This window comes from Danaus plexippus (genome assembly GCF_018135715.1).
Source record: "Danaus plexippus chromosome 3 unlocalized genomic scaffold, MEX_DaPlex mxdp_25, whole genome shotgun sequence".
NCBI lineage: Eukaryota > Metazoa > Arthropoda > Insecta > Lepidoptera > Nymphalidae > Danaus > Danaus plexippus.
In genome coordinates, this window is record NW_026869844.1 from 3,044,720 (window position 1) to 3,116,808 (window position 72,089).

General features: G+C 30.5%; 3 protein-coding genes across 3 annotated transcripts; 2 read left to right on the plus strand and 1 right to left on the minus strand.

Annotated features, from left to right (window-relative positions):
- The first annotated feature begins 23,217 nt into the window (after positions 1 to 23,217).
- LOC116767503 (U-scoloptoxin(19)-Sm1a-like) lies at positions 23,218 to 27,453 on the plus strand. Its single transcript, XM_032657845.2, has 3 exons — positions 23,218 to 23,377; positions 26,830 to 26,982; positions 27,064 to 27,453. The coding sequence occupies exons 1-3, from the start codon at positions 23,317 to 23,319 to the stop codon at positions 27,198 to 27,200; spliced, it is 351 nt and encodes a 116-aa protein (XP_032513736.1). The 5' UTR covers positions 23,218 to 23,316; the 3' UTR covers positions 27,201 to 27,453.
- Positions 27,454 to 39,155: 11,702 nt separating this feature from the next.
- Positions 39,156 to 53,862, plus strand: LOC116779619 (uncharacterized). The gene is made up of 19 exons (XM_061526641.1): positions 39,156 to 39,324; positions 39,410 to 39,537; positions 39,616 to 39,743; positions 39,994 to 40,006; positions 41,671 to 41,800; positions 41,990 to 42,112; positions 42,207 to 42,287; positions 42,881 to 43,016; positions 43,106 to 43,218; positions 46,513 to 46,667; positions 47,848 to 48,010; positions 48,096 to 48,176; positions 50,890 to 50,970; positions 51,561 to 51,665; positions 51,984 to 52,103; positions 52,422 to 52,595; positions 52,765 to 52,917; positions 52,997 to 53,086; positions 53,697 to 53,862. Exons 1-19 carry the CDS (start codon positions 39,196 to 39,198, stop codon positions 53,823 to 53,825), a joined length of 2,232 nt encoding a protein of 743 aa, XP_061382625.1. The 5' UTR covers positions 39,156 to 39,195; the 3' UTR covers positions 53,826 to 53,862.
- Positions 53,863 to 70,843: 16,981 nt separating this feature from the next.
- LOC116779641 (uncharacterized) lies at positions 70,844 to 72,084 on the minus strand. Its single transcript, XM_032674032.2, has 3 exons — positions 71,970 to 72,084; positions 71,665 to 71,802; positions 70,844 to 70,991 (listed from the first exon to the last, which is right to left on the minus strand). Exons 1-3 carry the CDS (start codon positions 72,034 to 72,036, stop codon positions 70,861 to 70,863), a joined length of 336 nt encoding a protein of 111 aa, XP_032529923.2. The 5' UTR covers positions 72,037 to 72,084; the 3' UTR covers positions 70,844 to 70,860.
- Between the last annotated feature and the right edge of the window lie 5 nt (positions 72,085 to 72,089).

The window sequence follows — 72,089 nt, forward strand, 5'->3', positions numbered from 1 at the left end:
AAATTAATGAATTGATGACTATCAAAAACTAACAATGACTACCTACCGTGTGCAAAAAAGAAGCTGTTTATCTTAAGACTTTATATGGACCTAAGTACTCGTGTATGTATGCACTTGAGATAAACGTAGCTAACATATAAAATCTAAATAAATATTCGTTAAAAAGTAATGATGAAACGTTTTAATTTTCATTCAGAGCGAGCGATGCACTTCATTAAATATCTTGTGGCTTTTCATTGTTTACACACACTTGGCTATTGTCACTACCTTTGTAGATCATACCTAATTATAACATTATTTACTTGTTTAATATCATAATAGTTTTAATACTATTATTAAAGGTATTTCACTATATTGGTATGTGAGGTAAGTCATTAGTAACGTAGCAGATTATTATTGGTCATAATATCATTAATTAATGAACGATTTAGATGGCTCTAACAGGATGATAAAAATGGTGTATTTTTATGTACTCCCAACCAAATTAATATAAATTTTCATAATAAATTGTCTCTGTGTTAATGTTCAAAGGATTACGTCGTAAAGTTTGGATAGACACAGAACCTACTTCTCATTAAATCCCAATGCCTTTAGAAAATTACTACGAGTATTTTAACTTCATAACAAATACAAAAAATATCAAATCACTCGATCACATTTATGTTCAGCGACGTTCGAAATGTGACAGCACTATTTTTACACAACTAAACCTTTGTTTTGTATAGACAAATTAAGGTTCAATACATAATAAGTGAAAGGATTTGCAGTACTCCAAAGATATATTCTGAAAAGTTAGAGTCAAGTTGAACGGACTCCTCCTAGCAGTGAAAGATGCACTTTTACTATGAAAACGTTACATTTCTCAAGATAGCTGAATCCCCATTCAGGGTCACGAAAGCAAGTTTGTGGGTGATTACTGTTGTTGTCCTGATGTATATTTTGTGTAAAACAGCGGTTTTCTTTTCTTAATTGCGATATGAGCTGACGTCTTTGTGAAATTTTTCTCCAGGGCATTAGCTGGAAACGTCAAAGATCTATTGATAGAAAGTTAGCAAAAAGTTTCGTGCTATAACGATAAATACGAAGCATCTTAAACGATATGCGGCGAGTAGTCCTATATTTCCAATTTAAAACAGAAGTTTCAGAAGGTTTGAATATTTTTAATGACCTCGATATCATTATATATGTCAGTCGGAAAATGTTAATTATTAATACATATTTTATGTTTATAAAGTGTTTGTCATTAGTAATGTTATGTGAAGTATCTTCGTGACATTTTATTGTTTCCTGATAATACTCTGTTGATATTAATTCGTTGGCTATAAACAATGCTTAAGCTCTGTGACAATAATTTATTGGTTAAAAAATGATAATTTTTGTATTTATTGCATGGGAAGCTAAATGTAGTAATGTAGTCCACGTAGTATTGATTTATATATTTTTAATAATTATGAATCTTCAATTGTAATTCTGATAATAGAACAGATTGATTTAACGATATTCCAAAGTTTCATTTAAATTTAAATTTTTAAATTTAAACTTTAATTTAAAGAAGAGAAAAGAAAATTAACATAAAAAGAAATATTAAAAGACTTAAAATGTGGAGTCTCCTTTGACTTCAGACAATCTCCGACAGAATCAATTGTGCTACGGTTAGTATAAGTTATTAAAAGGGTTGAAATCTTTTTATCGATATTAAAATTATAGTTAAATGTGTGCAACTAAAAAAAATTAATCATAATAAGTAGGTCTGTGTTGTCCATCCTAATCAGGCATTATTACACCAACTTTCATTTATTCTTGAGTCTATTTAGGGTTGTTAATATTTATACAATATATAAAATGTACGTAAGTTGTATATTTTAGAATTTACTCAAATTTGAAGTCGAAGTTTTATGACACTTCTCGTTTTTATTTTAAAAATTAACCATTAATTTGCTTCTTTTTTTTTTGACAGTCATATTTAAATTCGAAAAAACCTTTTTTTACCCTCAAGTTGTTCTTAGGTAAAACTAATTTTAAATATCATAAATTAAAATCGTATATTCGGGTAATATACCTTAGTTAAATCTGTAAAAGCAGCGTATTAAAGTATTACACAACCTGTTAAGTTGCATCTTAGAATTACGGAAGTAATTATTTTTCAATATTTTTCTCTCATATCTCTAAACAAAATCTCCATAGCTTCTATTTGGGTGGTGAGTTAAAAAATAATATCAATAATCAATATAATTATTATGATATTTGAACATTTAATGATCCAATTGAAGAGCAGCTATAAACTGAGTTGGGGCCATTGTGTATTGCAAAATTAAATATATATTTTTATGCAAGAGTTTGCATTATGTAACTTTTAAATTATAATACAAAACAAACTGGGTCATTTAGTTAACAGTACAATAGGACACTAAGCTATGTCCGCAGGAGCTGTCTTCACTAATTTATTAGAAAACTTTCTTTGTGCCTTTCATGGCCTTATTGTGGACAACTGCTTATGATGTAGGTTATGTTATTTAGCTTGAATATGTTAGCTTTAATCTGCTTTGCCATACACGTGAGAACTTATGAAGTTATATAAGTACATATTTAAGACTTGATTTCCTTATAAACACTTCTTTTAAACGTCTGTTTTATGTCATTTCCTGATAATAATAATCGTTACTTTTACTTTATGAAAGGGACATTATATACTCATTTAATAGCTAGTATGATATAGCCTTCAAAAATTTGTCCGATAAATAATGTAAACTTATATATTAAGAAGCCAATATGTAAAATATTATAAGCAAAAAGACAAGACAACTTCATTTATCTAATCCGCTGAATTTAAAATTCAAAATCCTCCATAGTACATGAACAACAGCACAAGTGTAATAGACAATAACAAATGTAATTAATAATAGAATTCACGAATATTTCGTTTATGTTATATTATCTATAATTTTTCATAGCTTGTGAATGCTTTTTATGTACAAATTACTTTTTATTTAATAACGTCAGATCGAGACATCTCGAGCGGACTGATGAATTCCAAAATGTATTAGGGAATATTTTCCTCGCTGGAGCAATAATTCACAAAAATGGATCAATCGAATCCACATTTTCCTTTGTATACGACTACATACTCGTAGATAAAGAGACGTTTGGTATATGTTGGAAAGATAATTACTTTACGACTTAGTTCAGCAGGAATATTCAATATATAAAACATTTTTATACCTATTCATATTATTATTTAAATTTATTATTTTAAATGATTTTTTTGTAAAATATAAATTATATGTTTTTTAATACATTTAAACCCAACATACGAACAGAATTCATGAAGAATAAATTTATAATCTCCTTATAATATCGATATTAGGTTTCTTGATTATTTAGTAATGAATTAAATATAAAAAATAAGACATTTTTTTGCAAATCCTATACAAGATAAGTAATGAATAAAAACGATATATTGTTCTGAGTAAATAAAAATCTACATACCCACATATTTTTCACTGATCTAACACTAAATTTGATAGCCAATAGGATAAATTGAAATGGAATATCCAAAAAGATGCAATGAATATATTGAACAAATAACGTCACACATTAAAATTTTAAGAATTCATACATTACCGGCTATTTACTGTTCACGAATTTCAAACGGCAGCCATATTGATCGGCGCTAAATTACCGCTCATTGCTTTTCGTATTCGCCTGTTTGGGCGTAATTATGATCCCAAATTAATGTGACATATACAAGCGGGACTTTGTGTTATATTTGTTTGTGTCATTTAGAATTTGTTATAAAGTTCTCCTTTTAACGTAATAGTATAGACTATAGACATAATAATTTCTGAATTAAGAGTTTGTCAGTTAGTTTCGAATACTCGCATCGTTTTATTGATTATACTTAGTTGCTATTTACCTAAGACTTCTTCTGATAAACGATTATTTTACCTTCTAGAGGTTACATTATTGAAATTCCGTGTAGGTAAATTTTAAAACGCTTAAAATCATATTGGGTAAAAGATGTCTTTTAATTGATTAACTTAAGAATACTTATAGATGTAATCTTACTTTGTTAAAACGTTTTCTTACCTTTAGTTTATTTAACTGAACCTTAAGTTTAATTCAAGTAAACAATTACGTAAACTCAATCAACTTTATATTTCATGGAAATATGAAGAGAATTGTGTCCAAGTCGTATTTAAATCCAATAAGGTATCAAGGAATAATAAACTTTATAGACATGGCTGTAAGAGTCCAGTCTCCTATATAAACTTCTTCTGGAGACAGTGTCAAAACAATAAACTCCTAAATTGCTTTTCGAAAGCATAGTAATTAATGCACCAAGTTTATTTTCATATTAATGAGACATTCCGATACAAAACAACTGTGTATTTGTTATTAAGTTATTTCTATTACAAATTTTATTATATTTTATGATTCTCCCTCATTGTGAAATTAAACTAAATTATTTTTTAGTATACTTTCTCTTTCATCGTTGTTTACGCAATATATGTAAAGCTGTAGGTTTTTTGCTAACTTATAATTTTGTTTTTAGTTATTATTTTTTTATTTAACAGATTTTTATTTGAATTTATACGACCTTACACATGATAAACTGTTACACTTTAAATGTATGAACTAATTACTCTCGTCACGATATAGACCCTAATTATCTTAAATTTAACATGAGAAATACAATGAAAAAGTGTAGAAATAGATTTTTAAAAAACACTCTCATATAAGCTTAATATAAAATATGGGCACTTAAAACTTTACCTACTATCTAGTCACAACATGAACATTACATTTGATAGCATAACAATGAAATACTAATGACTATCTCATATGTACATGATATCGAACCTTATGCTATAATTTTGTATATTGGCAATGTCCTTTAGATCTGGGGAAAGGTCATATCCAACAGTAGTACTGATAACGTTATGATGAAACAATTTTTGTTTATTTCATTGACAATTTAGGTACATAAAAATAAATTAAAATAAAAGAAAAATGTTCTGCTTCATAAAATATGATAGAATGTATGATTTCGAAACATACAAATATTAAAAAGTATTTTTATTATCCACATATAATTTTAAACTGTAGATAAACCGGACCGTGAAAAATATTATATACCACAGACTACAATGTATTTATTTTGGAATTCTTGGGAGATAATAATTTTTTTTTCCAAAATCGGATTATCGTTTATTGATTTGTAAATTTCTGAATAAATGATTGAAAGAATTTTTTAAAAAGGTAAACCGACCAACTTTAGTATGTTGAATATCAGAGCGTAGGTGATTGATTGAATCCCTTCCAACAAACTCATTGTTCAATATACTATATAAAGATGATGTTTCAACGCTGTCTTTTGTGTATAACCCTTTGTATGAACTCGAATTGTTCTTGAATTTGTGATATTTCTGGTCTATTTTTTAACTATTAGTAGAAATACATATTACGCGTATTGTTTGCTCAAGATTTATTTGGATCTGAATTGAAAACCGATGAAACAATTGATTTGGTCAGTTTTTTATCTTCCAATATAACGGATCAAAACGCTGAGTGGAGAACACTGGCCAATTTATTCTGTGAAGTAATTGTTTCGTGAGTTGGCATCCAAACTTTGTTAATTAACAATGTTATAATTGTGATTGATGTTCACGCATTGTTTTTTTCTGTAACTTTTTACAAAGCATTCAGAAAATTTATCACTAATAATAAAACTATCAAATATGGTAATCAAAAATATTATACATTTTATATGAATATAGATTATATTATAGAATCTGAAAATTATATTTTTTTGTAGTGACTGTACTGCTACGGTTAAAAGAAACATCATTTTCTGATATAAGATCGGTTTAAATATGAGACACCGGTCCTATATAACCAGAAGACGTGTAAATCTGCGCGGCACAGTTGGCTCAAGGCATCTGAGAATTGGCTTTCGTCCAAATTCAATAATGGTTGAGGCTTATGACACCGGATTATAACCTATGACTTTCGAATTATTTTTTTTGCATTTTTATTTGGATACCTTTCCTTACTTGTTCTAAAAGGTATTGGTATTAATTTCTCAAACATAATGAATTTCCTACTAATTGCATATTATGAAACTAGTGTGTAAAGATTGGATAATGCAGAAAGTTGTATAAAAATAGTAAGGACTTAATAGCTGATTATATAATTTTTTAAATTTATAGAATTTTTTATTTAATTAATTTAAAAACTAAGGCACGAGCTTGCTATTTTATAAGAGTATATGAAATACATAAATTATAAAATTGTTGTATAAAAATACTTTTGAAACTAAGAATTCTCCAGATTATTTTCTTATTAGTTTATATAATATAGCTAAGGGATAATTTGTTCCATAAGATAACAAATAATATGTAATTCATTAAATTCAATATTTGAAGAATTCTGGTTATATAGTATAATTTATATTATGAGTTCTTATAATTTTTAGCCTTATAAATTGGGACGAGTAAATCTTCGATTCTGATTTTTTCGTTGCTTTCTCCCATTTTCATTTATATTTTATCGCATAAACAGGATTAATTCTGAATGATAACTTTGACAAATTCATTGTCATGATACACTCGTATACCTGACAATTTTTTTAGTTTTACATTTGTTTTTGGAATGGACAATGGTATTGCGATATTTTAACAATTTAAGATAAAAATATTTGAAAGGATGGTTTAATCAACACTTGTCCCGATTCCGAAATTTCTTATATCAATAATAAGAACCCAACATTTAAAAGACTTTGCTCTTATTTTGTCTAATAGTTACCATATATTTTTTATGCTAATATCAACGAATCGCTCAATTGAATCAAAATAGTTTCACCCAACTATGGTTATAGAAACGTCTCCTATTTCCTTACATTAATATAATGTGTGTAATAACTTTAATTATACGTTACATTTTCAGTTCAGCAAAAAATTCATATTATTCCAAATTCTTTAACTCAACTAAGTCTAGCTTTTTAAATAATGACTGTATAGAGCATCACTATCATACCACCGGTTTATTTTTCTCCTCATATATTAGTACATATGAAAATAGTCATAAAATTTGAGTTTGCGACGGCATTATAAGATTTAGTAACGAATAGATAAAATGATTTATAAATTTCACAACAATTATTGTCAGTATATAGTGAAACAAAATCCTCCATTAGCGTGAACGAAACCTGAATATTAGTTCAAACACAAAGTCTATTGCTGTCATGTAACCACCGACCATACCGCTAATTCAGAACGAATATTATCGGATACTGGCGGATATTGTTCTCAATATTCAAAAGAGATTATTGATAGAAGCTTATTTGACATTTACCGCTCTTTGAATAGCCTATTTAGTCGTTACTGATAAACATTTGTTTTTGATGATGAACACCGCCATGTAAATACAAATGTTTAACATTTCATCATAATAATATTATAATGGCAATTTACGTATTAAAGTTTTTATAATCAATTTACTCAGACGACAAGAAGTAGGTACGAGTATATATGTTACGTATGTGACACAGTTGGGATAAAAAAAAATCATTAGGCATATTGTGGTATAAAGCTTTCACATTATTGTTCCATGTTGACATCCAGAATCCATCTTGAGTTAAGCACCTGTCTTTTTAGCCTTTTAGTTCAGTTTTCACTCCCTTCCGGTGCAAGTGCTGCCCTCTAATGTGAATTTGGCGCGAGGGAACTTGCACATTTTATCAAATAGATAATTCTTATTTCATTATAGCATCATCTTTCAAAGCGAGCAGTAGTCCAGTTTTAAGAATACGCATTAGTAGTGATCATTATTACAGTGTTTTTGAGTTTGCAGATCGGAAAGTGTTAATATTTATATATCTGTCTCCCTTCCAACGTCATGGACTGTGAAAAAAAAAGTACGAGTGACAATGAATGTTCGTCACGAGATTCCAGTCTGGGCAGGTATGGACAGGTACAGTGTACCAAAACGATTTCGAAAAGCTGTAAGCAGCTCACAACTTCAATATCTGTCTCGACCAGTGACTTCTTTTTTTGACTACCCTCATTACGCAAAAAAAAAGTATAATAACATTTTAAATACCATTAATTCCCGTTAAAATACTAAAGAACATGATTTAACAAGTGAGTTAACCCTGCGCTCTCCTTTGGAAATATAAAGTAACGAAATTCAAATACCGCTGTTGACCATATCTGAATTAACCACAAATATTCAGAAACCAACTTTCACTAAACCAACGCATTTTCATTGAATTTAGCCCTTAATATCCCGTGCCGATGGCTGGAGGCCGCCCAACTGAGACCTGCTGTCTTTGGGCACCGTCTCGCTGGCGGCGACTCTGCCACGACACCAGGGCTGCAAACGCCCGCCCCAACAACCCGCTTGCATTCACAAATGGAATCGCAGCCAGCTCACGGGTCCTACGCCCTGAAGAGTTAACCTCGACCCCTCCTACGGGGGCCCGAAATGGCCTCGTTATTGTAGCAATCCTGTTTTTTTTTTATCGTCAGGGCGTAGATTCCACAATCTCACTTTATTGACAATTGAAGAATAAAAATGTATTGACCAGGGTAACGCCATTATATTTTGGCCAAGATCCGAATCTAAGACTGATAGAATCAATTACAGGAGGTCTAGGTGGAAAATTTCACAAACCCATTTCAAACCCTTGATTATATCTACTGGGTTTGTCGATTGGTTAAACTATCCAAAAGCCGCGACAGTGGGTCAATTAATTTAAATGAATTATCTTTGACCGCTAGAGGGAGTGTGAATTTGGATTAAGTCTCTACTCAAAGAAGCTTGTATTGAAGTTTCTCGCAGATCTGTAAAATCTTCAGAAGCTTCCTTTAACTGAATGGAATGCTTCTCAAACGATAGAATTTAGAAACTGGAAAATGAACGCAAGATCCTTTAGAAGATACTTTAAAAGAGTTGTATTAAATCAGTCACAACAAAATACAAAAGCTTAGCTATCAAGCTATTTTGATTGTATTCCATAAATCAAATTGTTATTAAAATAAATTATTTTATTCCAATACTCCAATTTTTATTGGACACATTATAGCAACGTCATAATATTTATGACCAGGTGATAACAAACACGTCACTCAAGATGGATTCCGGATGTCAAAATGGAACAGTAATAAAGAGTTTTAACTAACAATAAAACTTACCTATTATTTTTCCTTACGACATCCGGAATCCAGGTAATTTCTAAGTGATTCATCTCGAGTATGTATAATGAAATAAGAATTATCTATTTGATAAAATGTGCAAGTTCCCTCCCGCCAAATTCACATTAGAGGGCAGCGCTTGCACCGGAAGGGAGTGAAAACTGAACTAAAAGGCTAAAAAGACAGGTGCTTGACTCAAGATGGATTCCGGATGTCTTAAGGAAAAATAATAGGTAAGTTTTATTGTTAGTAAAAACTCTCTACTAACACTTCCTTAAAATTTACTAATATCTATCTCTTACAACGAATAGAAATTCTTAACGCCACATCATAAAGGTCAAAAGATTAGAGAATATAACTTATTCCATACCACAACGTCAGTTTTTTATTCATATAATAAGAATGTGAAGGAGCGCTGTCTATACACAAAAAATATATGACAAAGAAAAGCTAAACCAATGAGTTTTAATTTAATGAATCAATTCTTACATTTGATTAATTTATTATTTAACTAACATACTACTTTTTTCTGTTCAGTAGCAGTGGTTAAACTTCACCGCTTTATAAATATTTATAATGAGAAAATAGAAGTCAAAAATAATAAATTACAGAAAATTTTAACAATCAATTTAAGTTGCACTAAAATACATATATCCAATCATATAGGTATCTAATAGGCCTGCTATATAGATTTCAACTACTCGCATATTATCTGTATTTAGTATATGTAAATTTCATAACAAATTGGGTTCACACGTCTTATTAGTGCATCTATAGATACAAATGTAACAGATAACTTTGGTCCATGGAAGCTATATGAGAAAAATATGTAGCTCTATGTGACTCTGTCCCCTGTTAGCAAGCCTAGCAGTCTGAATATTTTATTTCCAATGTCCAAACATCTAACATCGTGTATAGAGAAGCAATATTGGAAGCACTATTTTGATTTATAAAGTAACGAAGGTGATTATAATGCAAACTGAACCAGAAGATATAGCAAACATGCTGCCTGAAGACTCTATTCCCTTCGGACGAAATCGCGGTCTCAGATATTTAATTATAAATTTGTTTTAGTTATTTAAATGAAAAAGTTAATTTGGAAACACAAGTCAAAAAGACGAAATACTTCGAAATGTCATAAAGATATACAATTTACTAAAACAGTTTTCTTAGTATAACTTGTTATAAAGAAATAATTAATTAACTTGGAAAGAAAAATATAAAAAGAGCAAAACCTATTTTAATATTAGACTTATCAAATATCACTTAACCAATTATGAACAGTTTTCAATACATAAAGAGAACATAAATGTTTCAATCGAGAACAAACATGAAACCCAATTATTTGCTCCATTACAATTCATTTATAAAAATCTGAGCGCTTTCAAAAAATATTAATTGATCAGTCGATAGCACAAAGCTAAGGTGAACATCAATACTCGTAATTTGATATGATATTCGGTACAGCGGATTTTTATTTCGTAAACATCTGCTCTATATATCGCTGCCGTTACGGAGAATATATATAACTATCATAGGAGGAATAACAGAATTTTATTAAAGAAATACTTCGTGAAATGGGATGAAATATAATCTAGTTAGCGTATTTATGTCCAATCCGTGAGATTTAATAATATCGTTTTGTGCTGCAAAATTTGTAACCTTAATGTTACTGAGACATAATTATGAAGTTTTATCCCTCCAACTTGCCCACCAGATAATTTGTTTCTTATTCGCACGGATGGTACCGTTAACTTTTTTTTTTTTTTTTCGAGTTGACAGTAGCTGTTAGCCCTATTGGCTTTTAGAGCGTCACCGGGAGGGGTGGGCGGCCCGATGGGACCTACCCGTTTAATTCGGACCCAAAGGGCCCGACATAGGGATACGCCCGTCCCAAGGGTGCCTCTAAGAGGCCGGACCTCGGCTTAGGACGTCGTTGTAGTGGAGGATGATTTGGATATTGGAATACATGACGTCCCCCGACGGCAGAACGCCGGAGCGACGTGTTAGAAACGGGACCTCGTCTTCGCCGGCGAAGGCGGTGTGTTTGTGTCTTGTTGTCTTGTGTGTCTTGAGGACTTTTTATGTCTGTACTGTCGGTCATATGTTTACTGTCAGGGTCTAGGAGGGGTGTCTGGGACGCCTAATCGTAAGTACTAATTGCCATTGGCTTTGAACGCTCCCACGGCACTCAACATGCCCGCGTGCTGGCACATTGCCAGCATGCGGGCCTGAGGATTGCCATCGGAGGCCCTCAGCTTGGCAGCGAACGTCTGCACCTCCGCGGGGTCTATAAGACTCGCGAAGTCACAGACTAACTGCAAGTCAGCTGCGAGGCCGGTTGCCGGTATGTGCGCGGGTGCCTGAGGGGCCTGTGTTGCCTTAGGGGCCTGGGTTGCCTGAGGGGCCATGGGTGCCTTAGGGGCCTGGGTTGCTGTCGGTTCGTTAATAACGCTAGGCCTATGCCAGGCGTTTTTTGCAGGAGGAGCAGCAGGAATGGGAGCCGGCTCCTGGGCTTTGTTGGGTTTCCGCCCAGCTTTTGCGCAGTGCGGCGCTTTGGGACATCCGCGAAAGTTCGCGGGATGACCCTGCTGGCCGCACAAGACGCAGCTAGGCGGCTCCTCCGTAGGCCCGACCCTGCTGCAGTCGGATGTGCCATGGTCGCCTAGGCACTTTACGCAGCGCGGGCGTGCGTAGCAGAACCTCTGCGAATGGCCATATAGTTGGCATCGTTAACATTGCCCCGGGGCGCCGCGGTTTCTCGGGGGCTCGATTTCCAAGCCCGACAATCGACAAACTGAAGATATATTATATATTCTCTTACCTTCCGGGGTAAGAGATAAGTGGACTAAAACCATATCGAATGGTTTTTTGTTGGGCCTGTGCATTCGATGCACTCCCAACACCGGCAGATTTTGGGACTGAAGGTCCTCTTTTATGACGTTTACAGGTATCTCCGCGGGGAGACCCTTGATGACCACGGTAAGCCTACGCTCCTCTGGGAGGGCATAGGTGTGGTACTCTATATTTTTCTTCCGTAACATCGCAGTCAATGCACGGTGGTCGGTTGGAGTGGCTGCAGAGACCTTGATCCCTACTGCCGTGTTCCGGGCTGACGTAAAATTAATATTCTTGTCGTTAAGTAAGCTGGAAATATCGTTCCAGCTTTTGTTGGTTCTAATGTAGAGCGGCGGAGGCAACATCGATTTGTCTTTTTTCCACGCGGTGGTCGGTGGTGTTGTACCCGCAGCTGCGCGAACAGGTGCGGGCGCAGGTGCGGACACAGATGTGCCCACAGGTGCAGACACAGGTGAGCCCGCAGGTGCGCGCGCAGCTGCGCCAGCAGCTGCGGGTGACGTCACTGTTTTCTTAACTGGCGTCGGAGCCTTCAGCGACTTCGCCGCCTTCCTCTTCCCCGATTTAGATACAACGGGCCTGAACCCGTCGTTGTCCTCCTCGGTGTCAGAAGTCAGCGAAGAAGAAGACTCCCACTCGTTTTCGGAGCATTCCATGTCGGATGGAATGCGGCGTTGTGGGCAGCCTGGTGAAGCCGGGCTATCCGTGTCGAAAGAGGCCATCCTCGGTGGCTTGCAAGGGTCGGTGTATTGTTGGTAAATATTGGGAAATTTATTTTCGAGGAACTGTAGTAGTCCCTCGAATCGGACTTTATAGTTGTCGCCCATGATGGACGACGGAACGGGGAGTGTCCTCCCTGCCTTGACAGGGAGGTGTATAAATGTAAGAAAGTACGAATACTAGTCCCTGCTTTTAGGTAACAGGGGTGTACCTACTTCCCTATCGACTGTGATACCTGGCGGCAGAACAACGGCGACTAAGCGACGGTGACTGCTACCCTCTTCGGAGTCTGCTTGATCAACGCCGGACACGTTGATCTTCTAACCTCTTCTATCACTTTGTCACTTTCACACTAACAATCAGCATCGGAACACTTTGCCGCACGTCTGCACCGTGCGGAGGTCGGACTCGCTCTCTGGTACCGTTAACGTTTCTAAACTTGTTTTACATTTTCACAATAAAACCTTTTATATCACCTAGGTTTGAAAAGACACAAATATTTTGGAAAGACGATATGAAAGGCAACCAGGCAACTTTCATTGGCTTAAATAAGGATAGTAACTCGCTCAAAATTAAGAGTTGTATTTAGGTTTCGAACTTTTTTGTCCCTTAGACTATACACTATACAGTAGAAACCAACTGGGTTTTATGACGTCATCACACTAAGTTTGGTTTTCATACAAATCCTAATAAATCACCTATTATGACCCTTTTTTATTAAATTATGTCCGGTTTTAATGATAGACAGACTCCTTGCAACTTTGGTAATGTTCGTTGATTCCTAACTTGTTATGGTAATTTATTTCTTTGGTCCCACCTTTTAACGTTTTAGTCTCAGTGGAAACCTACACGAGTCGCTGATATTATAATTTATTTATTTTTCATGTTGTTACCAAGAAATCATGACCTCCGTAATCAGCATATTGTTTACTGTATGATTCTTGTTCTGAATAATCATTTCATAATAAAAATTTATCCAGGAAAATTACAAATCTCTCAGCAATTATTCCTTTGCCTCTAATTCTTTTATTCACTAATTCCTCAGATCACCTAGTAGAGTAACGTAAGTGTTAAAATATATATGTATTTTTTAAATTGACCAGCATATCTTATTCATCCTTTTACGTATTGACGTACTTTGTACTAAATTAATTTTATTAAATTGATTCAAATAATAGTTGTGATGATGGTAGGTAAATAAAAATGTACTGCTAATATTTAAACCACTGGTTAATACAACATTACATTATTGACATTTACTTCAAAAATGTAGAAAATTTTATTCAAATTTATTTAAAGTTTTATTGCATGTTTTTTATGTTTCTCATAGCTTTTAACTACACTTTTCAAAATTGTTCAAATGCAGATAGACAACGCTTACTAAGGTTATGAAATACTCGCTTGCTTCCTAAGTATGATTCCTATAGTCTTTACCATAAGGAGGAATAGATAAATAATAACATATTGTTAATCACTTCGATTGCTCCGTAATAATTTTTTTTTTAAATAAAAAACAGTATACTTTTAAAGGTTAAGTGATTTACGGAGATTCATTTACTATGATAATGTTTGAAACAAAGCACATTATATATGACTATGGGTCATCGTTGTCTCTTTACGTAGGCAACTTATAGCAAGTGGCAAAGTGTATACAAAGCTGTAGAGAAAAGCAAAATTAATTGAAAATGCCGATCAAAATGCCGAAGAACGGTGTCATGATTTTGTATTTAGAATAAAAGCAGACACTTTAACGTGAGACGATGATTGATTTCGTTATTTCAATACGTTGAGGTAATTTTTCAACCGCAACCGTGAGTGAAAACACCGGATAAAATACCTAAGTCATCCCGTCGACATTTAGATTATTTTAAACGACATCATTTGCTGTTTACGATTTCTATTTTTAAACAATTTTTTTTTTTATTATATTTTGAATTTTGTCTTTGGCCACAATTTATTTTGGTTTTAATTTTTTTTTTATAAAGTTATAACTTGACAACTTCATAACCTTATTTCTTAAACTTTAATGAACTTCGATAAAATATAACCCAAAGACGCGTAAATCTGTATGGCACACTTGGCTTCAGAGCTGGAACTTGGAATTGTTCCAAGTTCTATAAAGTATGAAAGGTTCAGGACCAAGGTTTATAACTAAAGACATCAAAAACATGACAATGTTATCATTATTTTTGTAACTCTATGGACCAATAAAAGTAAAAATTATAATCAAAATGATAAAAACGAATGACGTAAGATATGAAAAAGTTGTAGGAATCATTATTTATATAGGAAAGTAAGGTTTTACTTATTTATATGTTACAAACAAATTTCTTAATCATTTATGCATTCTAGTATAACGATAGGTACTACAAATCAAAATTCAACAAATTTATAGTCACCCATATTTATCTCAATGAGAACGATTATTCAAGTGATTCAACACAACTTTGAACAGATCATTGTCTACTTAAAAATAATAGACAAGTTTGACCAAAGATGATAACCTTTTTGCAAACTTTACACTATGTCATACGATCAAAATTAATTACGTAGCATGAAACGTGAAACAACCTTAAACAAACTTCCGAAGGTTATATAATATGGAATACCTTTAAGCTCCTGAAAATTACGTATATGTATATAAAATTAATTTTAATTCGTTTGTTTGTATTTATTGATATTTCCTGAAACAATATCGGTCCTTGTTAGTTATATTAGCGTCATTAAGTTGTTCCTGTATAATCAACAATAAGAACTAATGTAATTTCAGAAATCAGTTTAATTAAAAGTGTGAGATCATAATAGCAGAGTAGTTATGTAGTATAAAACATACAACATGCAACGTAGTATACAACATACAACCCGCAACCAACTCTCTATCTGTTTTATATTGCGCCTGAAAATAGGTACTGTTTAACAACTTCTACTTTACTAGAAAAGGTAAACATTACAAGAATAACAGTTCAGTATTTTATACAAGCAGCACTTTTAAATCCAAGTATGAAAGTTTTAAAAATTAATTCGTTAATTTTAAATATTCTATATGTATATTCTAATCTGAAGATAAAAAAATTAAGATACAACTATGGCGCCTAAAGAAAAGCAAAAAGAGGTTTTTCAGTAAGAAGAAATGTTACACTAACATATGTACAAAATAAAATGAGGCTGCGAAAATTGAGAAACAAGAGAGATTTATAGTACGTTGTCATTATTGTTCATTATTGTAATTGGCAATTTTCTATCGTACAGAACTGGATATTAAAGATATATTACATAGAAAGCACCTTGCCGTGTTAAGTGACACTCGATTTTGTAGAGATTTTGTTTCTTCTACTTTCTCGATTACTCAAATTATTAACCAAATTTAAATGCAATGTGATAAAGAATAATTTAAGTTATGCTTACAAAATGCAGTATTTTCTGGTGTTAAGAAAGTTATAAAAAAATGCCATTAGGTAAAATTATAGTCACGGCTTAAAATATATGTAAAAATAATAAGAAAATAATAAAAAGGAAAGAATAAGAAGCTTGTCGAAAATCCAAACCTATCAAAAGGGCATATAAATGAATATTTGATTTGTTAGATACGAATTTTCTAGTTACAGAAAACACAACGAGCATTTAATATACGTATCGCGTTGCTATATACTCTTGTCGATTTATGTTTTCATTTCATATATATATATTTAATATTCGCTTTACAGTGATCGTCTAAACTAAGAACAAAACTGAGAGCATCTTACGCATATTTTTTATGTATAATCCTATGGTGAAGTATATCAATTAAAGGAAACAAATAGTATCTGCAATTAATATTGATTTTTTTTAAATATTCGCATAAATTATTTAAAGTATCCAAACACTCAAAAAATATATAGGTATATATTAAATTTGGAAGGAAAATTCCCATAAAAATCTAATGTTGAAATATCATAACTTATCACATAGAACAAAATATTTTTTAATTTAACCTTCATTTAATGATCTTTATTATGTTTTTCCTATGCCCATGATTACTCATAAAAAACAAATTTTATAAAATTATAATCATACACAAAAACAACCGAATATGATTATTATGTAAGCATTTTTATATAAAATATAAAACGGAAAACTCAAATGAAAAATAATAATTTTTCATCTATTACTACAAATCGCAGGCAAAAGTATTATAGGTTTGCTGATGGATCTTTGATTTGTAGAATATTATCTTTTTGAATGATTTAATGTAACAAAAATATGAGTGTTGTCATTATCACGTGTACGTGGTACGAAATAACTAATTATTTAGTGGGGATAAGAAAAAGTATATTGTTATGAGATCTAAGATTTTCGCGAGTTTCATTCATTTAAACGAAACTAGTTTTTTTCGGATAAACTACGCGGATTTTTATTATTTAAAAAACTACATAATCCCGACGTTTCGGTTACTTTCAGCAACCGTGATCACGGGCAGACGAGATGTTATATTGTTATACTACAAAATTAAAGCAGGTAAATCAATTAGGGTATGAAATGGTACACTAGATCGAGATTGATTACTCCACGAGCAAGCCGAGTAGAAAAATATATTTTCAAAATCGGACTACCGTCATCCAGATGTATAAATCAAACTGACGCTTTCGTGGTTGATATATTACCCGTTTCCAGTGAAGTGTCAAAAATGTGTAATTTCTGAGAGTTTTTAATTTAATTTATTTTAATACTTGCAAAATTGCAAAAGACTCCAAATTTAAATATTTTGAAAATCGGTGTTCTAGTCGTAAAACAAGAATATAATTTTGTATAATTACTTAAATGTTTTTGATATTTTAAGTAGTGAAATCATGACATGACTATAACCATTTATTGCAAGACTACCATATTTTGATCCTTTGCTACCTTATTGTCACATTAAATGAAACAAAGGATTTCTTTCAAGTTATAAATAAACTTCTGCCGTCCTCTTAGAAATCTTATTTCAGAGTCATTGGCCCTAGAAGTAGGAAAACCGACAAAATGAGTTAAATATAAAGTAAAATGTAGTTTGGCTCAGTGCCGTTTTTGTGTTGAATGTTTTTTTTTTGATTTTGGATTTTCTTGTCGTGGTTTCCTTTTTACGCAGTTGTTACGTTAATTTGTGTTGCAACCGAATTTACATTTTTGATTTATAAAAGTATAATACAAAGAGTATGAAAAGTAAATTATATTTATGTTGAATGCATTTTGCATACTTATATGTATGCTGACGTTATTATAGTTTTTTGAATTGTGAAATTATGTATCGGATTCCAAATTTAAAAAAAAAACTTGTAATATATAAAATATTCCGATTCTTCATCTTTTATCGCAGTGAGAGTTAAAAACACACCAAATCATAAAACTAAATCGAGTCAAAATATTTTATTAATTTAGAAATTCATTTGATTCTGCAGTAAGAGGAAACTAACACCGGCTTGGAATGTACTTCTATTGGGAAGTGATTCGTCCTACATTTGTACTTAGTGCAATGCCACAATATTATATACCTATGTCCATATGAGTCAATCACAAAAGCTACAATTATATTACACAACCACTATTTATCATACCTATTAAACTTATAAAGTATACATTATATGTTTCACAGGTTATTATTGAAAAAAGTCTATTGCTAGATCTAATACTAAACATTTATTAGCCTTTATATCCCTTTGGGTAACTGACTGGAAATCTTGTGTATAATGTTTGTAAAAATAAGAGATATATATTTTTTGTTAAACTACACATTTAGACAACGACAGACGTTCGTTTATAGCAAAATTATTTTTTATCAATATTTAAGGAATTTATTTTACTTAGAACCCTTCATTTATAGGATAAAATGTGATCCTTATTAAACAGCTGTATGAAATTTCTATAGTTCAACAAGAACACTAACCATTGTAAAAAAATAAGCAAGAGAAAAATAACACGAGATAAAAATTAAATATTAGGCTTTTTTAGTATAAAAATGTACCGTATTATTATCATGAAAATAAAGAAAGAAAAAGTTTATTTCAAAAAGTAGACGGATATTTAATTATGAAGGTATATACTTAGACTGATATAAAAAATGTTCTATGAAAAAAAAAAACTAAAAATATGCTTATTTTTATCATTTTGTAAGATAGTCCAATTAAAATATTTAATTATTTTAGGTTTTATACATTGATGTGTAAGAATAACGCGTTGGAAAGTTATTAATTAAAATATTATATTCAAAATTCTGTCTCCAAAGTCTCAGAAACAATGTAACTTTAATTAACTAGTAACTTGTCAAACGAGTTTCTTTGTATATTTAATTTAAGTAAATTTTAGTTTTACAAGAATTTATATCAATTTACCTAACAATATACATATATATTGATAAATAACTGAGGTATAAGTGTTTCAAGTTTTTTTAAGTTTGCTCACTCTTATGTTTGTTAATTATATAGATATATGTTTCATTTATTTAGTTAAATGTAAATTTCCACAGCTTAAATATCTTATAGTTCAAATTTCGAAGGTCTTACATTTAATTATACGTCTCACAATAGTTGTGTTAAATTTATAGCGCAATTTGTCAAATTCATTAACTATGAAATAGACCATCACAAGTAAACTAGTATAGTATGACCCAAATAGTTTTTTACTTCTGATTATTATTATATATATATATTGGATTGGATTTATATATGTACATAGTTGACGATGAGTTGCTTGTCAACACTCTCATTTTGTATGTTATATTTTGTTGGTTAACCGCTACTTACTCCAAAGACATGACGAGAAAGAAGAGTACTATATATATCCCTCACAACATCTTGTATTATTTTTATAAAAGCATTATTTAGAAAAAATATCTGTTTACGATACGAGAGTCTATAAGAACCATTATAATTACATATCTTTTTCATCGCTATTATTTGATTTATAATAAATTTAGGATCCGTTGAAAAGCACGATAAGGAATTCATAAGCTATAGAATTTTCAAGCAATTTTATTTCTTTTTTGAAATGCAATATACCAAACAAACGTTCTAAACCTGACCTAATCAAACCCATTTAAGGATTGGAACAGCTCCAAAGTGCAATCTTTCACGTATACTTCCTAAGCAAATAAAGACTGATAATAAAATATGCAAATTATCAAATATGAAATTCTTTCTCAGTAAATAAAGTCTCAGTAAATAATAATATGCAAATTATCAATTTTGAAAAGTCACATTCGTTCTGGATCCGAGAACATTTACAATTTAGAATTAATTAAACTATTCATTTTTTATGTTTATAGTATTACTTTTTAAGTTTCACATCACTGCACGTATTGACAAAATGATTGACTTATAACAAAAGTTCAGTTATAAACTCATTATACTAGGAAATATGCTCGAAACAAGATAAAACTTTATAAAAACCATGTCACGAATATCTAAGATCTTGCAAGCGGGATCTCGGGATTTGATGATGATAAACGACCCGGCAAATCTATGGCTAATGCTCGCGTAAACCAGACAAATTAGGTTTAAACGTCGTATAGATATCACGAATTTGAATAAACATTCTTTGATAAAGAGAATTGTATATAATCTAAGTTAATATAAAGTTTGAATATTGAGTTATTAGGCCATAAAATATTTTCATAAAATTATAAAAACATACTCAAAAGGGAATAATGATTTTTTATTTGGTTCGAATTAATTGTTGAAGAACATTCTAATTGTATGTGATATATGTATAAAATAGATGTAGGTTTATTTGAACTAGTCGCTTTCAATCCCGTCAAAGAAACTTTTCAGCGAACAAAGAGATAAAAAGCCATGATACGAAAGGCTTTGGAAGTCTTAGTATGTTTATGAGTGATATATTTAAATAGGATTTTTTTTATAATTCTCTTTCGTCTTTTAGAATTGCTTTCGATTATATGCTGATATGTTTTTTTTGTCTGTTTTTGTTTTATTGATCCTTAAAATGAAACAATATTAAAGAGAATCTACAATAGAAATGTCATACATTAGTCAAATGACAAAATATAGTATAAAAATACAATCATGTATTTTTTGTCTCTCTTGACGTTTTAGTCAGATTGCTCTGGCCATGATCTTACGATTATACTAGTTCTGACTCGGGATAAGCTGTCAAGTTACACCCAGTGTTTTAATATTTTATTAGTAATTTTACTTTACTTTATACATATATTGTAATATTACTGCTATTTATTGACGATTAGAAAATAGTCCTATATGATTAACATTAAATTACACAATTATAAGTATAAAAATTTGTATAAAATTTTTAGTTTTATCACAACATTTTTTGCTTGTATTTTAAAGTGTCCTTTATTTAAGCTCGGTTCAACGTAATTATTTTGCTCCGATGTATTGCTGACGTTATAAATAGCTTTAAAGCTTCTGTAAACATCCATTCTCGACTCAATGACTATTAAGTTGCGCGCATTATTACCTACTATTGATGTTAATGTATTATTTAATTTATTAAGCCTATACAAGGTTTCGGTGAATACTTTAAAATTTGATAGGTTATATACATGCACTTTATGTACTAATTAGTAACTAATCTGGACTAATACTGGACTAGTTATTTATATTATGAGATCTAAGACTTTCGCGATTATTCATTAAAATAAAACTAATATTTTTCAGCTCCGTGAGTGATCACGGTTGCTGAAAAGTAACCAAAACGGGATTATGTAGTTTTTAAAATAATAAAATTCGCGTAATAAATCCGAAAAATATTAGTTTTATTTTAGTTATTTATATTCTTTAACTCCTGATATTTTGTCTGAGATATAGAATATACATAACATATTATATTCAATTCTAAAAGGTCATGCAGAAACAAGACCGAAGAAAATTGATATTACTATTATGGTGCTGGCGTCCTGGATAGTTAGGTAATAGCTATGGTGGGCCTTCTACATGTTTTACCTTTTATTTGAATACGAAAGTTAATCATAATTTTCTTTAATTGATTTAGCCATTGCTTTTTTGTATGGATTACAGACATATTTGATGGAATTTTATGATCAACATATTAGTGTAAGTGATGATCTGTTTTTTGTCTGTGATCACAATCTACTGAAAACATACTGTATGTCTAAAACTTAACATGAACACAACTTTACTAGTATTATAATATGTATATTGCAGAATATATCGCATGACATAAAGCTATAGTCTTACTTTATTTCATTCATATTAATTATTTTTTTATTAAATTTAACATATTAAATATATCGGTCATAATATATGAAAATCTGGATGAATTAAATGAATAAATGATATTTATGAAGTGAGTAATCTGTTGATTTTATAAAACTCATCATTAGAACAAAACTCCTCATAATGATCTAAACGCTTTTTCTCGATGCGAAATAGTCCGAAAAAATTGTAAGATTCAGTAGTAAGACTACTAAGTCTTACCATTTTTTTGGCCCTAGTTTGAAGTACGGTAGTCTAAACTTTTGTCGTGAGTCCAGTGTATTCCGAAATGACTATTACGAATATAAATTTCATAAGTTATTTATAAACCCATGTGTTTTGTTTTCTTACCACAATCAATTATCAAGGTGATCAATTAGAAATATATATTTTACAATAAATATTACAATATTGCATTAAATAATATAATATAACAAAATAATGACGGCATGGAAACCGTCTACGAAAAAAATAAATGAACATTTTTCTGCCGAAGATCTAAAGACCGTTAACCCCTTTTTTGTTATATCAAAAAAGACAATTGAAGTTAGAGTAATCCATCAATGTTATTTTGGAGCCATTCAATTAAATGCTTCTCTGGTTTCTTAAAATGAAAATATAATATTTTTGTGTACCTACGGGCATTTCTTTGATTTATTACAAAGTTTTCTTTACTTGTGTCGAAATTAAAATCTACAGAGAAATTATGTATACGCATGTTTAAATGATTATTAAAATACTAGCCATCTCATTTCAACATCGCTCTTTGTCATACAACAAACAAAACCAGTCATTAATCATGATGTTCAGGTGATACTAGAGACAAGATCCTTCACAAACAATAAAGGATTAAGATGAGAAGTGTATTATTTACTTAGAAAATGAACCGTATCACTTTGATTTAAGATCGAAAATTACAATTGGAATCGTGGTCATTCTTCAATTATTTATTGGAGTCACTGATGTAATCAATCTTCGTCTTCTTGGTCTCCTATTCTTTTAGCTTATTGGTGTATTCTTGTATATTAGTACAAATAAGTAAAGTAGAGTGAATGTGTTGGTAAATAAAAAAAATATTTATTTACCAATCGTGCCTCTAAATTCAATCACCAATGTATAGATTTTACTTACCAAACTTTTTTTGGTAAATGTATATTTTACTGAACCGCATTTTAATGATACATTAAAATAATTTTATTTAAATATCTAATATAAACGAGCTTTGGGTCACAGTGTTGAATCATTAGCAATAATTATATCATAATTTTATCAATGATTTCTCCCTCTGTGTCACTTTGTAAGCATCAGTTTGTGTTGTGATCGGCGCAATCGCAGACGTTACTATGAAGATTACCTTGTTGGTTTTATTCCTTGTCGCTGTTGTGAGCGGTAATGAAGAAGACTGTAAGTATATCGTCTTATAAATAAATACTCTTAACTTATATTCAATTTTACCAATATTCATTTGCTATATTGTGCTAAACTACATATATAATATTTTAATTTTAAGAAGCAACTACAAATGTGAGTAATATTTTTTTGTATTTGTTGTAGATTTTTTTAATTCCACTTAATCGTATATTAATTGAAATCTATGTATATTGCCGATTGCTTAAAAAGAAAGGATGTCAAAGAAAATTTGAATTAAAATATCTCATTAACAAAATTGCTATTTAATGTTATGTGGATACGTAATTATCAGCAAATTAATCAAACCGCAGTGTTTTCAAAATATTTTAATGAAATTTTCGTTCATATGAATTTCTAGTTAAATTAATCACATAAAGAGACATATTTCCCACGTTTCGTTACTATTGGTTTTATCTCTGCATACCGTCAATTGCGATCATCTGTTGTATGTTAATATCACGCTTGATTTATTATACTTGACCATCATTCCACAATAATATTAATGAGTTCCGTTTCGTTTGAACATACCCTTATATAAAAACACGAAATTGATTAAAAAAAATTTTTTTTTCGTACATAATTGAAGGTTTTGATGTCATTTGTTACAAATCGTAATAAAAACCACTGAACTATTTCTCTATTAACTTCAAACCAATATGAATGCAAATACTTACTCTTTTATGTATATCTTACAATCATTTCTTCAAACAGCTCGAAGAAAAGTACATGTATCTACATAGGTACCTAAACGATAGGCATATCCAATAAATAGTGTTACGCGTAGCTTTATTTTATTATATATTAACATCTGTTAAACGAATATTGTACTTACATAGTAAGACTATATGATACCAATTCACTGAAATACATTTTATTATTTTTGTATAATTCTATACATATGTGAAAGACCATTCAATAAAACAATTGAATGCACTGAACTATTAACAAGGATAACAATCATTATTCAATCGTCTTTGTCTTCCAATTGTGTCATTGTTCTATAATCAACAAAACCAATTTCACTTTTAAATACAGCGCAAAGGATTTTCGACTTTATATCTTTGGCGATTGATTGAATATTGGATAGTTTTAGCAGCTTCTTGTACAAGTGATACAATTCATGTGAACATAGAACAATATTATATAATATTGGCAAGCTTTAAATGTTTAATGATATCAATGTATCGTAGTTTAAAACGGTATATACATATGTGTCTTTGATGATAGTATAAGAGAAACTAGTTTATATTTCATGGAATACAACAAGATTGCAATAATTATTTAAATAAGTATAATTATTTAGGTTGTGTGTATAATGTATAAACTCAATTATATAATTAGATCTAAGATTTTCGCGAGTATTCATTACAATGAAACTAGTATTATTCGGATTTACTACGCGGATTTTATTATTTAAAAACTACATAATCCCGACGTTTCGGTTACTTTGCAGCAACCGTGATCACGGGCAGACGAGGTGAATCCGAATAATACTAGTTTTATTTCAATTATATAATTGTCTTTTTGAAGTATTTAGCACAATATTTTGCATGTAAAAATTAATGTTGGAATAATTCATAGGCTTTTTATTTTAAGAATTTTTCATATTTGATTTTTCAATGGTTTCATAAATTGCGAAAAATATATTACTTTAGAAATGCATTCAGTAACGCATTCACAGACCGTACATGCACAGTTTCCAAAAATACGTAAAGTGTTATATCCTTTAGGAAATCAGTTTTTCATATTTTTCATGGAAGCATGATAATTAGTAAAAATAACACCAGCCATTATGACTTTTTAAAATATGTGTGTTATTTCAGATTGTGGGGGCCGTTTGTTTGAATTTGAAATTAAACTCATAATTAATAAGTAATTCAATAATTTGAGCCAATCCCGACCGTAATGATTATTTTTCAAACATCTGAAATTCTAATTGAAAATTGGGAATAGATTATTGATCCATTAATTATTTAGTATTGAATTTTCTAGACATCTGTTACATTTATGGCGTTATCTTAATAATACACAATTGTTATTATATAATATATGTAAATAATAAGTGGTATCTATTGTACTTTATTATAATTATGACTTAATTGGACCTTAACTGCTTTTGCGCTTTGCGAGAAAGATGTTTTTTATATCTACAGGGTACATCGTTCATGCATTTCTAATTGTTAACACTATAATGAAAATCAAAACAAAACAAAAGATTGTTGTCTTTTTTAATCATTTTTTCTATCATAGTATTTCAAGACATTTTTAAATATTTTTTATGTTAAACAGATATTAATATTAGTTATGAAATAAAGATGTATGTAAGGAGTACAAAGTTTTTAAATTGGTTTTGTAAGAAAAAGTAAAGAAACGTGTTTCTTTATATTGAATCTAGTAATGAAATGTATGGAGATCAGGTCCCAATCTATTTACTATTTGGTAAAAGTTTTTGTTGTGATTGTATTTATAAATATTAAAATATATCAGTTTTCACGAACTGGGAGGATGATTTTACGTTTCTCTTATATGTATAAAATATAGCGAGAAGACCAAAAACGTTGAATTTAATTAGACCATCCAAGCATCTAAAAACAGTGACGTCATATTGATTGCTTAAAATCTCTTAATAAATATAATGAAGCTTTTTAATATTTATATATTTGTTATTTTTTCTCGTTACTCGTGTTAATCTTTTATTGGTGACATTTAAATGAAACTAATATTTTTCGGATTACTACGCGTATTTTATTATTTTTAAAAACTACATACTCCCGACGTTTTGGTTACTTTGGAGGAACTGTGATCACGGGCAGACGAGATGTGAATGTCTATCAGTTGGTCTTTTTATTTAAAATATATATATTTTTTTTAATTTTTTAAAAATAACTAGATATAATAGTTCGTTCACCACCTACGACTTCATTTCCACCTTCCAATGTGGCATGATAGTCGAGCATTATCCAATCGTAAATTTAAAAAAAATTAGAAATTTCTTTCAAATATATGGAAGTCTGTATGGAGTAAACTCCATCTTTGTCAATATTATTTTTACTGCAAACAATGTCATAAAATATGCAATTTTTTAGATTATATGCGTTGCCCATATATACTACTATTTTAAAAATATTATTTGGTGAAAGATGACTACTCAATCTGAATAATATAGAGATATTCTTAGTTTATTTTACTAGAGCAAATACATTTCCAAGAAATACCATAGCTGATATATATAGACTTCTGGCTTCCATTTTATATATACTTTATTTGTATGTCCACTGAATTTTGATTAATTAGTTGTTAAGTGAAACATTATTTAAAAAAAATATATATTCTTTCTAATAAACTTCCATGTTAATAGTAAATACAATAGTATTATACACACATTGTAAAACAAGATTAAACATTTATCCCGTAATGTATAGCTTTAATGCGAACTCTTGTTCCAGTTAGAATAATTGACTCAATAATACAAGAGCAATCTTGTATTGCGGTAGGCGGTATTTGTACAGTAGCTGCAGACTGTCCTAAGGGACATCTAGCTGAGAGACAAGGACTTTGTCCGACGCAACGCAAACAAGGCATCGACTGTTGCCATGGAGGTAACTTTATTCCATTATGTATTTTTTAATGATTATGTAGTTAAAAACTATTTATTCTAACAAATATTTCTTTTATTACAGTTTCAATGAAGGAAACTCGTTGTCTTAAACATGGAGGAGTATGCACGAAGCCAGAAGAATATTGCAATCCCAGTCTTGTATTTGATGGAGCTACTGACTGCGAAGGGAACTTGAAATGCTGTATAATGACTATTTAGATTTTTAAATAAAATTATTTTTTATTAACAAAATGCAATGAGTCATCGCCTGATATAATTGATATTACTTTAATCTAACAAATTATTACCCCTCGATATTATTCATCCTTATTGTTAAAGAAAGTATATTTTTCTGTAAAAAGGTTAATCCAAAAAGATGATGTATTTCATACATTTGATTCAACAAAATTGTAACCAAAATTATATCAATTCAAGTTCTGATATAATAAAGGCTCCATAAGAAACTTAATAATAGTCTTAATAGAACGTGAACGTAATAAACTGTCTGTCATATAAGCAGGATTTTGTTGGATTAATATTCAGCTTATTTTGCCAATATTTATCCTTTCTTAAGCGATCAATTGTATGGATATATATAATTCAGTAAATTATTATTATTATACCATCCAATGAGCAGCCTGTCAGCTTGTGTATTTCATGCAAATGAGAATCGTAGAAATTTTACTGAAACAAAAAGTATCAGAATGCTGAATAATGGCGTAACAAACAATACTACTGTAGACAAGAAATGTATTAATGGGTCAGGTCATCTGAATTCTGAAAATCGCAGATTCCCAATTAATAAATTCTAAATATTGTGCAGAAAACATAAAAAACAGGTGTACAGAAAAAATAAGAAGTGTGCTTATTTATTTTTATTTACTTCAAAAGGTCTTGAATGACCAAAAGCAAACCCAAGTACATACATACCAAAGTGGTACTGTAATTGCTTTGTTGCTCGCCACTTTCCAAATTTTATTTTCAACATTGAGATGATAATCTATACAGTTAAGACCGGATTACGACGACTGCGAATCTAAACTGCCCATTTAGCCTTTTTTTGTCATTAAATGGGACAACTTAATGGTTTCCATAATAAACAGCTCTTTAAGGTGAACTTTAGTACTTATTTAGCTTGCTTAATTATCTTTTATTCCTGGAATTTAAACGTCTGCATCTAAAAATAAAAAGAGAAAGAAACGAAAAGATACACACAATGGCATCGTAAATAATTATATAATAAAACATTTATAGCTGACTGAATATCTGGATTGGGTTGAATATGAATTACGCTTGTTGTATTCAAGAATGACAGAAAAAGAACGCTGAAAATATATATTCTGACAAAACTAAACTAATTTAAGCTTTTTGTCTCATTTAGTATGATAAGAAGCCTTAACTTAACCTTGAACTTGAAAAATACTGTATATTGACCAAAACAATTCCTTATCGGACGATTCAGCATAGTTTATTAATACTTTCATATATTTATCATTTATTACCCATAATTATATTTAAATCTTAGCAAAACTAAAAATGTCTTTACGAAACACTTTTGAAATAAAAATAATTGTCTTGCTTTGAGAAAAATCTACCACTGTTTTTTGATATTTATGCTTGGCAGAAATAGTCATGTTCTTATTAACTACGTGCCACATTTTCCGCTTCCGTTTTAAGTATAGATAGTTAAGTTAAAACTTTATCGTAAATTCGAAGTTAATAATTTATTTTGTTATTAGTCACTGCGTTTTAGTGTCACCAAGTCCACTTCAATACATTTTTGCGTAATTTAAAAATGTGCAATGAAATTTCTCGAAATATATTGAAGATTAAATTAAAAATATATTTTCATAAAACTAAAGTTTATTTATTAAAAATTCACTAAACTTGCTTCGTTGACTTTAAAATATGTTACAAATGAAAGAGGGGGTATCGTGGGTTTGTATTAAAATAAAAATTGCATAAAATTACATACTATAAATAATATTTTTAATTGTTAAAACAAAATTAACATACTTTTTAAAATTGATTGTCATCGAGATAATATTTGTATAAGAAATAATTATTTCAATATTTCCAGAAACGATTAAATTCATACATATTTAAATACAAACGTGAAATTTATTATATACGAAGAAATTTTTAGTAGTCCTTTAGACAAGATAAAATATTTCATTTACGTAATAATGTGGTGTACAATATTTTTAAGGCTATCTTTTGTTAGGAAATAAAAGGAGTTTATAATTTTGGCATTGTTCCTAAGCCACTACAATGTTCACAAATTGTATGAACATAACGTTCCAACTATTAAAAACTTCTCATATCTCTGTTGCCAACGAATTTCCATATCCGGCTTATTACCCCATAATATCTAAAAGTTTCACTGTCGCCGCTAATTTTACGACTGGGCTATTGCTTGAGGTAAAAAATAAATACAATTGCTACTTGTGGAAGATATTATTTTTCAAGTTTTTTTATATCAAAATATAAAACCAATATAAAATTAATATAAAGTTAAGATACCTATATAATATATATGCTTGTAAATATTAGATTAAAGAGTGATTAAGTGTTTATTAATATTTTTTTAATTAATATGAGTTTTAGCACTTACCGCGTGAGTGGAAATAGTACGTTGATCACTATAAAATACTGTTCTTAACGTTGTTGGGTTGAATTCATTGAGACTTTTAATATAATTTGAAGTTCATATACATATACATGTAACACCCACCTCCTCTTACGGTCCATAAAGAACTAAATATTTATCGTCTATTTGGTAAATAAATATTCTCTTCGCATAGTGTCAATAAATGTCATCTGCTAATTGTGAAACCAAAAGTTGTAACACTGAATTTTGGTCGTGTTTAAATATATTGCTATTCCAAAAACTAAAAGTTAAATTAATTTTACTGTGTGCATCATTTTGATAGCATTGAATTTTTGAGGATATAGTTATTTGTAGTATAAGAGTTAGCAAAAAAAAAATACACAGTGAAAACAAAACGAAAGTAAATCCGTACTTACTTGCCATGGAAAGCGGAAATATATGTTGGGCTGACCTGTCGATGGGGCTTATTTATCCACTAAACTCTAAAGCATGCCTCCAAAGTTTGAAATGGTCCAAACAATTACCTAAGACCGTTTTTCGGTTGAAAGGTGGCATCGAAATTCACATCGCGTAAAAAGAGAAAAATTTCGCGTCCCTTCCAAGGACATCTCAACATCCACACCACGACGTTTTGTCTAGCTCATTCTCTGGCATCTCGAGCGTGTCTGACTAAAATCCCAGATTTAACGATAAAAGGGTAATTTGAGGACTGTCCCGTACCCCAGGGGAAGAAGTTGAAAAATTAGTTTTCCTGGAAGTCCTGGTCAAAAGTCTACAAAAATTTAAGAACCCAGTATCCACGTTTCATCATTGCCATCATCATCATCATCCTCAGCCTATCGGAGCTCACTGCTGAGCAAAGGCCTATTCTCGCATGGAGAAGGTTAGAGCATTAATCATCACGCTTGCTCAAGACGGGTTGGCGATTTCAATTTTATAATTTGAAATTATAAGACCAGGTTTCCTCACCGTCACATGTTCATGTTTTCCTTCACCGTCTGTCATTGGTGTCTAAATACTCTTGAGAGTACATATGACTCGGAAAAGATTACATTGGTATTTGCCAGGTTTCGAACCCACGCCCTCACGTAAGAGGATGGACCTTTAACCTCCAGGCCACCGCGCTTACCCAGTACCATATGGTTTAGACGCCTCCCCAGATTTCTATCCAGTTTCTCTCAAGGCCGAGTCCTGGCGAAAGATTGCAATGAGAAAATTCACGGCAACTTGATTCTCCTGACGAGCCCTATCTTTTTTAAGGCTTTGGCCTCAGCTTCTTTTACAGGTTCCAATACCTGGGTACAATATGCACCAGTAAAACAAACTACTTTGGGCCGGTTGAACCAAGCCATTCACGGTCTAAATCGGGCGTGGTAATTTTTTCTCCCGAGTCCAAAACTTCCTCATCAAATCAATTCATATTTCTGATAGATAACTTTTTATTAATATGGAAGAAATATCGTGGATGAAAACTCATTCTTATAGGACCAAAGCCTACACTGAATTGGGATCATATATGGGCTGGTCGACATCGGCCTTAACGATTTTGGCTATGCAATAACTATTAACGCAATTATATTATTTCAAATGAAAGATGTGATAGTTTAGCTATCAATTAAATCGAAAAAATTATTAAGTTACAAAAATAGCAATAGTTAAAAATATTTATCTACTGCCTGGAAATGCACTCTGTGCTAGATATATAACACATATTATGTAAATTTATAAAAAAATGTTTTAATTTTTGAAATTTCAATGTTTATTATTCACTATTTTATAATTAGCATATAATTAAATTATTCACTAATAAGCAAAGTTTATGATATATATTTTTTATTAATCTCTTTGTTAAAGAGATTTATAAAAGTTGGTTAAGCACTAATTTTGTTTAAAAAAAAACAAATCCTCATCCAGTTAAGTCAACTTTGCTGTACCTTATACAAAAAAAAAATTGACAAACTAGGTTTAGTTCCTAACAATTTCACTTACCTCCAATGAAGAAGGGGCACTGTTTTTCAAACACTCGCTGTCACAGTTCGTCTAACTTAATACAGTACGACAGCGGCTTTTGTTTTAAAATAAAAACCAAAACAGTTTCTACTAATAAATAAATAAAAGTTGTAATAAATAAACTGGCTAAATTACCATTATTATGTTAAAGTAAACTGTTTTAAAACGGATTTACTCGATAAAAGTGAAAATTTTATGCCCACTTTATTTTTCTTTCATGTTAGTGAAGACACAACAAGAAAAAAAATCTTTCCTAAAATGTGTCGCATTCAAGTCTCGAGTCACATAAAAACATTCTTATTTCGTCCCTTATCAAGCTTGGTTTTGATCCAAATTATAAACATCTAGCGTCACACAATTGTTAATAGATAAAGTGATTTGGACATGCATACTTCGTTTCAAGAAAATTATTTTTCACGTTCTGTATATTTTATATTTCATTTAGTTGCGATCATCTCATTTTTTTTACAGTGTAAGACACACTTTTATAAATATGTGTATCGCTCATCTCCAGTCACTTACAGACCTTAGTAAATCGTAATCAAGGGGCGCGATAAATCCCGCCTTATGTGATAGTGCTACGGATACTCAGAGGCGCTAAAATTCTTATTTATGTGTGCGACAACAAAAGCTTTTGAGTTATACCCTTGTATATAAATAGATATATATAAGGTGTCAAAAAAGAATAACATTTATGTAAAGTTTGGATTTATTGTAATAAAAAGGAAACAATGTTTTATTTGAAAAAAATATAAAGTATTGTTTGGAATTAACAGGTATTAATTCAGTTATTTTAATGTCGTTATAAATATTATATTTATATGAATATTGCGTGAAGAAAACCGTCAATAATAAAAATACTCCTTTCACATTTAAGTTAATTTATTCATAGATTTAAAAAGTCCAAACCTGTAAATAAATTTTTAATTAAAATTAATATTATAATTGAAGCTTCTTGGTTTAAATCACTCGCAACTTGAGTGCACTTAATGAACTTTTTATTTTCATGTCATGTGTCATACACTTGACGTATTTTAATCTGCATAAACAATATCTTAAGTATAAATATTACAAATTTTATTGCTTTTATTCGATGGAAGATACTTTGGGTTTACAAAAGGCTGAAGACAAACTTGGTTGATGATGGTGATCTATCAAGAACTGATGTTTCACGCGGATTGAATTGGAGTCATCTGCAAGTGATAACGAAGGTGAAAGTATTACATTTTTGTATCAAAAGATAATTATTCTTACAGTGGTTAATATCTTTGACATGAATATTATTTTATTTATTAACATGAAATACCTTCCGATCGACCTGCTATTCCAGCTACATTTATGGAAAAATTATCGTTTTTTCGGGCTTATGCCTCTTCAGTGAGTAAATTAGAATTACTGTGTGAGCAACAAAACAGTGTTCAAAGGTATATATTATAAACACGTAAAATGTATAAACACTTAATCTTTTGTTTTAAGCCAATTTAAACATAATTTTTTTTTTTTGCAGATTTCTTTGGTTTTATGTCTTCAACGTTCTCTGTAAGAGTCTACCGAAGACTTATATCTATTTATTCCTAAGCACCTACTCACCGGATCATCATTTATTTTTATCTAAATTGATGCCACTTTTATATGTTATAAAATTTTATATATTATTTGAAAAATATAATTTAAAATAAAAGAAAAACTATATGTATGTATATACTATTTTCAGAATATAATTTTATTTTCTTGATAACTAGCTTTTTTGGTTTGGTATTAATGCTACAAGGTGTTTCAATTTATATTGCATATTTTGTGTTCGGAATAATTGACAAAATACCTTGGAACAAGTGACTTAATGTTTGTCCAAAGCTTCTTTCTCTTTTTAGTAATTTGTTTTATTTTTTATGAAGATGATAAAAACTGATTACAAATTAAATTAACGAAATTCTAAATGTGATAGAACGCGAATTTGCAGTTTTTTTGATTACTTAAGCAAAAAAAGGCATACAATTTTCTTTATCTTTAATATAATAACGCGTTCCTGCGCTGTCACGATACGCTGTGCTGTCTAACACTGTCTTGGTTTCGTAACAGATCCGAGATGTTTTGCGAAAGTTCATCCCTGCTTTAACGCTATGATTCGCAAGAATTATTTGCGAGCTAGCTAGGTGTACACAGTGAAGACAGCTCGAATTCCATTTTGAACTTGACGACCTCTATAACTGAACCAACATTCGACACTGATGTAACAAACACATTCCTTTACCACAACATGTTAGAGTACTTTAACAACTAATGTTCTAACTTGACTTTTATTATTGCTTGAATTATATTTTACTGTAGTTATTATAATGAGATATAACTATGAGCTATAGGTATTATAATACCTCCAAACAAATCTTTATCTTATTCGTATTCATTTGTACGTATTCATTTTACAGCCTTTTTCTTCATACATATGAAAATCGATTGGGTTTGAATAACAGATAATTTTTTTAGTTAGTATATTATTTTTGTGGTTGTTAACTGCGTGCCTACGAAACCATATGTCAAAACGATGCACTTGGAAGGTATAAAAACAAATAGCAGCGATATTTTTTTAACCATGTGTTTCTTTAAATTAACTGTATACTGTAATAATGTAACCAAAAGAAGTAGTAGTAGACCAAAAATCATGATGAAACTAGTGTTATTCGGATTTACTACGCGGATTTTATTATTTAAATATTAATCCAGAGCGGTACGCCAGAAAATTAAGAAATCGATGGCGGTAGATGATAAATAACAAGGACCAACTGACAGACATTCACACCTCGTCTGCCCGTGATCACGGTTGCTGCAAAGTAACCGAAACGTCGGGATTATGTAGTTTTTAAATAATAAAATCCGCGTAGTAAATCCGAATAACACTAGTTTCATTTAAATGAATGCTCGCGAAAATCTTAGATCTCATTATACAAAAATCATGATGTCATTAAAGAAATATTCAACGATAATACAGATTTTACACTGAGCACAACTAGCACTCTGTGTTATATATGCATTATCATTTATACATTTAATAATTACTTACACCGACGGACCTATAAACTATATAGAACATTATTAAAACAATATTTTAATGGTAAGCACTGATAAAAAAATATATATTTTTATTTTTTGCTAAAATACCATATAATTAACAATGCAAAAATCTATTTCATATATAAAGAAGCTCGCTGATTTTGATTTGCTTACTGAATTAATGACTGCTCCTCCAGTGGCTCATATAATATTTTCAAGGAGTGGCGATAAGGTAAAATTAAATTATCATGAAAAAATAAGCACAATAATAGATAATTTGTGTAGAGAAAGCGAATTTTAAAATTAAATAGGATTATTTTTTTATTTATAAATAATGGCCCTAATAAAAATCGGATACTTTCATTCGCTTAAGTTTTATTTAAATTGATTGGTTTTTGTTATAATTTATTTATGGTACTAATGTTACTTTTAGGTCGATCCAAGCTTTGATAGTGCCTTGATTAATTTATCAAATTCAGTCTTCTACATATCTAGAGCAGTGACGAGTTATTTATGTAAAAAATACGGAGAAAATTGGGTAAACGCTTCAATAATATATTTTTCTTATGGTGGGTACTTAATGACATGTGCTAGTTTTAGTTTCAATTGCCTATAATATCCTTATATTTTATATCTATATTATAATTTATTACGATAGGCAGTAAAGGAAAAGGAAATAATTTCTCTACAAAATAATGTTGTTACAAGCAACAACAAGGATTTGCATATGATTAAAGTTTTTTGTGTATTTCGTCATTATCATTGTATTTAATGATATTCTCTCACAAACCTTAATCATTATGCCAATAATCTAAATAAAAGTTTCATCACCCAAGAAATTCCTTTAGCCATCTATATATACACAATCCTTTATGGGAAAACACTTTATTTCCTAATCTTATTCTGATTAATATACTAAGAAACAAGTGTCTATAATCTAGATATTCATAAAATTAAAGATTCGAACACTTCAATAATTATATCACACGTTTAAGGATATGCTTTTACAATAAAACAACATTTATTTATTTACATAATAACTTTATACATAGCTTTCAAAATTCTTCTAGCTGTGATATGAACTAATGTATTGTCAGTACCGTCACCGCGCTGTATCCATGATTAACCGTGCCTTCTCTCCATCGGACCTGCAAAATATAAAAAAGTTCAAAATGAAGAAACTAAATATACTTATAATGCAAAAATGTAACTTGTATGTATTTTATTTTGTTGTGTAGATTGGAGATTAAATGAGTTATTTGTATTACTTGACGTTTAGACTTTTAAAGTGCCCTTTTTTTACTTTCAATCGCCTATTATAAGTACATTTTCTAACAATCATATTTTATTTATACAGTTGACTCCATAAACATATTAAAACTCGCGTAAATCCATTAAACTTTCAAATAAGTAATGAACCAGATATCCAAATATGTGTTTTAATTTCAACTGTATGACGTTAATTAATTCTATCATTCTTATAATGGACGCATTATAAATTGAGCGCACATATTTATTGCATGAAGGAGCCACATTATACAAAAGTTTAAATGCATTTAATTCCGTTGACTTTGACATCTTATAGTAATTCTCTCCTCCTTTTTGATATCTCCAACTGCTATAAAACGGTTTAAATCATACCTCGTTGGTAGTCTGCAGATTAAAAATCCGATGAGAACTTCTCTCTTTAGATGGACTCACCTGCCAGGTACCACAAAGCGGGTTTCTATCAACATTACTATTTTTTTTTCATTGATAATATCTCCAAATATATTTCTTCTCGTTGTCATCTCTATGCAGAAAATATGCAGCTCCAAAGGCATGCCCCTCTACTTAAAGATAACGTAGCATCGAAGCTAAATTCTATACATAAGTAGGCAAAAGATAAAAGTCTGCCAGTTAGCCCAAAGAGATTTCAAGTTATAATAATTCGATGTAGGCAAAAATATAATTAAATTTATTTTGTCATTCAGCCCACTATAGTTTACATCAGGGTTACAATTCCATTTCTAGCTAGGGTTAAAATCTTAGGTTTACTGATGGACTATCTTATGTCTTGGACACCTTATGCGTATGAAGTAAATAGATCCATTCATATTACCCTACATTATCTTAAACGTCTGTAAAATTTTCTTTCCACAAAACCAAAATTATTTTTCTGCAATTTTTTCTTTCTTTATCTATCTAAGGTGATGATTGCTATTTATATACGACTTATGAGCTGCTTGATAAATTAGATAAACTCATGAATTTATGCGTCCATTTTACCTTTAGAGAAGTACAACCGCATTTCTGAATTCCATTGTGAGTTAAAGTAAGTATTTATCCCCTTCCGCCAGAATATGCATTTTCTAACGCTAATGTTCAATATATTAATATATTCTTCTCTCCCTACCTACTTGAGCGTTTTAAATTTTCCTTTTCCTAGAAAGGTTCTTAAACGCTCTTGTGTTGCATAAAATCCTCTGGGTATCCCCTCGTTTAATTTTTTTTTTTTCGAAAATCCTTCCTTTTTTAGGTACGCAACTTTGGAAGTCACTTCCATTTTCTATTTACAAGTGCCAAGTGAATTTTCCTTGAAATCTCAACGAAAGAAACATCTCTAATTATTATCTTCTGTTTGTATTTTTCTTTAAACTATTTTGCATAAAATTGATATGCATGTATTTATGTATGTATAAATGTCCAAAAATTTTGAATTTTGAAATATTTATTGTATGTTTATTTTATTGTATGATTATATGTATATTTCTTATTTTCTTTCTTCTTACATTTATTTTTTCCTTTTTCCTTTATCCTTACCTACTCTACGATTTTACCTACATCAAAAGGATTTCTGGCAAGCTATTGAGAGATAAATTATCCTTTGTGTACAATTTTTCATTTAAAAATATTGTTATTTCATTTAATTTATTATTGAGAAAAATGTAATCATAGAAATATAACAACAATAATACTGCCAATCCATTGTACAAATGCTACATACACGTATACTGTATATTGTACACGTATACTGGATACAACCTGCATCTGTATGGATGCAACCTGCATCTGTATGGATGCAACCTGCATCCGTACAGATGCAGGTTGTATGCAGGTATGGATGCAGGTTGCATGTATGTCGGATCAGTATGTCCAGTATGTTTTCCAAAACTCTGATGTCCTTCTCTGAAACTATAATGTTGCTAATAAAGCAAACAGTAAACTGCGATTAATCAAGGCGCACGGGAAGAAGGTCCTGCGGCAGGGCATATCAGCCCGGCAGGCGCATATGATACGGGGCTACTTCGCGGATATGTGCGAGATCCAATGCATCGGTGCGGCGGAACATGGCGCCGGAACACTGAGACGAATTATGAAATCGTCGGGGCTCTCCATGCGTAGGTTACTAACGATGGTAGCGCTAGCGAATGCTGGACTCGCAGGCACCCTGTTTCCTTGACCAAGGCTTACCAGGCGGGAGCGGCTTAAGTTAGGCGCGAGATGATGTAGGTCTTGTAGACGGCTAGCTTGGCTTGGAGAGAGAACTCTTCGGAGAACGGGTCGCAGGACAGCACGCGTGGCTCGCCTTTTGTCAACGACTTCCTTCACGTGGGACTTCATAGCCATAGGCGGCGGTCGATGGTCACGTCAAGGTACTCGACCGACCGCGCCCAAGTAACGAGCAATCTAATCTTGGTAAGGGGCTCCTGTAGGTGTTTCAACCCCATGAATATTGCCTGAGTCTTCGTGACGTTCACCGTGAGTCGCCACTTATCCAGCATTGGGGAGCTGGTCCTGCTGACGCTGCATTTTCATCGTCGCGTAGGCGGAAGTTAGGAATGTAGTGATGTAGACAGCGTTGTTGGCATAGACCGGTAAAGTCTCGCTATCCACCACTGGGACGTCGTCCATGTGTTTGACGAAGCATATTGGAGACAGGCAACTCCCCTGCGGCACACCGGCTCTGATAAGGCGCCCAGAAAATAAGGTGCCTTCCATCGACATCTGGAAGCGCTTCTCTTGCAGGAAGATGGCCACGATCCTGACTATTCAGCTAGGAGAAGTGGATGTGGCCAGCTTGTGCAATAGACCGAGGTGCCAGATGCGATCAAACGCTTTCTCCATGTCGAGCATCACTGCGACGGCTGACTCATTCTTGTTAAGAGCCATCGAGAGAACATGCAGGACCCTTTCGAGCTGGAGCGTAATGATCCTTTCACTTCAGTGTTCATCATTTTTTTAGTTGAAGGACTGGGGTGGTTCTTGTGAGTCATTTGATCACCAAGTTCAGAGCAATTTGTTTCGCGCCGATACATATATATATATATATATATATTCCTGTCATATTTCAGAAAGGATAGATCCATTGATCTAAAAATAACAAATCTATAAATAAATTTTTATTAAAAAATAGTTTAAGCTTCTTGGTTTAAATCACTCGCAACTTGAGTGCACTAAATGAACTTTTTATTTTCATGTCATGTGTCATACACTTGACGTATTTTAAACTGAATAAACAATATCTTAAGAATAACTGATACAAGTTTTACTGCATTCTTATCGATGGAAGATACATTGGGTTTAGAAGACAAACAGTCGACACAAAGTTGGCAATTGGTTGATGATGGTGATCTATCAAGAACTGACGTTTCACGCGGATTGAATTGGAGTCATTTGCAAGTGATACCGAAGGTTAAAATATTACATTTCTGTACTAAAAAATAATAATTCGTACAGTGGTTAATATCTTTGACATGAATTTTTGTTTATTTATTAGCATGAAATACCTTCCGATCGACCTGCTATTCCAGCTACATTTATGGAAAAATTATCGTTTTTTCGGGCTTATGCCTCTTCAGTGAGTAAATTAGAATTACTGTGTGAGCAACAAAACAGTGTTCAAAGGTATATATTATAAACACGTAAAATGTATAAACACATACCGTTTTGTTTTAAGCCATGTTATCTTAATTTTTTTTGCAGATTTCTTTGGTTTTATGTCTTCAACGTTCTCTGTAAGAGTCTACCGATGACTTATATCTATTTATTCCTAAGCACCTACTCACCTGATCATCATTTATTTTTACCGAAAATGATGCCACTCTTATATGGTATAAATTTTTATATAATATTTTAAAAATAGATTTTAAAATAAAAGAAAAAACTATATGTTTAAACTATTTTCAGGATATAATATTATATTATTGATAACTAGCTTTTTTGGTTTAGCGTTAATGCTACAAAATGTTTCATATTCTGTTGTATATTTTGTGTTTGGAATTATTGACAAAATACCTTGGAACAGGTGACTTAATGTTTATTCATAACTTCGTGTTTTTTTTAATAGTTCTATTATTTAAGATAAAGATGAAAAGTGATTTCAAATTAATTTGACTTAATTCTAGATGTGATATTAAACAACTTGTTTACAAGGGTAACAATTATTCCTGTCTTGATTTATTGCAATTCACACAAAAAATTTCTTCTAACGCTAATGTGACTTATGATGATGAGCTAGAATTGTATTCCATAGAAAGAAGGGAATATTTTACCTTAGCTCAAATTTCATATTTTGAGTAAGTTCTTGTGGTCGCATAAAATAAAATAGTTTTAAATTTTTTAATTTTTATTTTTTTTACGATCCAAATATATTTTATGATTGATTTTAGATGATTATGATAGAGATTATAACTGTAGTTGAATCGTTGTATCTTGTTATTGTGAGACGGTAGCAATAATTAAAATGAAAGTAGAATTTCGCAAATTATCTTAATGTTTTGTTTCATCATAATGATAGTTCAGTCATTTAATTATAAGTGTATCAAAAAAAAAATAGAATAGAAAACAGTAGAATCCACTTATTATGACTTCGCTTACAGTGCTTACATGTCGCTTATTATGACCCACTTTTAATAAATTATATCCGGTTACAATGACTAACACGATTCCTTTAAACCTTCTATAATGTTAGTTGATTCCGGAGTCGCTCGTGTATTTTGAATCTCAGTGGGGTAATCACTTGATTTTGGACACATCGTTTGTAGTGATATCCTTTAAGCAAAAGTCTGATATATGATACGTATAAGAAAAAGGAGAATCAAACTCATCTCTTGCAAAGAAATTCGTAGTCGGTCATTCGAAAAATTCAATTATTTTCAAAAACCAAAATTACTTATTTGTAACATAAAAAAATAAGGTTTTTTGGGAGAAGGCACTAGGACTAAAAAATCAAACGTCAAGCCTTACTTTATGCTTAAAGTGGCTCCAAATTGTATTATAACGAGAGCTCCCTAAAGACATCCCCAAAGAGCATGCCATCAAGGTCAACAAGTATTACAAGCTCACTAACGAACTCACGACGAATATGTTTGTCGTAAATTTATACGCGCTAAAAATGCGAGCAGGAGGTATAACAGCTAAATCTTTCTACTGAAAGACTCCCTAACTTAAATCAATGCATTCCTGAAACGTACTTCGAAAGCAGCCCTAGTAGGTTCGTTTCAAATTTTAGTTCCGGCATCTGCAAGGTGAATCCATGAATTACTGAGAAGTTTTCGTCTCGTCATCATCCACACATTTATCGTATATACTAATTAAACGCAACTGTATTTTGTTAAAGTCCACTTTGTCTTTCTTATAAAGTAGGTACATATATAAAAAAGTTTTTTTTTTTCAAAAAATACTTTATACGACTTCCGCTTATTATGAAGTATTCATCTGTTCCCTTCGATGTCATTATAAACTGTTTACTATACTATATTAATCAGTATCTATATTCGACACTGCCGTGAAACAAACACATTCCTATACTAAGGCATGTTATAGTATTTTAATAAGTGGTAATAGTAATCAATTTATAAGTTTAATAATTACCATTTCCTTATTACATAATATGTATTAATTATATATTTTTATTGTATGTTGGGTCTTTATCATACTATTTTAACTTCACCTTCATTATCCCTCGAATACCATTTTTATTGTTATTGTTATAATACCTCAAAAAAAATCTTTATTTTACATGTTTTCATTTTCCAGCCAGTTTATAAATTCATATGAAGAGCGATTGATTTGGAAGGAGAGACAAATTTTGTTAGTTATTATATTTTCCTTGTGGATATCAGCTGCGTGCTTACGAAACCATATATCAAAACACTACACTTGGAAGGTACAAAAGTAAATAGCGGCGTTATATTTTTAATCACATCTTTTCTTTAATTAACTGATTACTCGAATAAAGTTACCTATACATATACCAATATATAAACATTTATCGTATGACTTTTTATCGATATCATGCTTTTTGCTCTATGGCATACAGATGTCGAAAGGAAAAAAATGTCCAACGATGTTACAGATTTTACACCGGGCACAACTAGCACTCTGTGTTATATATGGATTATCATTTATACATTTAATAATTACTTACACCGATCGACCTATCAACTATATAGAACATGATTTAAACAATATGTTAATGGTAAGCACCCACAATTTTTTTTTGGTAAATACCATATAACTAATAATATATAAATTACATTTATTATACATTTTGTTTATATTTTATACAAAAGCTCGCTGATTTTGATTTGCTTGCTGAATCAATGACTGCTCCTCCAGTGGCTCATATAATATTTTCAAGAAGCGGTGATAAGGTAAAAAGAAATTATCATGTAAAATAAACACAATAATAGATAATTTGTATAGAGAAAGCGTTTTTTAATATTAACAAGAATTAATTTGTTATTTAAAAATAAAGACCCCGATATACATGAAATGTACGTGTGATATGTTTGGCCACATTATTAATTGTTTTCAATTGGTTAGTAATAACAGATTTAAAATAAAAAATCGGATATTTTCAAAGTATGTATACAGATTTGTAAAGAGTTTTAACTTTATATATTCGAGATAAAACATGAACCAACTCTTTGAAAATCACCAGTTTAAAATTAGTCTCTGTTTGTGTCTACTTGCAACCTTTTAAGTACAAATTTGATTAAGGTTGCAAGTATTAATACCGAGCATTTAATTTGAGCATATTTCAGCTTCAGTCGTATTCTCTGTAATTCAATTTTTTTTTGAAAAGGGGATTTATTTCTACAGCGTTTGAAGTTTTTTCATCATAAAATTCATCATATCTGACGGCATATTAAACAACTTGTAACTATATTTAATTCCACTTAAATTGTGTTTAAATAGGATTTTTTTTGTTATAATTTATTTATGGTACCAATATTATTTTTAGGTCGATCCAAGCCTTGATAGTGCCTTGATTAATTTATCGAATTCAGTCTTCTACATATCTAGAGCAGTGACGAGTTATTTATGTAAAAAATACGGAGAAAATTGGGTAAACGCTTCAATAATATATTTTTCTTATGGTGGGTACTTAATGACATGTGCTAGTTTTAGTTTCAATTGCCTATAATATCCTTATATTTTATATCTATATTATATTTTATTACGATAGGCAGTACATCGGTGATTTTTACTTGGCCGATATATTTTTCTACATTATACGGAGGAGAACTATTTGTCCTCTTATTCTTGGCTTTAAACGCCATTGTGGACTACTTTACCTGTGTACGTAATTTTTATTTTTATGTCATGTTATTAAATCACTTGTTATTTAAAATTTTATCTTTTATTTGCTTTATGTTAAAGTTGATCACATTTCAATGTATTGTACAAATTTTCGTAACTGAGTGGGAGCAAATGAAACCCTGGTGTGCTGCTTGTATTATTTTGGCGGCAGGAGTGGCAGCATATTTTACAAGTACATTGGTATATTAACGTGGTCCTGTTATAATTATGCATTTTTAATATTATAGAAATTTACTACGATCCATGTCTAAAGAAATAATATTTAATATAATAAAAACGAGATTCAAAGACATGCATATAATTTGTTAACAAAATATATTTTTCTCATACGTTTTTTTACTGTGATAAGACAACCTTTACCCAAATTATCAGTGGCCAGTATCTATCACATATGCATTTATTTGATCAGTTAGATTAAGGTTATTCCCTTTTGTACCCTAATATTAATAGAAATGTAATTTTTATAACATTCACTAATTAAATTTATGATATTTTTTTAACAGTTCATCGAATTTGGATTTATATTTTGGAAGTGCTTGTCAACACTCTCGGAAACGATAATTATATTTTGGTTATATCCTATGGGTAGATTGGTCGATGACATAACATTCCATTTTGGACTTCCACCAACTAAACCAAAATTTATTCCTTATTTTTACACAAAATTTTTATTAAAGTATATCAAGTTCAGCAACACGGTAGGCGCAAGCTGTATGGAAAGAGGTTTTGTGAAATTTACTTACAACCGAAATAATTTCTCTACAAAATAATGTTGTTACAAGCAACAACAAGGATTTGCATATGATTAAAGTTTTTTGTGTATTTCGTCATTATCATTGTATTTAATGATATTCTCTCACAAACCTTAATCATTATGCCAATAATCTAAATAAAAGTTTTGTCACCCAAGAAATTCCTTTAGCCATCTATATATACACAATCCTTTATGGGAAAACACTTTATTTCCTAATCTTATTCTGATTAATATACTAAGAAACAAGTGTCTATAATCTAGATATTCATAAAATTAAAGATTCGAACACTTCAATAATTATATCACACGTTTAAGGATATGCTTTTACAATAAAACAACATTTATTTGTTTACATAATAACTTTATACATAGCTTTGAAAATTCTTCTAGCTGTGATATGAACTAATGTATTGTCAGTACCGTCACCGCGCTGTATCGATGATTAACCGTGCCTTCTCTCCATCGGACCTGCAAAATATAAAAAAGTTCAAAATGAAGAAACTAAATATATATAATGCATTTCGGATGAGAATAAAAATGTAACTTGTATGTATTTTATTTTGTTGTGTAGATTAGAGATTAAATGAGTTATTTGTATTACTTGACGTTTAGACTTTTAAAGTGCCCTTTTTTTGTACTTTCAATCGCCTATTATAAGTACATTTTCTAACAATCATATTTTATTTATACAGTTGACTCCATAAACATATTAAGACTCGCGTTAATCTATTAAACTTTCAAATAAGAAATGAACCAGATATCAAAATATGTGTTTTAATTTCAACTGTATGACGTTAATTAATTCTATCATTCTTATAATGGACGCATTATAAATTGAGCGCACATATTTATTGCATGAAGGAGCCAGATTATACAAAAGTTTAAATGCATTTAATTCCGTTGACTTTGACATTTTATAGTAATTATCTCCTCCTTTTTGATATCTCCAACTGCTATAAAATGGTTTAAATCATACCTCGTTGGTAGTCTGCAGATTAAAAATCCGATGAGAACTTCTCTCTTTAGATGGACTCACCTGCCAGGTACCACAAAGCGGGTTTCTATCTACATTACTATTTTTTTTTTCATTGATAATATCTCCAAATATATTTCTTCTCGTTGTCATCTCTATGCAGAAAATATGCAGCTCCAAAGGCATGCCCCTCTACTTAAAGATAACGTAGCATCGAAGTTAAATTCTATACATAAGTAGGCAAAAGATAAAAGTCTGCCAGTTAGCCCAAAGAGATTTCAAGTTATAATAATTCGATGTAGGCAAATATATAATTAAATTTATTTTGTCATTCAGCCCACTATAGTTTACATCAGGGTTACAATTCCATTTCTAGCTAGGGTTAAAACCTTAGGTTTACTGATGGACTATCTTATGTCTTGGACACCTTATGCGTATGAAGTAAATAGACCCATTCATATTACCCTACATTATCTTAAACGTCTGTAAAATTTTCTTTCCTCAAAACCAAAATTATTTTTCTGCAATTTTTTCTTTCTTTATCTAACTAAGGTGATGATTGCTATTTATATACGACTTATGAGCTGCTTGATAAATTAGATAAACTCTTGAATTTATGCGTCCATTTTACCTTTAGAGAAGTACAACCGCATTTCTGAATTCCATTGTGAGTTAAAGTAAGTATTCATCCCCTTCCGCCAGAATATGCATTTTCTAACGCTAATGTTCAATATATTAATATATTCTTCTCTCCCTACCTACTTGAGCGTTTTAGATTTTCCTTTTCCTAGAAAGGTTCTTAAACGCTCTTGTGTTGCATAAAATCCTCGTTTAATTTTTTTTTTTCGAAAATCCTTCCTTTTTTAGGTACGCAACTTTGGAAGTCACTTCCATTTTCTATTTACAAGTGCCAAGTGAATTTTCCTTGAAATCTCAACGAAAGAAACATCTCTAATTATTATCTTCTGTTTGTATTTTTTTTAAACTATTTTGCATAAAATTGATATGCATGTATTTATGTATGTATAAATGTCCAAAAATTTTGAATTTTGAAATATTTATTGTATGTTTATTTTATTGTATGATTATATGTATATTTCTTATTTTCTTTCTTCTTACATTTATTTTTTCCTTTTTCCTTTATCCTTACCTACTCTACGATTTTACCTACATCAAAAGGATTTCTGGCAAGCTATTGAGAGATAAATTATCCTTTGTGTACAATTTTTCATTTAAAAATATTGTTATTTCATTTAATTTATTATTGAGAAAAATTTAAGCATAGAAAAATAAATACAATAATCCTGCCAATCCATTGTACAAATGCTACATACACGTATACTGTATATTGTATATTGTACACGTATACTGGATACAACCTGCATCTGTATGGATGCAACCTACACATGCAGGTTGCATGCAGGTATGGATGCAGGTTGCCTGTGTGACGGATCAGTATGTCCAGTATGTTTTCCAAAACTCTGATGTCTTTCTCTGAAACTATAATGTTGCTAATAAGCCAAACAGTAAACTGCGATTAATCAAGGCGCACGGGAAGAAGGTCCTGCGGCAGGGCATATCTGCCCGGCAGGCGCATATGATACGGGGCTACTTCGCGGATATGTGCGAGATCCAATGCATCGGTGCGCCGGAACATGGCCCGACTGAGACGAATTATGAAATCGTAGAGGCTCTCCATGCGTAGGTTTCTAGCGATGGTCGCACTAGCGAATGCTGGACTCGCAGGCACCCGGTTTCCTTGAACAATGCTTACCAGGCGGGAGCGGCATAAGTTAGGCGCGAGATGATGTAAGTCTTAAAGACGGCTAGCTTGGCTTGGAGAGGGATCTGATCGGAGAACGGGTCACAGGACAGCACGCGTGGCTCGCGTTTTGTCGACGACTTCCTTCACGTGGGGCTTCATAGCAATAGGCGGGGGTCGATGGTCACGTCAAGGTACTTGACCGACCGCACCCAAGTAACGACCAATCTAATCTTGGTAAGGGGCTCCAGTAGGTGTGTCAACCCCATGAATATTGCCTGAGTCTTCGTGACGTTCACGGTGAGTCGCCACTTATCCAGCATTGGGGAGCTGGTCCTGCTGACGCTGCATTTTCAACGTCGCGTAGGCGGAAGTTAGGGATGTAGTGATGAAGACAGCGTTGTTGGCATAGACCGGTAAAGTCTCGCTATCCACCACTGGGACGACGTCCGTGTATTTGGCGAAGCATATTGGAGACAGGCAACTCCCCTGCGGCACACCGGCTCTGATGAGGCGCCGAGAAAATAATGTGCCTTCCATCGACACCTGGAAGCGCTTCTCTTGCAGGAAGATGGCCACGATCCTGATTACTCGGCTAGGAGAAGTGGATGTGGCGAGCTTGTGCACACTAGACCGTGGTGCCAGATGCGATCAAACGCTTTCTCCATGTCGAGCATCACTGCCACGGCTGACTCATTCTTGTTAAGAGCCACCAAGAGAACATGCAGGACCCTTTCGAGCTGGAGCGTAATGATCCTTTCACTTCAGTGTTCCTCATTTTTTTAGTTGAAGGACTGGGGTGGTGCTTGTGCGTCATTTGATCACCAAGTTCAGAGCACCTACATGATGACTCATCCGGATTCATTGGTTGAACAATTTGTTTCGCGCCGATACATATGTATATATATATATAAATATTCCTGTCATATTTCAGAAAGGATAGATCCATTGATCTAAAAATAACAAATTTATAAATAAATTTTTATTAAAAATTAATATTATAATTGAAGCTTCTTGGTTTAAATCACTCGCAACTTGAGTGCACTTAATGAACTTTTTATTTTCATGTCATGTGTCATACACTTGACGTATTTTAAACTGAATAAACAATATCTTAAGAATAACTGATACAAGTTTTACTGCATTCTTATCGATGGAAGATACATTGGGTTTAGAAGACAAACAGTCGACACAAAGTTGGCAATTGGTTGATGAAGGTGATCTATCAAGAACTGACGTTTCACGCGGATTGAATTGGAGTCATTTGCAAGTGATACCGAAGGTGAAAATATTACATTTCTGTACTAAAAAATAATAATTCTTACAGTGGTTAATATCTTTGACATGAATTATTGTTTAATTATTAGCATGAAATACCTTCCGATCGACCTGCTATTCCAGCTACATTTATGGAAAAATTATCGTTTTTTCGGGCTTATGCCTCTTCAGTGAGTAAATTAGAATTACTGTGTGAGCAACAAAACAGTGTTCAAAGGTATATATTATAAACACGTAAAATGTATAAACACATAAATTTTTGTTTTAAGCCATGTTATCTTAATTTTTTTTGCAGATTTCTTTGGTTTTATGTGTTCAACGTTCTATGTAAGAGTCTACCGATGACTTATATCTATTTATTCCTAAGCACCTACTCACCGGATCATCATTTATTTTTACCGAAAATGATGCCACTCTTATATGGTATAAAATTTTATATATTATTTTAAAAATAGATTTTAAAATAAAAGAAAAAACTATATGTTTAAACTATTTTCAGGATATAATATTATATTATTGATAACTAGCTTTTTTGGTTTAGCATTAATGCTACAAAATGTTTCATATTCTGTTGTATATTTTGTGTTTGGAATTATTGACAAAATACCTTGGAACAGGTGACTTAATGTTTATTCATAACTTCGTGTTTTTTTTTAATAGTTCTATTATTTAAGATAAAGATGAAAAGTGATTTCAAATTAATTTGACTTAATTCTAGATGTGATATTAAACAACATGTTTACAAGGGTAACAATTATTCCTGTCTTGATTTATTGCAATTCACACAAAAAATTTCTTCTAACACTAATGTGACTTATGATGATGAGCTAGAATTGTATTCCATAGAAAAAAGGGAATATTTTACCTTAGCTCAAATTTCATATTTTGAGTAAGTTCTTGTGGTCGCATAAAATAAAATAGTTTAAAATTTTTTAATTTTTAATTTTTTTACGATCCAAATATATTTTATGATTGATTTTAGATGATTATGATAGAGATTATAACTGTAGTTGAATCGTTGTATCTTGTTATTGTGAGACGGTAGCAATAATTAAAATGAAAGTAGAATTTCGCAAATTATCTTAATGTTTTGTTTCATCATAATGATAGTTCAGTCATTTAATTATAAGTGTATCAAAAAAAAAAATTGAATAGAAAAAAGTAGAATCCACTTATTATGACTTCGCTTACAGTGCTTACATGTCGCTTATTATGACCCACTTTTAATAAATTATATCCGGTTACAATGACTGACACGATTCCTTTAAAGCTTCTATAGTGTTAGTTGATTCCGGAGTCGCTCGTTTTTATTTTGAATCTCATTGGGGTAATGTCACTTGATTTTGGACACATCGTTTGTAGTGATATCCTTTAAGCAAAAGTCTGATATATGATATGTATAAGAAAAAGGAGAATCAAACTCATCCCTTGCAAAGAAATTCGTAGTCGGTCATTCGAAAAATTCAATTATTTTCAAAAACCAAAATTACTGATTTGTAACATAAAAAAAAGGTTTTTTGGGAGAAGGCACTAGGACTATAAAATCAAACGTCAAGCCTTACTTTATGCTTAAAGTGGCTCCAAATTGTATTATAACGAGAGCTCCCTAAAGACATCCCCAAAGAGCATGCCATCAAGGTCAACAAGTATTACAAGCTCACTAACGAACTCACGACGAATATGTTTGTCGTAAATTTATACGCGCTAAAAATGCGAGCAGGAGGTATAACAGCTAAATCTTTCTACTGAAAGACTCCCTAACTTAAATCAATGCATTCCTGAAACGTACTTCGAAAGCAGCCCTAGTAGGTTAATTTCAAATTTTAGTTCCGGCATCTGCAAGGTGAATCCATGAATTACTGAGAAGTTTTCGTCTCGTCATCATCCACACATTTGTCGTATATACTAATTAAACGCAACTGTATTTTGTTAAAGTCCACTTTGTCTTTCTTATAAAGTGGGTACATATATAAAAAAGTTTTTTTTTTTCAAAAAATACTTTATACGACTTCCGCTTATTATGAAGTATTCATCTGTTCCCTTCGATGTCTTTATAAACTGTTTACTATACTATATTTATCAGTATCTATATTCGACACTGCCGTGAAACAAACACATTCCTATACTAAGGCATGTTATAGTATTTTAATAAGTGGTAATAGTAATCAATTTATAAGTTTAATAATTACCATTTCCTTATTACATAATATGTATTAATTATATATTTTTATTGTATGTTGGGTCTTTATCATACTATTTTAACTTCACCTTCATTATCCCTCGAATACCATTTTTATTGTTATTGTTATAATACCTCAAAAAAAATGTATTTTACATGTTTTCATTTTCCAGCCAGTTTATAAATTCATATGAAGAGCGATTGATTTGGAAGGAGAGACAAATTTTGTTAGTTATTATATTTTCCTTGTGGATATCAGCTGCGTGCTTACGAAACCATATATCAAAACACTACACTTGGAAGGTACAAAAATAAATAGCGGCGTTATATTTTTAATCACATCTTTAATTAACTGATTACTCGAATAAAGTTACCTATACATATACCAATATATAAACATTTATCGTATGACTTTTTATCGATATCATGCTTTTTGCTCTATGGCATACAGATGTCGAAAGGAAAAAAATGTCCAACGATGTTACAGATTTTACACCGGGCACAACTAGCACTCTGTGTTATATATGGATTATCATTTATACATTTAATAATTACTTACACCGATCGACCTATCAATTATATAGAACATGATTTAAACAATATGTTAATGGTAAGCACTCACAATTTTTTTTTGGTAAATACCATATAACTAATAATATATAAATTACATTTATTATACATTTTGTTTATATTTTATACAAAAGCTCGCTGATTTTGATTTGCTTGCTGAATCAATGACTGCTCCTCCAGTGGCTCATATAATATTTTCAAGAAGCGGTGATAAGGTAAAATAAATTATCATGTAAAATAAACAATAATAGATAATTTGTATAGAGAAAGCGTTTTTTAATATTAACAAGAATTAATTTGTTATTTAAAAATAAAGACCCCGATATACATGAAATGTACGTGTGATATGTTTGGCCACATTATTAATTGTTTTCAATTGGTTAGTAATAACAGATTTAAAATAAAAAATCGGATATTTTCAAAGTATGTATACAGATTTGTAAAGAGTTTTAACTTTATATATTCGAGATAAAACATGAACCAACTCTTTGAAAATCACCAGTTTAAAATTAGTCTCTGTTTGTGTCTACTTGCAACCTTTTAAGTACAAATTTGATTAAGGTTGCAAGTATTAATACCGAGCATTTAATTTGAGCATATTTCAGCTTCAGTCGTATTCTCAGTAATTCAATTTTTTTTTGAAAAGGGGATTTATTTCTACAGCGTTTGAAGTTTTTTCATCATAAAATTCATCATATCTGACGGCATATTAAACAACTTGTAACTATATTTCATTCCACTTAAATTGTGTTTAAATAGGATTTTTTTTGTTATAATTTATTTATGGTACTAATATTATTTTTAGGTCGATCCAAGCCTTGATAGTGCCTTGATTAATTTATCGAATTCAGTCTTCTACATATCTAGAGCAGTGACGAGTTACTTATGTAAAAAATACGGAGAAAATTGGGTAAACGCTTCAATAATATATTTTTCTTATGGTGGGTACTTAATGGCATGTGCTAGTTTTAGTTTCAATTGTATAATTGTAATATCCTTATATTTTATATCTATATTATATTTTATTACGATAGGCAGTACATCGGTGATTTTTACTTGGCCGATATATTTTTCTACGTTATACGGAGGAGAACTTTTTGTCCTCTTATTCTTGGCTTTAAACGCCGTTGTGGACTACTTTACCTGTGTACGTAATTTTTATTTTTATGTCATGTTACTAAATCACTTGTTATTTAAAATTTTATCTTTTATTTGCTTTATGTTACAGTTGATCACATTTCAATGTATTGTACAAATTTTCGTAACTGAGTGGGAGCAAATGAAACCCTGGTGTGCTGCTTGTATTATTTTGGCGGCAGGAGTGGCAGCATATTTTACAAGTACATTGGTATATTAACGTGGTCCTGTTTTAATAATGTATTTTTAATATTTTAGAAATTTACTACGATCCATGTCTAACGAAATAATATTTAATATAATAAAAACGAGATTCAAAGACATGCATAAAGTTTTGTTGATAAAATTTCTTTTGCTCATACGCTACTTTAACTGTGATAAAACAACCTTTGCCCAAATTATCAGTGCACAGTGACTACACTTTATTTGATCAGATATATTAAGGATACTGCCTTTTGTACCCTGATATCAATAGAAATATACGTTTTATAACATTCACTAATTAAATTTATGATATTTTTTTTAACAGTTCATCGAATTTGGATTTATATTTTGGACGTGCTTGTCAACACTCTCGGAAACAATAATTATATTTTGGTTATATCCTATGGGTAGATTGGTCGATGACATAACATTCCATTTTGGAGTTCCACCAACTAGACTGAGAATATGGAGTTTATTTGTTCTCCCAATCTTTTATTCCGTGAGTATGGAAATAGCTATTAAATTTTAAACTTCACCTCATTGGTCAGAAGGATTATTTTTTTCAATATAATGTTGTGAGTCGACTTTGGATCGATTTAATCTAAATTTACCTTATTATTAAACTCAAGAGTAAAAACAGAATACCTAATTTCTTGTTCTCATTTTAGATTAAGTCTTACATAGTTATAGACACCTATTTAAACAGTGAATTTAATGAACCCACTTTGAACTTTCAAACATTGACCATTATTATACAGTCTTTTTTGCTAGTATTTGGAGCATTTTATGTTTATTATTACTATATTCATAAGAAAAAGCAGGTAATATCTTAGGATAACGGGTCATATAATAAATATAAAAATAAACAATTCGTTATTCAATTAAAATGTATTATTTCAGAGAATATTAAGTCTTTTAACTCCAGTAGCTGATTGGGGCCCTAGAAGTTATAACCTCAGAGAGCTGAGGAAGAAATTTGATTCAAGAATGGTAGATTTTAAAGAATTATATTTTCCAAAAGAACCTGGTAAAAGGAAATACGACAAAATTTCAACAAAACAATATAATTCGTTGTCATAAAATGTATATGTTGTCATAAATATGTCAATTTTCTATTTCTCTTCTAAACCAAGATTCAAAAGACCCCAGACCTTAATTATTTACTAACGGACAAAACATATATATGATGTTATTATTAGTGTGTATAGTAAACGTATACATATTTGCTACTTCATACCAGCAGCCAATTCTCAGGTGCCAGGTGCTGCAGGTAAGTAAAAATTGTACTCACCCTACTTATAGTCAGAGGCATCGTTTTTACATGTGTCGTAGGTAATATTGTGAACCATTTGAAATGTATTCGTAACTACCATGGACTCACACACTTTCAGATACCTTCGGTTGATTTTTTTGCCAGACACTAAATATTGCACCTGAAACTAAGCCGTCGGTATTAAATAGCAAATATGTAGAGGTTTACTGTGCACGCTAATAATAAACTATTTCATATATTGTGTCCATCAGAAAATAACTAAGGTCTGGGGGCCCTGGGATGTATATGTTAAATTGAAGGTTACATTACACAATTTGAATCTTGCAGTACGTACGGTCTCAAGCACCAAGAGATCTCAGTCGCAATTTAATCGATAAGACAGAAAAGACATCATACAAATTGGACATTATTTACGAAGAGAGGAAACGAAGAGTAACGTTTGAAGGGTTTAAATAATGTATAGCTTGACTATTTTAATAATATTTTTTTCTGTAATGTGTTGCAATTATTAAAAAAAAATTACAATGTTCATCCCAAATGCCTTTACGAATTGTATTTTTTAAATCACCCTAATAGTAAAAAAGAAGCTAAGAAATAAGCAACATTTTTAAAACCATGTATATTAACTATGGAGAGAATTTGCCCTTTATTCCTTATTTTTACACAAAACTTTTATTAAAGAAATCAAGTTCAGCAACACGGTAGGCGCAAGCTGTATGGACAGAGTTTTTTTGAAATTTATTGAATATCGAAACAATTTCTTTACAAAATAATGTCTTACATACAACAACAAGGATATGATTAAAGTTTTAGATATATTTCGTCATCATCACTGTATTTAATGACATTCTCTAACAAATCAATTACAGTGACGATTATTTTATTTAAAAGTATTGTAATTCAATGAATAAATGAATGAATTAGCGTTCTGTATATTTAGAATAAATAATGGGCATACACTGTATAACCTAATCCTATTCTGATTTTCAAAAGATATGCCTCCATTTATTTAATTACATGGTAACATTTTACAAAGCTTTGTAAACTTCCAGGTGTGATATGTATCAATGTAATGTCAATACCGTCGACGCGCTATATATCCATGTTTTAAGGAGCCTCCTCTCCAACAGATGCCTTACAAAATATAAAGAGTTCAAAAAAAATTTAAACAATAAATTTAACATTATAAAAATCGCGTTATAACATTAAATTTTCAAATAAGAAATGAATCAAATATCCAAATATGTGTTTTAATTTCAACTGTATGATTATAATTAATTCTATCATTTTTATAATGGACCCCCTTTAAAATGAGGTTTTATTTTGGATAAAACAGAGAGGTTAAATATATGTAATCTTTTTTAAAGTCTTAGATCTCATTATGAAATAAGACATTATACCGCGTGGTCAAATAAAGTAAGAATATTTATTTGTAACAGCAAATAAATGCCTTGATCATATTTTAACACGCAATAGTTATAATATTAATGAATGTATTAATTATTTATTCTCCCTACTCATCAAATTTTAAATATTTATTGTTGTATATTCACTATTCATTTATAATATTTTTATCGAGAACATTTTCAAATCATAAATTCAAGATTAAATACCCTAAACTAAATAATATTCAAATTATTGCCTATAATCTGAAAATGAACCCATTAAAGTACAACAATATTTTCTACTATTTATCCTGTGTGGTCGTTGTTGATAAAATCAGAATCTGTATGGTTAGTTCGATTTATTTGTTAAGTTTAGAAAAATCCCGACACCAAACAATATTATTTAGTTAACAGGAAATAACGCATTGAAACTCCGTTCTAGTTACCAAGACCAGGTTAAGTCAACACAGTTTCCAGATGCGGGTACGTGATTCAAGTATTCAAGTACTAAGATTATGTACAAAATAAAGTGTTTCAACATCGTACTAGTTTAAATCAAAGGTCTCGATTGTGTTCGGAAAGTTCTGAAGTTATTTGTTAAACTTCTAAATCGCAATGGACTGCGAAGTATTACAAAGTTACAATGTTGTTTCCCTGTTGTTTGATTTGATCTAGTATAAATAATTTTTATTTTTCCTTACAATAACCTTACAATTTTTAGTAACACATTTATAATAATAATGAATAAAAAAAATATTGAATACCTCACTTATTATTTCATTGTCTATTATGGTAATAGTAATATAAGATGATTAAATCCCGCAGTATGAAAACGTGCCCATCCATCAATTACAAACTCCTCGCTAGTTTGCTGCTAGATAACTACGCTAGGAGCATTTGGAAGTAGCAACCATTAGGTCGGTGTAAAAATTACAGACGCACTTTATACTATTTAATTTATTAGCGATGCTTCTTATAAAATTTTATCCACTCTAGTGGATAAAATTCCCTAAGATGCTCAACCTTCTAACGTGGAACATCTTAGGGAATAATCAAGATACTTTATTTACAATTTTACATCAATCAATCGTTTGAAACTGTCAGTTTCAAAGAAAATACCTATTCGGGACACTCCTGAGAGTATTTATTGTTCTTTTATGACTGTTTTACTTTTATAAGGTCCACTCAATTTTAAGAACTAAACTAACTATTTACAAAATATCTTCCCTTTACATCATGATCAGACTTGTACACATTTCCGAGTAAATGAAATAAAATATAAAATTTTATGCTTATTAAGGATTACTACAGAAAATGAAAAGAAATTAATAATTTGTTTTAGCCTATCCCTTTCAAAGTTTCTTTTCGACATAAAGTGGAATATTGCAAGGGATCTAATTATCTAAATATACGTAATTTATTAATGTTTTTATTATAACACAATATCAAATTATGAACTACTCAATCTATTACTTTAGAGATTTGTAACTCAAATTTTATTAACTTTACAATAATTCCAAGTTAATACGATGTATGATGCTCAAGTTTCAGATAATATTTCATTTTAGTTTATAGTCACTCAAGTGGCAAACGAAAATTAATGGATTGAATTATAGGGAGCAAACGCACCTAAGGGAATACTCAGGCGAGCCCTCTCTGCCAGCTATTTCGCTAGTGCCTTAGATAGTTGGCGCTTGCAAGTATTATCTCTACATAGTAGAATTACTGCTATATCTGTTTTGTTTAAACTAAATTCTAAGTATCCTAAATATTCTGTGTAATCAAAAATTTCATTAAATGTTTGTAATTTTTTTTTTAACACATATTAAATTGGTCTAAATATATATACCAGGTGCAACAATAACCAACGCCAATAACTTTGTTTGATAAAGGGTTTTTGCATGAATTAATATAATTCCAAATAAATATCATCATTTCTTTGATTATATTTATATAGTTGATGCTAAATTTATGACTTTTTATTGCTTTTGGACTTTTAAAGTCTAGTAATAACCAAATACTAGTTTCAATTGCTTTCATACAATTTGGTCCTTAGACCCAAACATTATGACCTTGTTATATTTTCCTTGTCACAGAAACTTTGTTCGATACACTAGTTATTTATTTAATAGGAAACATACATTATATTACAACGTATAACCTCGTAAGACAGTAACGGTTTGCCACTGTTCCACTGTTATTTTAACACGCAGTGAACAGCAAACACCTCATTTAAAGAGAAAACACTAACAGAGAGCGAGTAAAGATTAACATGAACAAACAAAACATAAATGTTTAATGTCTTTATTAACACTACTCACTTATTGAAACAGCAAAATAAAATAAAACAAAAGTTCACAGGAAACTTATTACACTTTAGCATCACGTAAGGCATTACCAGGTCCCCACCATTTTTATATTTAGGTTCTAAAACACTAAAACGACGGTTTCATGTGAAAATATTTAAAATATTCTGATATCACACAACAACTACTTATAGCTATTAGTCTGTAGGAATTTTTATTTCAGTTATTTATCCGATTCACCAATAGAAGATCTTCATCTTCATAAGATCAGTTTAAGATTATAAAACATAACTGTTTTATATATATAAAAAAACTCTCTATTAAAAAACACGAAAATAGTTGTATATGTTTATCTAACTGAAGTTATTATTTAGTTATTATTATAATAAATTTAGAATTAATGTAATCATATCTGTTTCGATGAACAAAATTTTATAAAATATCTGTTAGTGTAAAGTTATTTTAATCAGAAATCGTAACATCCGATAAATTTAGGAATTATTTATCGTAGCTCACACAAACTGATCCGACGTAAATTGCTGTCACTGGATTCGGATCAGTGTAATCTCCGAATATTCCATCGTGATGTGCTTAAAAATAAGCGGATCACTTCATTAATACTGTATAAGACGGCTATGGGGTGTATTTATTACGTGTACACAATACACTTAATGGATTTACCTTTAAGATTGGTTAATAACCACGTATATACACAAAATATTATTTTTCAGAATGACTTTATCAAATTGATAATTTGATTATTTACTTAACGGTTTAAAAAAATCTAATACATATATATTATATTAAAACATATATCAATATATGTGTATACCAGAAATAATATTTTGGGCACTGTTTTCCCGGTTTAAATTTTATAAAAGACATAGTAAGATAGCAATTAAACCCTTTATTAGAAAAAAATATATAATGCTTAAGGTGACAGCTGCTATTAAGCTAAACAAAGAAATAATTAGGTGTAAGTGTCTGATGGGTTTATAAAATAAAATACTTTAAACTACATGCATAAGAAAGAGTACATAATACTTTAATCAAAAATATGTTTTAAGATTTCTGTCTATCCCTTTGTACTGGCCAAGATTTACTATGGACTTAGAAACGCCGGGAATATGATGTTTTCAATAAACGCATACATTTCAAATAATATCAAAATAATCAAATTAACAATTACTTATAATGAATATAAAATCTTGTTACGGGGCGAGCTGCAAAGAAGTTAAAAGATTCTTTAGGATACTTACTTTTTATTTATCAGAATATGTAGAGTGAAAATTATAGTAAATTTTAGTTAATATACAGTTTTACATAAATAAGTAGGTAATAACATGACTGAACTCGGTTCACTGACTCCACAAAGTATGGAAGAAATTAAGAGATTCCCATAAAATTACAAGCTACCAACTCACAGCCACCCTTGGTATCAAAAATTACAAATTTATTAAATGACATATTGAGGCTTTCAAAATCAAAGTTATCAATTTCTTAAAAGAGGCAAATTCCAAAAAACAACACTGTTTAAATTATTAAGTATTTATTTCAGCATCAGTCTTAGTTAGATATCTATTACATTCTGTTTTGAATCTTTTTGTTCGTATATCTTTAGTACTTTTCTCTCCATAGTTTAAAATTTATTATAAAGCTCTTAAAATTATACGAAAAATCATATTTACTAAAGACTTACTCGGGCTCTATTGTACCGCGTTTAAACTTCGACGCGGAGACAAACTTTGAACAGTGTATTATTTTAAGTTGGAACTCCGCTTTAAGCCCGGCTTACACTTTGAGAGACAGTTTTCAAGTAAACTAATGCATAATGCCATTCTTAAGTGACCCTTATGTTCATGTGGCCAAGGATCATTATGTTGACATTGTAATAATATTTTCATATAGTATACCTGAATGTTGACTATGCAATATGTAAGACAGGTTATAGTTTACAATTTTTGAATCTAAAATTGTAAATATACATTTTTACTAAACACAATATAAATAGGAGAAGCAAACGTAATGATTTTACGTTAAAAATGATTCTAGGAAGTCCCTTATAAGCCTGAAATCCCTAACGAAATTGTATAAATAATAGGTGTAATAAATAAGTCTTTTCACTATGCTAAAGACTAAACCAACCTTGATAGTTTATAAGATGTTTATCCGAAAACCATGGTTTTTATTCAAATGTAAACTCGATGAAACCTTAGACGTCATTATATATATAAAGGGTAGTTGTTTCATATGTATTTCACTTTAGAGGGTAAATGTGAAATAAACAAAGTCAAGGCGTTAGTAATTACTTTAACAAAATTATTTGTTTTATAGATCGTTGTATGATTTGTATTGAAGGATAATAAATGTCAATTCGTATCGTTATTTGTAATATGTAAAGATAACTTATTTTGTAAGTTTTAGTAAAACACAAACTTAAACAGTAACCATTTTGTTATCAATGTTATTCAATTATGATATCTTTAAATTTTAAGTGACAAAATTAAGTTTAGTTGGTTTAATAATTTATTGCGAAAACTAATGTAATTATAAATAATTATTTGAATTATTACAAATTATCATTGTAACTTATTATTTAAAATTAAGAGTAAATGTAACGACTCCACAAAAATCATTTATATTCGGAGACGTTGGTGACGAGGACACAGTGGTGTGAGAGCTATCCAGGAGAAATTACAAAATGTGCAAGTGGTGCAAGTAAGTGCGAGTGCTTTATTGGTGAAAATGGATAACCTGACAGGTGGAAATAGTGTTAGTGACGATTATAGCAGCGCTGACGTCACAGCTCCTAATAATCAACTTCGACATGGTTGTTCGACAAATATATATATATATATATATATATATCAACTCAAGAGATGTCTTCTTCTTCCTGGCAATTACCCCATCTTTAGCCTGGGTCTACCTTCCTGCTTCAACTCCTCCACTTTGCACGGTCTTTAAGACAGACAGATGTAAGATTGACGTTTCAAGAAAACTGTAACACACGGTATTGTCAGTAATTAATATCATCATGATTATTAGCCTATCGGAGCCCACTGCTAAGCAAAGGCCTCTTCTCACATGGAGAAGGTTAGATCATTAATTACCACGCTTGCTCAAGGCGGATTGGTGATTTTAAACTTATATTTTGAAATTACAAGTCCAGGTTTTCTCACGATGTTTTCCTTCACCGTTTGTCATTGGTTTCTAAATACTCTTAGAAAGTACAGACAGACTCGGAAAAAGTCACATTGGTACATGCCAGGTTTCGAACCCGCGCCGTCACATATGAGAGGCGGGCCTTTAACCTCCAGGCCACCACGACTTCTTTAATTAATAAAGCTTAAATATAATTTCAACCACATCAATCGTGAGTCTGCTAAAAAGTTACGTTTGATATAGTCTTGTATCTGACAGGAATTTTAAACTGGCTTTAAAATCACTTTCTCTACATTTTTTCAGTATTGTTATAATTGACAAATTATCATTGTTTTATTTAATGTTTGAACTTATATAAAAAAATATATATACACAAAAAACCTTTCCTTGTTTATAGCCAAGATTACTTTTTGACAGTAATGTCGATGACTACCTAATATTGAGTTATTCATAGTCTATGGCTAAAAAATGTTTTCTTGAAATAAGGGAGCATGATAATACTTTCAAGGTTATGAGGGTGAATTCCCTCAAGACTTATAAATAAAGTGTCAGGTTAACTTTACATTGTAACAACTTAAAAAACTTGGCGGAAGTGTTATGTTATTTTTACCTTTAAAAACTTTTTTACAGCCAAAGTAATAAATTTTCATATTATGTATATGTATTATAATCTAGCCATTATTTATATGTCTACTCAATTTAGTTATAGTGATAATTGGCACAGAATTAATCACATTATCTAGCAATTTCGCATTATCTCTTCAAAGACTTGGATAATGTAACAAAACAAGTAGGTAAAGATTATAAAAATTAATTTCAATTTACCTTAAGCATACCTAACTGCAATATTGTATAGTTTATTTTAAGAATTAAAATAACCGTGCCATAGATAATAATTTTACGTTAATTAATATTGTTAGAAATTATTTAACTTTTAATTTATAAAGTAAATTTTAAGCTCACTAGGCATAAAACAAAAATAAAAGGAGATGAGTTAAATTATTTGGTATCACTCTTTAGAGACAACAATAATAAAATATTTAAAATTAACTGTCAGTAAAAAAAACTGGGTCATAATTATGATTTATTCTTACAAGAAAGGCTCTTTTGACTTTTCACATAAGGTTTGACTTTTTACATTTTCACCTATTAGAGACGTATTCTCCAGTACAGTTGCAATGCTGAAATCCTTGGCCGCCAAGACGTGACTCTTTTTTTTGCATATTCTCTGATGGTAACTTCATGTTGGGGAACGATATCAATTGTAATAAAAGTTTCTTTGCAGGTAGTCAACTGACTCCTTGTGTAAAGATGAGTTAGAATTCCACGCTTAGTGCCTGACTTATACATTCCTTCTGCCTCCTGATGAATTATAACAGCCATAATGTTTCTATCATCGGCTTTGGCGTGGTTTATATTAGTAATTTTTTCCACTACATTATATATTTTTATTGTTTTTATATATTTTAGTAATCACTAAACAGTTAAATTTAACAGCTGCATTTCATAGACTGGATTGTATTGATCATTTGAAAATTTATTGTATGTACCTTATTACAATTACTATATAGTAACCCTGTTAAATATCTGGTATATATACCCCCATTATGAAGGGAACAACTGCGACCGATTTGTTTTCTTAACATTTATTAATGATCAATAGATCATTTTCAGTTTATCACAATAAATAAAAACAATTTTTTATAACAAAATGTTATTCAAAATTTTGATTTTTTATCATAAAAACAAATACAGAATAACATATCTTCAATAAAATAAGCTTATTAATGCAAACCTTACTTTGCAAAGCCTCCTATTCTATTCACCTTGTACATGATTTCTGTACAGACCTTTTCTTCAAATAAAGGTACAGTGAAATTAAAGACGTGTTTTGCACTATTGTAGAAGCTAACTAATCAATGATCTATATATTTTTTAATTTCGACTAGATGTTGCTTGACGGTCATTCCAACCGTTAACAGATTGGAAATTAAATCGTAGGTGGCGATCGCCTAATCTCAATGATACTAAACGCCTTATAACTTCAGCCTTAATGACACCCAAATTATAATTAGAAAAAACCACAGGCGAGGGTAAACTGTTCCAACCCCTGATGTACGCATCAGCAAAGAGGATACGGATACCGTTTGGGATTGTCGACGATTCGAAATACCAAACTCATTGTGACCCTGCACTGTTAAATTTTAGGCAGTAGCTTAATCCCGCCGTCAAATTTTGTATTCGTTGAGAAAGAGATGCACACAAGGTCTTTTTCATGGAGTACGCCAGTGAACAATTAGCTTTGTACTAGGGCGGAAGGGAGAATTTACTCTCTAACACTTTGGCCAGAGACCAAAAGGAAACTCAATAAGGAAATCTGTAACCATGCTCTGCAAAAGTCCTTTTTGACACGACGGTCAGCTCTAGATACCTTCTGATACTTAGATCCTGTTCTAGTCATGTCTAAGCTTGACTTTTTTGCACTTTATCCATCATATATCTTATTACGTAGACCGCCAGGAGGTAAGACATATAAGTCTAGGGAATTTTCCACATCCTTGATAAGTCACTGGTTCTAAAGCCACCAGTGTGTTCTCACAGTTTCCTTATTGTTTATGGTTTTAATATATATAAAAATAAATGTAAAACTTATTAGAAAACATTTTTTTTTTAAGTAAAAATAATTCACACATGAACAAAAAAATAATAATATCTTCATTATTTTCTTAGTTTTATATCTGAATAACATTTTAAACTACAACTACTGTTATCTATGATATTTGTCTACGCTACACATATTATACATATGTAACTCGAGATAATCTCAAATAAGCTGTTTGATTAATTTCATTAATTATCTTAGTAATAGCTGTAATTAACATAATAACAGCATTACCACAAAAACGGTAAATACAAATTGTATTGACTGTAATTTATCATTTCGTAAGAAATTTTTAACCATTTTTAGGTGTCCGTGGCCAAATGCCAAAAAAACCCTTATAGATTCATCATGTCTGTCTGTCCGTCCGTCCGACCGTCCCTTTGTCACAGCCATTTATTTCCAAAACTGTTGGGCCTGCATAGTTGAAACTTTGTAAGCTTATGTATTCTGGCACCCGCTATTTGATTTTTGAATAAAAATTAATAAATTTAAAAATTAAAGGGGGGCACTCCATACATCGAACTGATTAAAAAAACCATTTGTTTCAGCTAACCTATACGAAATGGGTGTTTATGGATAGGGCTTTAAAAAACATGAAGGTTTCCAAAACATATTTTTCGTCAAAATCAATTGTTTGATAGATAGACGCTTCCAAAGAGGAAAAATGAGTGTCCCCCCCTCTAACTTTTAAAATAAGAGAGTGAGAAAACTAAAAAAATATATGCTGTAGATTTCAATAGAAATTTTCAACGAAAATTTGTTTGAACGTAACATCATTATTAGTTTTTAAGAAATAATACATTTTCAAAAAACGCATATACAACTTTGTCGTTCATAAAAACTCTATGTAAAACCAAGTTATTTTTTTTCTAGAACATCGATTAAAGTTACAACGCACTATAATAACTTTTATATTATGTCATCTACTTGCTGCTACGGAACCCTTCATGGGCGAGTCCGACTCAAACTTGTCAAATTTTTTATTGAAAAATTTTAATCTTAAATTCTGTATTTAACTAATAACGGGGTTATAAAAATTCAATGTCTGGATGGACGTTTATTGCAAATAACGCCATATTAATATGAAAGCCTAAATATAACTAACTTTGTGTTTCACGAAGCTATTTTGGAAATGTTTAAATGGGTGTAAATTTAAAATAGTTAACTAATATTTATTTTTATTTCTTAAAAACCAATAATAAATCTTGTAAGTTGCAGTATTATTTTTGTTCTAACATCCTTTACTGACTAATTAGGGAAATGCAATTCTAAAAATATGTACAATAATAAAATTTGAAAAATTTGTATATCACATTTCTCATAAATGGAAATATGTATATTAAATAGTTGCTGTTCCAATCGATACCGGAAATTACTGTCTTATCTTAAGCAGTCAATCTCTTGTCTAATATTAATTGAATATATGTCTATGCCTGTGTATTATGTTCTATAATATGTTATATTAATGCAACCTGATAGAAAATACACGTTCTTTCGTTTCCACAGTTTTTAGATAAAGAATCGATGGCATAGCCAGTCTTACTACGTTGTTAAGTCATAATTACAGGGCCTCGACAATCTTCCAGCTTTCATATTTACTAATCATTCTTAAAAAATTAAAGATGATGCGAAAAGTAGTAAGTTTTTAAAGTGACTACACCTCCTCACTTTAAAAGTGCACAACACTGATATCAGAGGTTTACATTGTAATTAATTGCCATTCCACTACCACCAAGAGACTAGAAAGACGCCATTTGATTTTTTTGACAGTGACGTAGACAGCATTAGCCATTATGGCAGAAAACATCGGTAGATTATCAGAATTATGATCAGCCTTTCATCAGTAGATCTTTCTGATATCGAGACAAACTTCTGTAAGACCTAGATACCTACTAACTCATACTGCAATGGAGAAAGCGACACTGCTCATTTCCCGTTTTGCTCAAAAATAGAAATCGCACACCTCCTCACTTACTTGACTCCGAATAAGGAGTTACCAATCTTGTGAAATTTAAAACTTCCTAAACAAAAGTGTCTCTTTTACGGGAGGAAGAGTTCTTTCACCTTGACTCCAGCTTTTCAGCATGTGTCCTTGGAATATTGCAAAAATCCTTCAGTTATAACGTATGGTAGGCACGTAGGTTGTCTGATAAATACTGCTGTTAATTTGGGTCATCTCTGTTTACGTATATTATTAATGATTCCATCCCCATTTTACCATTGGATTCATTTTGGAAAATTTATAGCCAGTAAAAAATACGCAATAAAACTTAAGAGCAGGTTATTTACACATCTATAAAGTTTTTATACATTAGTCTTTAAAGAAAAAGTTCAAATAATATTTTGAACGAAATGTATTATTTTCTAAACACAGTAATAAACAGCCTTGTTATATATGTATACTCTGGAATTTAGTATTTTATTTAACATTTTTATTTAGTTATTTTATCAGTATTATTTAATTTGTGAAGGTTTATGTTAGAAGGTTCTTATTATTTACGTCTTCCTTCTTTTATTGTAATGATACATAAATTTTCTTTTGAAACAGAATTTTAACAGCCTTTACAAGACATATAGACCTTCAAAAATTATTTAACTGGAAATGATTTCGATATTGATTTTTTATTATATAATAAATGGTTGTGACAGACAAAAAACTGTGCCTGTAATGTGAATATAAATACATATGTGTATATGCCTATTATATATGTCTAACGCACTTTAATTAATAATGCTATTCTGTACAATAATCTGCTACGTAACTAATAACATACCTAACATACTGACAGAGTAATGTACCAATAATAATAGCTATTATATAAATAGGTATGATCTACCTTAGCTTGTGTGTAAACAAATAAAAACCACAAGATGATTTCACTCTGAATAATAACAAAAACATTTCATATCATTATTTGTTAACGAACAGTGACTTGGATGTTATATGTTTGCTACGTTTATTTCAATGGCATATAAATACAAAAGATCCACATATACCTCCGAAACAATAACATCTTAATTTTAATACTCGTCAGTCAATACTATTTGTTGTTAGTCATCAATGAATTTTTCTATTACCTTTAATGTTTCTAGCACATAGTATTATTTTCTTTCAAAGCTTACTCTATGAATATTAAGCGTTTTAGTTAATTTTTTAAAGTTAGTGACTTTTCTGCTTTATAAAGAGAAGTTTGCTGTAAATTACTATAGACTTGAAAACCGGTATACATATGATGTTATGACTTTTTGACCTGATTCTGTATCTGGTGTAGTTTATTATCTAGAAGAGATTGAAATAATAAAATAGTCTCTGGTATTTCCTGATATTATGGAATGATTTAAAATTTATTTATTTTTAATGAACATGTGCTAACAATTCATGCATCAGATCTATACAGATTAAAATGGCGTTTCTCATTAGTTAATTTAAATCACTGTTATGTAATGATATCTTAATGAGCTTGCATTGCAGTTAGGCAATAAAATTTTGCATCCATGTTTAACTAAATAGTATGCATTATATTTAATGTGATGAAAAAATTAGACAGATTGGTAGGAATTGAAGAATTTTTAGAAAAAAGGTTTTTTTTTTAATATGCTCAATGTGTGGCAACATTAAATGAAACCTCTTTTTTAATTTACCCATTGGTTGTCATTTCTACGTATAGTGATGCCACATTCGAATTCCACCACATTTTCTGAAACGAACTGGCTCGTATTGTATAAAACAAATAGCTGAGCGCGTCGAGGAATGTCACCTTCCCCATTTACATTTTATTTTACACCAGTCTTTAACGAGAGGCCACGGCTGCAATGTTACTATAAACTTGCTTTGTCACAGTTGTGTAATTGTTTTAATTTACAACAGTTAATGTTGTAATATTAAATTATCGCTTCTAATTCTTTTTATAAACAATATAAACATTATAAAAAAAAGAAATAATCGTAATTATATGTACAAAAAAACAAAAAAAAACAAAGCGCTCACACTTGTTAGATTTTTTACTTGAAACCTTGTTTCACGTTTTTGGATAAGGTAATGTATGCGCCAGCTGTATTAATTTTTTAGTCGGGACCGAAGCGAGAATTCTCTGTGAAAATACTGCCGATAAAAAACCTCGCTTCAGTTGAAATATTGAATCAACTTCTCTATACCAACAGTCAACATACCCAGAGATATATGACAAAGAATAATAAAAATGTTGAAAGCCTTGTATTGTGATATCATAGTAACTTTACGGCTACATGTAATGGAAAATAGTTCTAATATATTGTTTGATTAAATGAGTTACTGAAATATTAAAATCCAATTTGCGCTCAGCGTGATTTAGTCTGACCGTAAAGTGACAAGGGATAACACAAAATTTAATGAAACAAAGATAAATTTCAAATATTTTAGGTGTACATAACACTTCCATATACATTTTTTATACATATTACGTAGACATATCACTAATTCAATTGTGTTTACTCAATTTCGTGTGGTCTTAAATCTTTTACGTGTTTTATGTAAAAATTCTCTTATCACTGAACTGATATCGAATTATCTGAAATAACTATTTTTAAAGTTTTGAACGGTATAGTTTTAAGAATTAATTTTGAAATAACATAAATGTATTATTATTTTTATGTTTTAAGTTAGCTGATCTAGACAAATATTAATCCTTAACAGATATACTTAGCCGTAAATCACACCCGGGAGCTGCCATAGAGCTACAAGAGTATCGTGGAAGAAAACATATGCGAATATAAAATGAGAATCATTGAATAAAAGAAATTTGGGTTCAATAGATGGTATATGATTTGATTTTTAAATTTTTTTTAAATAGCATTTATTGCGAAACATAAAATAACAATGAATAGATTGAAATATCTGAAGCAGGAAACCTCCAATTCTAAATTGAAAGTACAAAGGAACGGTAGACGTCGCAAACTTTTTTCCAAGTAACTATTAATCAAGCTAAAGTGTATCTCTTAAAGCAAGAAACAAGAACAGTCGCATTTCACTTGAATTAAAATCTTCAGCAAGGTGTCTTTGAATTTTTTTGTTTATGTTGTCAGTTTCTTGTATTTAAAATTTAACATTTACATTATTAAATGATTTACATTAATATACAATTTTGGTAATAAATATAGAATTGCTTTCTTCAGAATATTGTTTTTACATAACCACAGCTAGGTAAATATATATAAATATACATAATTAAAGCGTACATTGGTTAAATATTTTAATAAGACTTAAAAAGCAATATCTTTACCCAAAAGGACTTTTATGTAATTAATCTACTGTTTATTGAGCGAATGCTTTAGTCTAATATCTGAATTTACTCATTCAAATTCATCTTATTTCGTTTATTTTTATAAATTTGTGTAGTTTAAAAAGCCACCTTGAACATCGCAAAAGTGTCATCGCAAAACTACAAAATGGGTCTCCGAAATCTATTCATATTCCGCTAAATAAAAAAGAAAAATCATATAGATTTTTCATCTAGGCTTCATAATCTTAGTCTCCTTGTTGTTCAATCTCGGCGGAAAACCAGAACTGATTGAGAATAAGTCGTCCAAATAGATTTTCATATTGAAATGTCAAAAGTATATTTTCAGAAAGTTTTTTTTTTTTATTCACATAAAGAACCGTTACAATACAGCATCTACTCGACTTATTCTATTATATCTTCTTCATTGAAATAAATAATGTACATAAAATTAAAAAATAATAATTTTAAAAATATTTGTAGCTACTTTAAACATAATTATTTATATATATTTTTATTTTTATAATGCAAGCATTGTAATGCTGCTGGCATTTCTGCTAAATGGAGGGCTTATTGTTGTGGTCTTTCTGAACGCGATTCTGCAATTTGCAATGGTCTCCGTGCTAAGGCATGTGTAAACATGGCATGCCTTGACAATAAATCTTATTGCTGTTATTCCAAGGTGTGGTCACTTTACTATTAATCATTTTAAATAGAGAAATGTTGAATTCATTTTATATAATAGTAAGTATATAAGTATATATATAAAGTGTTTCTGTGATATACACAAAAATGTACTTTAAACGAGCTATAACAATATTCTTATTAAAATCTTTCTTTGATTTCTCTCATCAACTTTGTATATGGATAAATTATATAGATATGCGATTAACCCCTGTACCAAGTTATTAAAAATTACTTTATGTATGTTTATTTACAGCTTAAAATGTCTTCACAATAATATCATGAGACTAATGTATTAAGAATACCGTAATACATTTTTATAAAGACAAGATTTATGATAAGTGGCCTCTAATTTATTTTCTACACGAAGTCGATTTACGTTGAGTGGAAATAAAATTGAATTCTGTTACATAAGTAAATGAGTTTACTGGAACATCAAGTTAGAATTAACTGATATAAATTAGTTTCTAATTCAGAATTGAAATTACTAAAAACTTTTGTTTGAAATTCCATTCATGGTTTCTGATGTACAAATGTCACAGTGTGTTTATTTCAAATATCCACTTATTATGATTGTAAATACAAATTAATTATCAAACAGTTCAATCTCGTTTAAGGAGCAATAATACAATAACAGAGACATTTATACTATAATATGATGATGTTTAATTAAGATTCCATGATAACGAAACGAGGAACATAAAATACTTGAATACTAAGTGAATAATAAATAAGAAGTTATGTGCGTTATATGCGGTTGCTTTCTGTTTGTAATACATTTGAAAACATATGGTCTTTGCATTTTAAGCGCCATCCCTAAACTCTATTTAATGGATGCTTCACAAAACACGCTATTTGAATATTATTTGAGCTTTATTAGAACACCTTGCTAATTAAACCATTATATTCTGTAAGAGAATGGTGGCCTTTGTTTGAAAATGGTTATCCACGATATCCTCGTAAATATGAATCATCACAAATTATGAGCACAAAATATAAAAGCCCAACAATCCCACTGAAAAGCAAAAAATCTCGCACAGTTTGTAATTTTTTTTCTGGGTTGTATTCAAAACAAATTTAAAAATATATATTTTTTTGCACATAAATCACACATGTAACAAATATTTACAAAACTTCTTTTTGTTGTAGTTTTATTATGTGATGAAATAATAAAACATGATGCTGACCTAATTAAGCCTTAAGGAAACGTATTTATTCCTCATAGTTATCAGAAACTCCAATGGGTTGCTCTGTGGTAGTGAATCGTGAACAAAAAAATAATGTTCAATAGTTTGAAATAACATTTTATAATATAAGATATTCTAATAACATTTAATTTATGTCATTAAAAATATTATTCCAATTAGTTTTAAGTTAAAAGACTTATTTTATAAATGTCTGCTTCTTTAAGTTACCTCCAAGACATTGACCTCTAAGACCATATTTTATGCCTTAGTGCCATATTTTGTATAATTATTATTGATAGTATCATACGTATACACACATAAATGATTAGAAGATACATTTACGTTTCTTAATAAAATGAGAATTAAACTTACACTAACTTAAAAAATAAGAAGTGATAATAAAATCATCTTTATAAATTAATTTTTAGGAGTAGATCCCACCAAAGCAAGATCAAAATTTTGCTCCTTTTTGCTTATCTCCTTTCTCTTTGATTACGACTTTAACTCCTGGTAAACGTTTTTTTTTAACGTCGCTAGGCAACTTATTAATGGAAGTGGACTAGAGCTATAGCGACTTTTTTAAGTTTTATATTAAATTTTGTTAAAATATCAAAATGATATATCAAGAATCTTGAGTAGCAAAGCTATAAATGTGTTAATTTTTATAGGAATTGCTTAAAAAACTTCAAAAATATTAGGAAAATATAATTTTTTTTAATAATAAATGGGGCATAGTAATTTTTGATAAAATTTTATATTGAGTTTTAAAGTGAAATTATAACGTCAACCTTCTTTAACGGTTACAGTTAAGCTAAATTATAATAAACAAAAGAAAAAATATCCAAGTAATTTATTGCACCAAAATACAACATTTCTGTCCATCTTCGCAGTCGGTCGCCCTGTCAACTGCGAGTCCACTTCGGCATCCGTCTGTAGTAATACATTCGCCTCCGTTTCGACGGCATATTGGCGATGGAGGAACTAAATTAATTTATTTTAACTGTTATAAGCATCATATAATACTGCCTATATAATCAATTCGCATACAAAAATGGGACACGAAACAGTATATATATATATATATAGAAAAAAGAAAAAAATATATATAATTAATTTATATTTAATTTATTCGGTCGTTGTCTATTTTTTAAAAGTTAATATTGTCATAATAATAATATATCTAGTACTTTAGTGTGTAGAGATTTGAATAAACGATATATTTTAGATTCATTTTGTAATTTTATTATGTTACATTTTTGCTGAAAAGTCGACTTCTGTGCTCTAAACCTGATCAAAGTCAGATGATTTGTCTCGGTGTTTGTTGTCTGGTTTTAATTATCTTCCGCCTACGATTTCATAATTATCTCTTTTACTATTCTGAATTCCAACGCAGAGTAGCCGCAGAGCGAAACAAACCCTGGCTCCCTTCAGTTCCGTATAAAAAGAATAAATCCTATTCCAACCACCGACCGTCAATGTTGACATTTCTAAATCAATTAGACTACTAGAATCAAGTTAAAACTAGTTACTGCAGTGAAGTTTTAGCGTCAGGCAAAATGCAGCATAGTAAAATTGCCTAGTAAATCCGAAAAATACTTTTGTTTATACAGACACTTTAATAAAACAAGAATCTATAAAAAAATAACAGACTTACTAGAGTCACAACATACAGATACGGAATTACATACTACTTCTTGAGTACGTAGACGATTTTTATACGGACATTGTCGAGATTCAACACAAATCCCTCCATTTAGAAGACACTGCTGCTCTTCATATGTATACAAATCAGCTGGAACAAAAAGGTTATTAAAATTTGTACTGTAATCGACACTGCAACATTTCGCATTCGTTTATGTAACTAGAGTGACGGCGTATGTAATATAATTTTGCAAATTATATGTGTAATACGTGGAACATACTGTACATAACAACTCGGGTAAATAAACCACCACTTACATTCGGCAAACACTTTCACATCACCTGACACCAAAACACACAAAAGTAGTAAATATTTAAGCAACATTATCAATGTTCAGCACGTACTGTGTCTGTTCCACTAATTGTTAATTGACGATG

Coding starts and splice junctions, on each gene's coding strand:
- LOC116779641 (XM_032674032.2), bottom strand. CDS start 72,036: ATGTTGCTTAAATATTTACTACTTTTGTGTGTTTTGGTGTCAGGTGAT. Junction 71,803..71,969: donor TGTGAAAGTGTTTGCCGAAT/GTAAGTGGTGGT, acceptor TTTTTGTTCCAG/CTGATTTGTATACATATGAA. Junction 70,992..71,664: donor ATCTGTATGTTGTGACTCTA/GTAAGTCTGTTA, acceptor AAATTAATTTAG/TTCCTCCATCGCCAATATGC.
- LOC116779619 (XM_061526641.1), top strand. CDS start 39,196: ATGGAAGATACATTGGGTTTAGAAGACAAACAGTCGACACAAAGTTGG. Junction 50,971..51,560: donor TTTCAAGAAGCGGTGATAAG/GTAAAATAAATT, acceptor TATTATTTTTAG/GTCGATCCAAGCCTTGATAG. Junction 52,596..52,764: donor TTCTCCCAATCTTTTATTCC/GTGAGTATGGAA, acceptor TTCTCATTTTAG/ATTAAGTCTTACATAGTTAT.
- LOC116767503 (XM_032657845.2), top strand. CDS start 23,317: ATGAAGATTACCTTGTTGGTTTTATTCCTTGTCGCTGTTGTGAGCGGT. Junction 23,378..26,829: donor GAGCGGTAATGAAGAAGACT/GTAAGTATATCG, acceptor CTCTTGTTCCAG/TTAGAATAATTGACTCAATA. Junction 26,983..27,063: donor CATCGACTGTTGCCATGGAG/GTAACTTTATTC, acceptor CTTTTATTACAG/TTTCAATGAAGGAAACTCGT.